Consider the following 72,089-nt stretch of genomic DNA (forward strand, 5'->3'; position numbering starts at 1 on the left):
TAAGGCAATGGTGGCAACTGGAGAATATGCCTTGGTGTCACTACATACGATTCAAAATGAACCACAACCTGTGAATTTAGGGAGAGAATTTTTTGAACAAGGAGAAGAAGATGCAATACTACAACAGTGCAGAGAAGAGGCAGCAAGAAAAGGGGATTTATCACTATTGCATAGTGGAAAAAGTTGCAAATCTCATACAAGGAAAAATAGTTGAGATGACAAGGTTAGTGATTTTTTAAATGTTAGGCGACCTCCAATGAGAGTTACCAAACAAAAGAAGGACGCCCCAACTGCATCTACAAAGTCCAATCGTTCAAAAAAGAAATCATGAATTTTGAATACATCTTGAAGAATTGGGGTTGTGATGAAAAAGAATTATAAATTGAAGAATTTATAAGTTCGGACAAGAAGGGACAACACTGTAATTCCTTCATCATTTTATTCTACCATTATATTAGTATAATCATTTGTAATATCATCACAGAATATGTTATAAACTCTGTGATGATCAATGAATATTTGGTACTTTCTAGTTCTTTTTTTTACATGCATGCTAGTAGGTGAGGTTTTTTATGCCTCAATAGGATTAGTAAGGTAAGGTTTAGCCCGGTACGTGTTGTCTTGGTCCTATGCCTTTGGAAAATATCCACACGGCTATGAGATTATATGCCCTCGTGAGACTTTGCAGGCAGCTACACCATGAATCCTCTACATGAGGCTGTCATAGGCAATGTGAGGCGCAGATGAGTGATTATATAGCCAAGGCATATGGGTAACAATATCGGTGCTATTTCCCCCTTATTTGTACTTTTCCTAATTGATGTATTTTTCTTTTCTGTTATTAATAAAAAAAACTAGCCCTAGGCACTTGCCTAGTGGATTTGTTAAAAAAAAAAAAAGGCATCACCTAGGTTCCTCATCCTGCAATATATACAATTCACAATTAGAGCCTATTTTTCATCAATTAACTGTATTATGGTATTGGAATATAATCAAGTGGGAGCATAAACAATTGCCAAATTACCTAGATTTAACCTATTATCATCTATATCATAAAAAAATAGAAAGGCTGAAAATGCTAAATCTGTTACATATATCGGCATAGTTCCAACGTCCATTTGCTCTCATTCTCCCCCCCCCCCCCCCCTCCTTCCTTTAATGCAATCGCGTTCAATTAGTTAAAAGAGTATGACATCTCTGCTATGTAGCTTAAAATTCAGAAGTAGTCTAATAACACTTGTATGATAGTGTTCTATCTATTGAAGAAGAGGTTCAGAAAACGAGTGAAATACAATAGCCGATCGAAGAAGTGACACTCAAATCAATTGTCTGCATAGTTGGAGCGAAGTCATACATATTATTCCTATGTTTATTTCCATATAGAGGAAAATCTTGGATCACATATAAACTTCTCTAATTAGAAATTGAGTAGTGAGTTATATGGATGAGATCTTCAGGTCTACTAGGTGGATGAGTCCATTTTCTTGCTCTCAGCTGCACATATTCTTTGTAGAAAAATCCTTTGTACTTGGCAGACTATCCAATTTCCTTTGTGAACTGTGGTAATGGTTCAACCCACTTGTCTCCTTGCAAGTTATAGAAGAATGCACACGAGTAGCGGCTTTTTCCTTTCGGCCTCACTACTCTATGAGTTGCACTCTTGAATTTATTGTTGCTCAACACCTTTTGCCGTACATATCACAAGAAAATCAAATATTAATGTCAAACAACTTATTCTTTTAGTTTTGGACAATGGTAATTGACTTTGAAACCAGCTGAGATTTACCTGAATCACATCACCTATGTTAGCAACTAGTTTGTCTTTCGAAGGTGCTATAGGGATCCACTGCCCATCTTTTTGCACTTGAAGGCCTCCAACTTCATCCTGATAGACAAAAGTAATGCAGTTGCCATCTTCATGTGCAGATTTCCCATTATCTTCAGCTTCTGTTGCTGGAAAATAGTGGAGACCAATCAAGAAGTCCCAAGACCGATCATCGTTGAATTTTGCGAGAGTGTTATGAGGAAGACCCAAACACTCACTTACCATGCTCTCCAACAGCATTCCTAATTTGGTGAAGTGCGAAATCACCTCCTCCAAAACTTGTCTGAGAATATAAAAAAAGAAAAATTCCTTACAAGTAAGAATTCTACAACAATAACAATTACTCCCTAATTCCGAGCAAGTTGGGATAATTATTTTTAATTCTTACTGGAAGCACCATAACATAGTTACCTAGGGCTTTACTTGGGGCTAGGCTTGATTCAATTTTGACTAACTTAGTAACAGATGATTGCGAAATTTTTAATACTGAAGCAAATCTCTTCTGATACTGGTCTCTATTTATTTTGAACATCACTAATCAGGGTAAGAGCCTTAGCATCAAATTTGGATTCAAAGGTAGAAGTCAAAATATGTTCAGAATTCAGAAAAGATGTGAAACAAATCCGAATACACAACTTTTCTCCTAAATTATTTTCCAGAACTAACCGAAACCAATTTGGAAGTTTATAAAGACGTACTTAAATTGAGGTGGATTTTTGTTAACACCAGAGGATGCATTAAGAATCAATAAGTGTTCATTCTTCTCGTCTGAATGTTGTGGACTTTTCAAATAACCAGCAGGTGGTACAGTTCCTCCAGGTTTGGGAGAGACCAAGAGTTAATCTTCATCTGAACAAGCAAAGAAGGTCTTATACAAATCCATGGCTCTGCTCAGCAACTCCAGAGGAATTCCATGATTCTCAATTTGGAAGAAGCCACAGTTAACACAAGCTTCTTCTATTTGCTCCATCGCCTTCCTTCTCCCTTCTTCATCTTCCTCTCTCAACATTAATGAAGAAACATCAATCGTTGGAATATCAAAAATGGCCATGCCGTTTTAGCCAACTTGAGGGCCAATGTTTCATTCTGTTTATTTTAACTGTTTAACTTTTCATGGGTGATAGGAATAGATTTGTATTCTAGACATAACATAAATAAATAGAGTAACGCAAATAAAACGGTGAAACTGGATTTAAAGTCAAATGGCCCTTAGCCATTTCTGCCCCACATAAATATTCAGCTTCTGGACAGCTCTGTCATAATTCATAAATAAAAGAAGATGCTGCAACTTTGTTTTATACTTAAGTCTGTATCATATGCTTTAGTTAACAAAGTTCTAGGCATATAGTAATCCGAAAAGATCCAATAACGTGCCAACGTTTGTCTTAAAAAACCAATATTTTAGTTAACAATATAAGGAGCACTTGAGATTATTCGGAAAAAAAAGAAAAAGAAAGAAAGAAACAAGGTTGTAGTAGCTAACAGTGATCAAGACACATAGCTGTAAATTGAGCCTCTTAAATTAATAGTGCGTACCATGTTTCTTGTGTTGATATATGGATAGACTAAACGATCTCAAAATGGTACCGCAGTTCTCTTTCAGAAAAGAGAGCTGGAAGAGAAAAAGAAAAGCATTGAATCTGAAGAACTGTTGAGATAATCAAATAAAGCTGTTGTAATATTTGCGCAAGCTAGCAGGAAGACCATAAGTTTAGGATAGGCGGTTGGAGCCATAGTGTCGGTTACGGGGTCGGCCGAACCCAGTAATTTTGGTTCAAATCATGTATTTGTCTTACAATTTTCATTAAAGATATACAAATTATTAATTGAGAACCCAGTAACTTAAAATATTAAGATCCTGAACTCATAAACTTGAAATCCTGGTTCCGTCCAATAGTTGGCAAGTCTTAACGAAGGATTAATTTCATCAATATTCATCTAACTTTTAGCTACTGCACACGTACGTAAAACTAATTTTTGCAACAGAAAAAATAACTCAACTAAGCTTATATATGACGGAAAATAGAAAATGATGATAAATGCTAAAATTCGGTCCTGGAAAATCAGAATTAGTGTAATAATTATTGGGCCAAAAAGTGTCAAGCTTTTTGTTAAACTAATTAATAATGAAATAGAAAGTGAATCCTAGTTAAACATAATAAATTCTAGATCTAATACTTGAGGACACCAACGGTATGGGCAATGTTTGAGAATAATGAATATCGGATGTCAACTCAATGATTGTCAATAAATGTTATAATAAGAACATGCAATAAATGTAGACAATGACAATAAATGTAATAAGAGGGAATTTATCACCCAAATATTATATAACTTGGATGATTCCTCCACCGGACAACAATGCAGAAGGATGGGAAGTGAAGATGGATAAGGAATCTTTTGATCTTACAAAGGTAGATTGAATATCATATGTTGAGCAATGTCGTCAGTAAACAAGACAATTGTTGTATATTCTTTATAGTCAACCCTTTACAATGTATTCTTATAAAAAAGTGAAGATCCCTCTTTTGTTCTTTATTTCTTCCTGTTTATAAGGGTTATCCCCAAGAATCCCTAAAAAGTACAACATAAAGAATATCCAATGATATATTCCTTATATCTATTGCTAAACTATCCTATTGTTGCTTCCTTACTTCCTTGGCTTGACCTCGACTAGGGGTGTGCATAGGTCGGGTTGGTTCGGATTTTATAAACCAAACCAATTGTGTCGGGTTATTAAATCTAAAGACCAAACCAAATCAATAAAACTCGGGTTTTTCACTCTCGATTTTTCTCGGATTTTCGGGTTATTCGGGTTTTTTTTCGGATTTTTTTCTAGTAAAATCTTCGTAGAACAAAACATATAAATTGTGCTCAAAATATTTCTTTAATCCTAGTAAGATATAACTATATAAAGTATTTTCCAAGAAAATAATACAAAATATGATATATGTCATGACATTATCCTAAAATATTCAACAATAAAGACAATAAAATTATGTAATATAAATATTGCTAATTAAAAAGCCATAATAAAAATAAACATAATCTAAAAGTACTAAGTCATGCTAAAATAAGTAGACTAATAAGGGAGTACTAATTACATGACTAAACGCTAAAGAAAAAATAAAAATAGGTTATGCTTTTTTATCTAAATTATTGCAAAATAAAAAATAGATATTCAATACATTCTCGTTCGTAGTATTGAATTGAATGTCTTTTGTTAGCATTACTATTGATTTGATTTTGGTTTGAGCTTTTGTTAGCACTATTAATTTGCTAATGTTAATGGCTATAAAACTTATTGGAACATTCAAAAGTTCTAAATTCAACCTTGAAATAATACCTCAAAAGATAAAATTATGAAATCTTTTAAGAAATATTTATAAATTACATCACAATAAATATATTATATATTAAATATATCTAAAATTTCTATATATGTAATGTCGGGTTGGTTTGGTTTCGGTTTGACTTTCTTTAGCTAAAACCAAACCAAACCAATTATGGTCGGGGTTTTTTTCCAACACCAAACCAAATCAAACCAAACCAAACCATAGTCGGGTTTTTTTTTTCTCGATTTGACTTGAATTATCGGGTTGGTGCGGTTTGTCGGTTTCCTTTGTACACCCCTAACCTCGACAATAATCCTTCCTAAGACGACTCTAGTCCTCGCCATTATACCGTGGTCGGTTCTATATTCGACCATGTTCATTTGCAGTAATCAAACCACCAAAATTTAAACCAATACAATAATAACTTGTATGATATTGTTCCAGTAATCTATGAAATAAGAGGTTCTGCAGGAAACAAGTGAAATGGGATAGCGGATTGAAGAGATAAAACTCAAATAAATTGTCTCCACATTAATTCTGAGTGAAGTAACACATACTATTGCCATGTTTCCTACGACATAGAGGAAAACCTTTGATCACATAGAATTAATTCCTCTCTAATTAGAAATTGAATAGTGAGTTATGTGGATGAGATCTTCAGGTCTAGTTGGTGGATGAGTCCTGTTTTTGACTCTCAGCTGCGCATATTCTTTGAAGAGGAATCCTCTGTACTTGGGCGATTCTCCAATTTCCTCTGTAAACTGTGGTAATGGCTCAACCCACTTGTCTCCCTGCAAGTTATAGAAGAATGCATACGAGTAACGGCTTTTCCCCCTCTGTCTCACCACTCTATGTGTTGCACTCTTGAATTTGTTGTTGCTTAACACCTTTATACCATATACCACATCATGAGTTGTTTATTTAAAAAGAAAATTGGTCAGAAAATGAATTACTATAATTTTTATATAAGATCATTTGCTAATGTAGCTATGCTTATAGTTACATGCCAATATATACCATATCGCACCATACTTGCGTTTTTGGGTATCAAGGTGAGTATTTTCTTTGATATATAGACATACTTGAGTTAGAATTTAAATAATTCAATTTTATGACTTTAATGCTATGAATTAAAAAGTTAAATGAATATTCATGAAATTAGCCGTTTTATTTGGGTTAAAAACTAACCGAATTACCTGAATAATATCACCAATGTTAACAACTAGTTTGTCTTTGGAAGGTGCTATAGGGATCCACTGCCCATCTTTGTGCACTTGAAGGCCTCCGACTTCATCCTGGTAGACAAAAGTAATGCAGTTGCCATCTTCATGTGCAGATTTTCCATTATTTTCAGCTTCTGTTGCTGGAAAATAATGGAGACCAATCAAGAAGTCCCATGACCGATCATCGTTGAATTTTGCAAGGGTGTTAGGAGGGAGGCCCAAACACTCACTTATGATGCTCTCCAATAGCATTCCTAATTTGGTGAAGCGCGAAATCATCTCCTCCAAAACTTGTCTAAGAATATGAAAAATACTTTGCTAAGAAGTAAGAATACTACAACAATAAATATTACGCCTTAATTCCAAGCAAGTTGGGATAATTTTTTTTAATTCTTACCGGAAGCACCATAACATAGTTTGGTGAAATGAGAAAACATCTCCTCCAAAACTTTTCTACGGATATAAAAAGTATATTTCACAAAGAGGAAATAATGCTCCTTAAAAGCTTAACAATGATGATAACGCAAATTAATTTTTAATTAACTTTGGAATCACCATATCGGAGGTATTTGGGCTTTGCTCTGGTTTTCCTTTGATTCAATTTCTACTAGTAATTTTTATATAAGGTCATTGAATTTTACCTATTATATCAGTAAAGTCAAAAAATTACTTTTGTTCATATCAAAATAATTGAGCTTTATCCACTATCAGAATAAAGTAATAAAACTAATTATTTTTTATCCATTAAAACATCTGAACTAGTGTGAATCGTTCATTCGGAAGTGTATAAGTTGGACAAAGGAGGAAGGGAATATAAAGACATACTTCAAATGAGGTAGATTGTTGGGATAGACATTGAAGCCAGAGGATGGAGGAAGAAAGACGAAGTGCTCATTCTTCTCCGCTGAATTTTGTGGGCTTTTCAAATAACCAGCTGGTATTGATGAACCGGGTTTTGGAGAGACCAATAATTTATCTTCATCTGAACAAGCAAAGAAAGTCTTGTACAAATCCATTGCACTACTCAGCAATCCCAAAGGAATTCCATGATTCTCAATCTGGAAGAAGCCATAGTTAACACAGGCTTCCCCTATTTGCTCCATAACCTTCTTTTTCCCATCTCCATCTTCCTCTGATATCAAAAATGGAGAAACATCAATTGTTGGAATATCAAAACTAGCCATGATACTTTCCTTCTCTTGACTCTCAACATTGTTTTAAACCTTTTTATAAACTATATTTTAAAAAGGTTGTTTCAGAAAAATTCAGCAATTTCTTTGTTATTTCTTAGACAACTTGCAATAACTTCTGCTACCATATAACAGTTGTTTATTTCCACCAACTCTACATATTACAATAGAGGCATATTGATGTTTGACTATAAAGGCAACTTGCAATAGTAAACTACTTATATTTGTTTTTTTTCCCCCAATCCTGCTATCATATAGATTCCCCAGGGCAATAACGACCAACGTAGTTAAAATTTGGACAGAGGGAATATTTAGTTTCCGCTCCTTTTTCGGCTCTAATTAAAGAAGAAAATATCTAATCACGAGTGTATATCATATTGTAGGCCATCAATTATACTTTTAATCTTCTAGCTTGGTAGCTGCTAGAAATGTATGATATATGCTTAATTAGTACTCACGCTTTTCTTCTTAAGAGAACCTTCCCGTTTGAGGAGAAAGGAGTGATCAACTCTTGAAAATAGTTGAGCTGTTTCTCATTTCGAATTTGTACCTCTCTCTCTATATATATATGTAGTCAATCCTTCTTTATATGTTTCCTTTGTGATAAGTCCATAATTTGTTGCTGAGTGTGCTACTTTAAACCACGAGAATTCTCGTTTCTGTATGGGTTCAAATTTGAACAACCACGATCGTTGATGAGTACGACGAACGACGAGATCCTCGTAGTTCGACATCCCGCAGAGGACGACCTTAAGGCAAACAAGAGACTGTACGACCCTTGCAGTAATGCAGGCCCATTAGGGGACATTAGGAATATTCTCTCGAATATTCCCTGTAACATGTCTTTTAGAGCTAAGAAGGGTTTGGTCCCTTATATATATAGAACGTAAAACAACCTTGTGGACTCTGGGGACATCTTTCCTAACCCATAATACTTGCTGTAAACTTGCTTACATAAACGATTGATCGGGTTATGATTTAAGCTTTTTTTTAAAAAGGGATAGAGAGTTCTTATCCTCTACACTCTCCTTGTCTATCTTTTGTTCTAGAGATTATTATGTTTAGCTAAGATTTACCCCTTCTTTTTCTTTGATTGATTTATTCAAAAAGGTTCCGATATCTTTTGAGTCAAACAATTTGGCGCCGTCTGTGGGGATTTCTATAGCTGAGATCTTAGTTTCGTCTAGATTCTTGAAAGAAATAATCACCTCTTCTTAGCCTCATAAAGGCCAACTATGGCAGGAAAGGGAGAAACAAGGCTAAAGGCAATAGTAGGTGTCATGAACAACTTCCTGAATTCCCTCAATGAAGCTGGTGGGGAAGACAACAAAAACGCAACGCCAAGTGCTACACCTGAGGGAGAGATCTCGCCCCCCTCACCGCATGAGGGCCTAACTATCTCGTGCGAGAGGGAAACCTCAACATCCACAGCAGGAGAAGCACTACCGGCCGTGAGAAGGCTATTAGAAGAATGGTTGACAAACACCTTGAGCAATATACTCGAGAAACCCGTTCAAAGGGATATCGAAGGCACAATACCCGCAGAAACTGCAGCTGTCGCCGATGAGCCAGAAACTCCGCGAACAGGTAACACTCATAATGTCATTAATGTAGGCAACGATGCACTTGCGACCATCTTAAAGAAAATGTAAGAGATGGAAAATGAGAACAAAACACTCCGCGACCAGATGAAAGAGCATCAGGAAAGGGTTGATAAAATACCGGGCACTCCGAAGTTGCTACCAAAACGTGATGTGGGCCAATTCGTCAAACAACCCTATAGCGAAGGGGCAGCTCCCCACTCTATTCCTAAAACCTTCAAAATGCCGCCATATTTGAAAATATATGATGGCACCATGGACTCGGAGGATCACTTAATCCATTACGTTACTACAGTGAAAGGTAACGATCTCTCGAAAAAACAGGTGCCGTCAGTGCTGCTGAAAAAGTTTGACGAAACTCTGACAAGGGGAGCGTTGACATGGTATTCCCAACTACCAGCACGATCAATATCAACGTTCGAAGAAATGGCAGATAAGTTCGTCACCGCTCACGCGGGAGCAAAAAAGGCAGAAGTCAGGGTAAATGATATCTTCGCCGTCAGGCAGACGACGGGCGAGGGACTTTGGGATTTCCTAGCCCGATTCAATAGGGTAAGGATGAGCCTACCAAACGTGTCAGAAGGGATGGCGGTAGCAGCCTTCCAAAATAGGTTAAACAGAAACAGGTCAAAAGCAACCAAAAAGTTGCTAAGTAGACTCATGAAGTACCCCCCACCCCCACCACGTGGGAATAGATCCATAATGCCTATTGCGTAGAAGTGAGGGCAGACGAGGATGACCTGAACGACCCGATCCAATGACTAACATCGGTCCAAACTGAAGCAAGGAGAGATCACCGCAACGACGGCCGAAGGGATCAACTACCCCATTTCAATCGGGAAAGGCACTAGCCCTATATCCAAACATCCAAACCACCTCCTCCATGACATGCAGATGTCGCGCCTCGACACACCGCACCACCCCGAAATGAAAGAGGTATGCCTCCATTGTTATCTGCTCATAACTTTTGTGTTTCTCCTTCAGAAATGGTGTACTTACTGGAAAAGCTTGGCACAAAGGTACAGTGGTTGTAAAAAATGAAGTCAGATCCAAGCACCCAGAGATCGAACGTTCTATGTGAATTCCACCGGGAAAGGGGGCACAAGACCGAGGACTGCATAGGTCTATGATAGGAAGTGGTAAGAATGCTAAATTAGGGACACCTGAAAGAACTGCTGAGCGACCGAGGACAGGTCAACTTCGCTCGTGAGCGCGATCAGCCTCAACAACCTCCAAAACCACCATCGCCAGCTCATACCATACAAATGATCATTGGTGGTGGCTATGATACGATAATCAACCATGTGAAGTTCACCACCACGCACAAACTCAAACGGGCAGTCGCCCATGAACGGTATGACGACCTCAAAGACAGTATCATCTTCGATAAGTCGGATACCAACGGTTTGTCTTTCCCTTACTATGATGCTTTGGTTATAACTTTACATATCGCGGATGCCGACGTAAGTAGAATAATGGTGGATGACGGAAGCGGTATGCTTATTATTCACCCACGAGTTCTCATGCAGATGAGGCTCGAGGATAAAATAGTATCGCGTTGCATAACACTAACGGGTTCTAATAATGTAGTGGAGCGAACCTCTAGAGAGATAGTGCTACTCAATCTGGCAGGAGGAGTCACCCTGGAGACGACGTTCCATATCATGAACCAGGAGACAGCCTACAACGCTATCATAGGGCGTCCATGGATGCACGCCATGCGAGCCGTCCCGTCAAGTTTCTATCAAATAATTAAATTTCCTACACCATATGGGATATTCAGCATCTGAGGCGAGCAATACACCGCCCAAGAATGCTACTGGATCACCCAAGATTGCACACACACCAAACAACTAAAAGGGGCAAGTGCAGAAGCATAGCAATCAGCCATATCGGGAACCAAACCCGACGTACAAATAGAGGCCATTAAAGACTCGGATGTCGTAGAGGCTTGCAAGGCAACCATAGAAGATCTCGACCCCGTTCAACTAGACAACACTGATAGCACGGAAAAGGCTTATATCGGACACAACCTCTCAGAACTAGGTAAGTATCATGAGTTCTTAACTAACAATGCTGATTTGTTTGCCTTTTCCCATTCAGATATGCCAGGAATCCCAAGGGACATCGCCACACACAGGCTGAATGTTGATCCTCTTTACCCACCAGTACAGCAAATGAGGAGAAAGTTCAATGCCACCATCAATGAGGTGGTCAGCGAAGAAGTTGATAAATTACTCGCTAATGGTTCCATCCGAGACTCGAAATATCCCCAATGGGTCGCCAATGTGGTCATGGTAAAAAAGAAGAACGGGAAATGGCAAATGTGTGTCGACTTCACCGACCTGAACAAAGCATGCCCGAAAGATTCCTCTACATTGCCACATATGGACCAGCTCATCGACACAACAGCGGGACACGAACTACTGAGCTTCTTAAACGCCTACTCTGGTTACAACCAAATTCTAGTTGATGAAGAAGACCAAGAAAAGACCATTTTCATCACTCACCAAGGAAGGTACTACTATAAGGTAACGTTGTTCGGACTCAAGAACGCAGGGGCGACATATCAAAGGTTAGTCACCAAGATGTTCAAAGAACAACTCGGTAAGACCATGAAGGTTTACTGTTGATACCCAATTTTTTCCTATATGATTGTTGATACCCAATTTTTCCCTATATATTTTCAATATGCAAAATAACTTCAAAATAGCATATATATGCATATATAAGCATGTCCAAGGATTTTATTATTTTTCCACAATTTTAAAGGTTTTTAATGGATTTATTTCCCCCTTTGTTTGTCCATAAAATCCCAATAATTATTTTCAAAATTTACTATCTTGATAATTCATCTATTGGATTTTTATATTTATGCCAAAATATGGCTAAAGGAATTTTTACATATTTTTATAATTTCATTTAGTATTTTTAAAGCTAAATTACACATAATTGCAATATTAGCTATTTTAAGACTTAATTGTGTTACTTATTCATAAAATTGAGTCTTATATTTTTATATTGTTAATTATGTACTGAAAATCATTTTAGCCCTTTCAATTTAGTTTTCAAAAACTATTTACTATTTTTATAAATTTAAAAGGGAAAACGAGCTATTTAAATAACATCCCCTTTTGCATTTTAACTATAACCTAAATTGAACCCCAATTCCCCAGCTCAATTTTAATTTAAACTCGACCCTTACCCAATTAAATCCTACCCAAATCTGGATCCCCACCTACCCCTTTTAATCTAGGCCGTGGATCATTCAGATCAACGATAACCGTTCTACCTTATCTTTTTAACCCAAAACAACCCCTAACCTAATTCATTTGTTACCTACCCGCCGCCTTTGAATCCCCTCTCCTTTCAAACTCTCTCTGAAACCTAAGGCTAAATCTAGCCTCCGCCACCCAAATCCACCCTAAACCACTTTGATTCTTACTCAACCCATGGGCTCCCATGGCTGTTTGAGACATATACCAGTTTCTTATGTCTCTTGTGTGCCTGTTTTCGTGATTTCATGGAAATATCTCGAAGAGATCTAACTCAGATCCTTCTCAACTTCTATCTTTGGTCTTTTTCGGCTATCCATGGTCGATCGAGTCAGATCTATGGCTTTTCCGGCTAGATCGGTAACTTTTCGAAGTTTTTCTCACTTTTCTGGGTTATCTGAAACCCTAACCTACTAAGATTTTTTGATTTTCTTTCAGATCTACCTTAGATCTGTGTATGTTATAAACCTCTTAAGTGTTTTCCTCAAAAGACTTTCGATTTTTTTCCAAGCGACTCTCCGTCTTCAAAAATTAGGTTCTTTGTGTTCTACCATAAATAAACCTTTATTTGTTCTGTATAAATATTGAGTTCGATTAAGTTCTTTGTATTTAAATCCTTTTCCTTGTTTGACTTGTTTGATTATGAGTTCTTACCATCTTTTAAACTCGACTATTGTTAAAACCCTAATTTCTTAAAAGGTTTTCTCATTTATTACTATGAGTTTTTTACTTGTTTCTGACTCTCTTTACCTGTTAGACTGATTTCTACACTTTGGTTCTACGTGTGAGCCATGACTGCTTGACCTTGTTGACTACCATGCTTTGAATAGTCCCTAGTCTATTCATGTCACTCATGTATGTTTATGTCCATCTACTTTGCTCTTTTTTGTCAATATGTTTAACCCTACATATCTAATATGTCTATTCATTCCCTTCTATTTATATGTTGAAGTGCAGAATCATGACCACTTCTTGATTGATCTTGATTTCCTTAAGTGATGGTTTAATTGCAAGTTTTCTTATAAACCCTAATTTTACTCGTTTGTTTAAGTTGATTGATTCTTTCCTTTATTTGCTGTATTTCACCCTGCTGAATCCTTTCCCAAAATTAAGTATATTTTGTACTTAAACTCAATTATTTACCCTATACCTTTACTACCCCTTTTATGTTAAGAATCAATCTTTCTCAAACTGATTTATTTCCTTAATTGTTCCTGTCAGTATCCGTTTGAACAGTAATCCCTTGATTAAAAGGGAAGTACTTTTATTAATGGGATTATGATTGTGATTATTGCCATATTTGTGTCAAACATTTACTTGTTACCTTATTTTTTACTCGTTTTCAAAGCTATAAAAACCCTACCCTCTATTTTTTAAAGACACGAACAATTGAGTTCAGAACACACACTTATACACTCAAAACTCTCTCTTTCTCTACTACTACGTGTGCTACTGCTTTGTTTAGCCGGCTGAAAGCCAAGGCTAGACTGTGGAATCCTACTTGCCTTATATTTCTGCACTTTGTTTCTTTAACTAGTATGTCCTAGTTTAATTTTAAAACTTCCACAACAACATGCTTCTTTATTTGTTTCAGTTTCCCTCATTTTTTCTACTTGTGGTTCTGTTAAGTTACATTACCAGCACGCTATAATGTTACCCCTTCCCTTTAGATTAATGCATGTGTGTTTCCAAGCATGCCCTGTTAATCACTTATTGTGTACTTATCATCCCAAGCCCCCTATCCCTTCAATGTGCTTATGTTCTTTCTAACTAGCCTATGATAATGCTAGTATCAGCTATTGTTGTGCATGTGCTACTAGTCCTAAGATCCTTGATGGGGTTATATGTTGCAGTCAATGTCTGTGTATCCCAAGTCCCTTGACCCCTTTGTGTGACTACTGATTCTGTATGTGATCCTATCTTAGGAGTTTTGAGTTTTATTTACTACTACAACTGATTTCAATCACCTCTGTTACTAACTGCTTTCAAAATGGACTATCAGTCCAGATTTTTTTTAAAACAAATCCCTTTCAACATGTGTTCTGCACTTTCACTATACTCTTAGAATCTAGGTTCTGCCCCTCTTGTGTGAGCCTTGCTTTGGGACCCTTGAGCTCCCTCAGAACCTGGACACATAAGGGTTGGCTCTTCCACACTGCACTTTCTCTGTTTGGTTATGCAAATCTAGGTGTGAGCACTGCCCGGGATCCCTTGAGGCCCTTAGGGAACTCTGACACACCCAGACATGAGAAGGTTTTGGAACAACATTTGGCCATCACTGTCAAATACATGCAGACATAATAAAGGTACCTCCAAGAGAGCTTCACACAACAAGCTCACCATGGCCATTCGCCGCCTGGGTAATGGATGTTATTGGACCAATCGAACCCGCCGCTTCCAACGGACACATGTTTATCCTAGTAGCCATTGACTATTTCATCAAATGGGTCGAAGAAGCATCCTACAGAGCAGTGACTAAGAAAGTTGTGGCAGACTTTGTCCGCGACCGCATTGTTTGTCGATTCGGGATTCCAGAGTCAATCATTACTGATAATGGCTCCAACCTCAACAGTGACTTGATAAAAGCCATGTGCAAATTTTCAAGATCAAACACAGAAATTCCACAGCCTACATGCCTCAAATAAATGGGGCTGTAAAAGCCTCCAACAATAATATCAAGAAGATATTAAGGAAAATGATAAAAAGGCATAAACAGTGGCATGAGAAGTTATCATTTGCTCTACTAGGGTATTGCACCACGGTCCGCACATCAACCGGGGCAACCCCCTATATGCTGGTTTACGGAACAGAGGTTGTCATTCCCGCCGAGGTGGAAATTCTTTCCCTAAGGATCATACAAGAAGCTGAGCTCGACAACGCAGAATGGGTAAAAAGTCGTTATGATCAACTGGCCCTTATAGAAGGAAAGAGAATGAATGCAGTTTTCCATAGTCAGCTCTATTAGAACAGAATGTCCAGAGCCTTCAACAAGAGAGTCAAGTCAAGACAATTCACACCGGGGCAGCTGGTGTTAAAGAAAAATTTTCCGCATCAAGATGAAGCCAAAAAGAAATTTTCTCCCAACTGGTAGGGTCCATACATGGTTCACCGGGTTCTGACAGGAGGAGCCCTCATACTTGCAGAAATGGACGGAGAAGTCTGGCCAAAGCCGATTAATTCAGATGTAGTCAAGTGTTACTGTATGTAATCTTTATGCTTTTCTCATATGATGTAAATTGAACTACGCCTGAACTGATTCCCGTTTAAGAGGGGATACGTAGGCAGCCCTATGGGTTCGGTCACAACTCAATAAAAATTTCATTTTCCCCTGCAATTGGAAACTGGGCAGAATTTTGAGGAGGATCCTCAAAATTCCGAAGTGATTTCAGCCAATCGCCGCACGAGCAGCAGTCAGAAATGTCAACCCATCAAGCTGGGGCAGAATTTGAGGAGGACCCTCAAAATTCCGTAGCGGGAGAGGTTGCAATGTCCTGAGCTACGTCACAGTCGTAGGTTCATCTAAAAGCTATTTTTAATTATACACTTATGTCATACTTTTACAAAATCATGCATATTTATTATTGAAACTGCTTTGTTTAGCAATGCTACCCAAATGATACAGATGGTATCACCAGATCAAAGCCGAACGAGTCAAGCAAAGCCAACAGGAATATGAACTAACCTTCCTCTTTACAAAACTCACGATTTTTCTGTGGATGCAGGCATTAGGATTGCAAACATACTATACGCCCATGAAACAAACATTGTTCAAGAAAACAATTCTCAGAACCGTTGCACTTGCAAACATTTGCTATCATCATACACCAGTGATGTCCCATATGTCACAATGCTCCAAGTAATCACAACGTCGCAATCTGCTATCAGCTAAGAAAACAATACTGCCATTGTTATTTTATTTCTTGCATGAGGCTACCATTCTGCCTTCCAAGACTAAACGTTGTCTCCATCTGCATTGCATAAGGCTACTATTCTACCTTCCAACTTGCATAAGGCTAACATTCTGCCTTCCGAGACTAAACGATGTCTCCACCTACATTCGCATCTTTGCATAAGGCTACTGTTCTGCCTTCCGAGACAAAACACTATCTCCATCTGCATCTACATCTACATTGCATAAGGCTACCATTCTTCCTTCTGAGGTTAAGCTCTACCTCCATCTGCATTGCATAAGGCTACCATTCTGCCTTTCGAGGTTAAGCTCTACCTCCATCTGCATTCACATCTTTGCATAAGACTACCATTCTGCCTTCTAATATGCATAAGGCTACCATTCTGCCTTTCGAGACTAAACGCTGTCTCCATCTGAATTTTTGCATAAGGCTATCATTCTACATTCCGAGACTAAGCTCTGCCTCCAATTTTCTTCGAAACTAAGCTCCATCTGAAAGCACTATTTATTTCACTTTTTTTACGGGCTAAGCTCTGCCCTGAAATTTGCAAGACTAAGCTCTGTCTTGTCCACATCATACTACTGCATCCTTCATGGGCTTAAATATCGCCAACCCATCCAAAGGCGTCATCGTTCAGAGGCACCATATTCATAGCCCAAGAACACCATGTCATAGCCTGAGGATCTCTTTCAATCTTTTGTATATCATTATTCAAAGACATCATGGTTCGGGGGCACCATCCTCATAGACCGAGAACACCATTTTATGGCCTGCGAATCATTTATCAAACGCTTCATGGCCTAGGACATCATGATCTAAAGACGTCATCATCACTGTCCAAAGACAACATTCATGGTCCAACAGGAATTTGCATGATGTTTAAGTTTATGCACAATATGCGCTTGTATTATTTCTAATTGCAGGTAAACCGGCGAGCAATTGTCATCCCGGCAGGAGCGATTCTGCTCCAGTTCCCGCAGCCATATCAAACCTAACCATTCCTGTAAAGCTATCACTCACTCCCGCAGCCATATCAAACCTAACCATTCCTGTAAAGCTATCACTCACCCGACCCTAGATATTGCATCCGTTCTTGAAAAGTATTCATCGGCATACTCCGCCGATGGATCCTGAACTACATACGTCCTGATTCCTGTAAAACCAGGGATATGTAGGTAGCTCATAAGCCAGGGTGCGGCCTAGCCTCTTCTAAACCATTTCGCTCGATCAAAATTGGCCATCATATCTTTACTCGACAGCTCTTTCATCCTTCCCGGGTAAAGAGGGGCAGTTGTTGATACCCAATTTTTTAATATATATTTTCAATATGCAAAATACCTTCAAAGTAACATATATATGCATATATAAGCATGTCTAAGGATTTTATTATTTTTCCACAATTTTAAAGGTTTTAATGGATTTATTTCCCCCTTTGTTTATCCATAAAATCACAAAAATTATTTCCAAAATTTACTAGCTTGATAATTCATCTACTGGATTTTATATTTATGCCAAAATATGGCTAAAGTAATTTTTACATATTTTTACAATTTCATTTAGTATTTTTAAAGCTAAATTGCACATAATTGCAATATTAGCCATTTTAAGACTTAATTGTGTTTTATATTCATAAAATTGAGTCTTGTATTTTTATATTGTTAATTATGTACTGAAAATCATTTTAGCTCTTTCAATTTAGTTTTCAGAAACTATTTACTATTTTTATAAATTTAAAAGAAAAAGCTTGTTATTTAAATAACAGCCCCTTTTGCATTTAAATTATAACCTAAATTGAAACCCAATTCCCTAACCCAATTTTAATTTAAACCCGGCCCTTACCCAATTAGATCCTACCCAAACCCGAATCCCCACATACCCCTTTTAATCTAGGTCGTTGATCATTCAGATTAACGGCCACCGTTCCACCTTACATTTTTAAACCCAAAATGACTCTTAACCTAATTCATTTGTTACCTACCCGTCGCCTTTGAATCCCCTCTCCTCTCAAACTCTCTCTGAAACCTAAGGCTAAACCTAGCCGCCGCCACCCAAATCTACCATAAACCCCTTTGATTCTTACTCAACCCATGGGCTCTCATGGCTGTTTGAGACATATACCGGTCTCTTATGTCTCCTGTGTGCCCGTTTTCGTGATTTTATGGAAATATCTCGAAGATATCTAACCCATATCCTGCTCAACTTCTATCTTTGGTCTTTTCCGGCCATCCATGGTCGATCGAGTCAGATCCATGGCTTTTCCGGGTAGATCGGTAACTTTTCGAAGTTTTTCTCACTTTTCTGGGTTCTCTGAAACCCTAACCTATTAAGATCTTTCGATTTTATTTCAGATTTACCTTAGATCTGTGTATGCTATGAAACTCGTAAGTATTTTTCTCAAAAGATTTCCGACTTTTTTTCCAAGCGACTCTCCATCTTCAAAAATTAGGGTTTCTTAAACTCTTTCTTTTAAAAAATCTCTTCTCTGATTTTTAGTGTTGTTTTATGATTTTACTGTGTTGAAACGATTTGTTTATGCTTTTCTTCTATATGATTCAGCATGTTGAAAACCCTAAGCATCTTTGATTTTATCTGAGGTTTTGGAACTGCCTTTATTTGTTATATATGAATACTAAGTTCGATTACATTCTTTGTGTTTGAATCCTTTTCCTTGTTTGACTTGTTTGATTCTGAGTTCTTACCATCTTTTAAACTCGACTATTGTTAAAACCCTAATTTCTTAAAAGGTTTTCTCATTTATTACTATGAGTTCTTTACTTGTTTCTGACTCTCTTTACCTGTTAGACTGGTTTCTTCACTTTGGTTCTATGTGTGAGCCATGACTGCTTGACCTTATTGATTACCATGCTTTGAATAGTCCCTAGCCTATTCATGTTACTCATGTATGTTTATGTCCATCTAGTTAGCTCCTTTTTGTCAATATGTTTGACCCTACATGTCTAATACGCATGTTCATTCCCTTCTATTTATATGTTGAAGTGCAGAATCATGACCACTTCTTGATTGATCTTGCTTTCCTTAAGTGATAGTTTAATTGCAAGGTTTTCTTATAAACCCTAATTTTACTCGTTTGTTTAAGTTGATTGATTCTTTCCTTTATTTGTTGTATTTCACCCTACTGAATCCTTTCCCAAAATTAAGTATATTTTGTACTTTGACTCAATTATTTACCCTATACATTTACTACCCCTTTTATGGCAAGAATCAATCTTTCTCAAACTGATTTCTTTCCTTAATTATCCATGTCAGTATCCATTTGAACAGTAATCCCTTGATTAAAGGGAAGTACTTGTATTAATGGGATTCTAATTGTGATTATTGCCATAATTGTGTCAAACCTTTACTTGTTACCTTATTTTTTACTCGTTTTCAAAGTTATAAAAGCCCTACCCTCTATTCTTTAAAGATGCGAACAATTGAGTTCAGAACATACACTTACACACTCAAAACTCTCTCTTTCTCTACTACTACTTGTGCTACTGCTTTGTCTAGCCAGCTAAAAGCCAAGGCTAGACTATGGAATTCTACTTGCCTTATCTTTCTACACTTTGCTTCTTTAACTGGTATGTCCTAGTTTAATTTTAAAACTTCAACAACAACATGTTTCTTTATTTGTTTCAGTTCCCTCATTTTTCTACTTGTGGTTCTGTTAAGTTACATTACCAGCACGCTATAATGTTTCCCCTTCCCTTTAGATTAATGCATGTGTGTCTCCAAGCAAGCCCTGTCACTCACTTATTGTGTACTTATCATCCCAAGTCCCCTATCCCTTCAATGTGCTTATATTCTTTCTGACTAGCCTATGATCATGCTTGTATCAGCTATTATTGTGCATGTCCTACTAGTCCTAAGACCCTTGATGGGGTTATATATTGCAGTCAATGTCTGTGTATCCCAAGTCCTTTGACCCCTTTGTGTGACTACTGATTCTGTATGTGATCCCATCTTGGGAGTTTTGAGTTTTATTTACTACTACAACTGATTTCAATCACCTCTGTTACTGACTGCTTTCAAAATGGACTATCAGTCCAACTTTTTTTTAAAACAAATCCCTTTCAACATGTGTTCTGCACTTTCACTATACTCTTAGAATCTAGGTTCTTCCCCTCTTGTGTGAGCCTTGCTTTGGGACCCTTGAGCTCCCTCTGAACCTGGACACATAAGGACTGGCTCTTCCACACTGCACTTACTCTGTTTGGTTATGCAAATCTGGGTGTGAGCACTGCCCGGGATCCTTGAGGTCCTTTGGGAGCTCTGACACACCTAGACATGAGAATGTTTTGGAACAACATTTGGCATTTGAGGTGGTTTATTCCATAACTCAGAGAGGAAGTCAGAATCAGGCTTCCTATGGTTGTAACTTCTTATTTTTGCATTTCTTATGTAATTCAATCATTTGGTCTGTAATAATTTGTAAACAAGTATGGAGTTGGCTAGTGAAAAGGGGTGGAGAAATATGCATGCTATATCTATTAAAGGGTAGAAAACATGTTCATATGTTTGTGAGCACGTGATTTTTGCTTCACGAAAACTACTCCAAAAGAAATCAAAAATAAGACAAATTACATCTGTGTACAATTTTGAGAATTTGCGTGACATTTGGTAATTGTGTTGTCCGTAAATATTTACCCTTGCTGTGATTAATTAAAAAATACAAAAATACATGTTTCATGCACATTAAAGATTTAATTGTACGTCTTGGAATTAATTGAGTCATGTTTTATGGAAAAAACAAAGAAAATTACAAAATATGCAGTTTTGTTGCGTTTTGTCATTCATGTGTGCCGTTGTGTAATTTTGTTTTAATTAATTAAATGTTTAACCTTGTGTGATAATTGTTGTTAAGGTTTAATAGTGTTGTAGGATAATTTTGGTTTTACAAATTATTTTTTAGAATTTTATTGATTGTTAACTAAAAGTAGAAAAGAAAAAGAGCTGAAAAAAATGAAAACTCGGATTGGGCCCAAATATTCAAATAGAAATTAGGCCCAAAACCAATACGTAGACCCAGTCCAAACGCCTTGTGCCCGGTCCATTCCCACAATCACTGGAACGACGTCGTTCTGCGACAGTCAATCCCAGCCATCGACCTTACATGATCCAACAGCTCAGAATCCGCCCCCTTACCCGTTCCCTGAACCCGAACCATCACCCGTTCGAACCTACCCCCAACTAAAACCAAAACGACACTGCTCCCCTTTAATGAAAAGATCCAGGCCGTCAATCTCGTTTGATCAAACGGCCATGATTAAAACCCCTACCCACTATATAAGCCTAAAATCACTACCCGCCCCCATAGCCATTACCCCTTCCGTCCCTAACCTCTCAGACCAACCAAACCCCCCCTCACCTCTTGCTCATCATCGTCTCTCAAAGATGAACCCTTCCAACCCTAGCCGCCTTAGGACTCCCCCGCCGTAAACCTGGCAACCATGACGCCGATGACCACCAGATTAACACCCCTGAATCACCATGACCCCTTCTCTCCAGATCCACACTCAGCTTACCTCGAATCTTCCCCGAACGTCTCGAATCTTCGTTTGAAGGTTCGAGCAAAAACCAGATCTACACCAACCGACCCCAAATTCATACCATAACACCTCCTAACCTCCCTCACACCCTAAACGCCATTGGTTCCGTTCGAATCTGACCAGAGCTGGACGAATCCCAAATCAAACCACAAAGAACCCTAAAAGACCAAAAGTTGAGATCTGTCCAAATTAAAAGACGATGTGGGGTCTAATCGACTTTAGTCGAAGAGAACTTAAGGTCCATTCGACCTCCAAAATGGTCGAGTCCGAGTTCGAGCCTGAGTCAGTTTGATTTCGAGTCCCTGAGGTAACTTTTCCATTTCTTTTGTTCTTCTATGATTTTTATCCATTTTTCATGTTTAGTTTAGTTTATTTTTTGATTTTTCTGTCGAGTCTGTTGATCTCCAGACCTTTTATTTGGTCGAAACCTTCTTTTGTTCGTTGAATATTCTTTAAACTATACAGTCAATACGAACAAGTTCGTCGATTAGTTAGTTTTGTATAAAATCCCGATTTTGTCCAAAGCCGCTGGAATCACCTGTTAACTTGTGTGTTTATTGATTGTTTGTTATCTGTTATAGCTTGTATAGTCTGTTAAATAAGTGTCGTCAATTAATTTGTTTAAAGATTAGAGGAAACATGATGGCAGTTCATTGATGTTCTTCATGTATATTTACCAGTTCCACATCTGCTATGCCAACTTATAATGAACCTGTTGAATATGTTCAGTTTTGTCTTTGAACTAGACTGCTCGTTCATTCAGTAATCCCATGTTCTTCATAGTTTGCCACAGAAGCCTAATTGTCACTGCTTCATCGTTTGCTCCCTGTTGATTGTTTGATTTAAGTTGATCAGGATTGGTTCCCAATTTGATCAACTTATTTCATCTGATTGACACCCCTTTGTGATCTGATTTTAAGTTGAACTTAGGCTGAGTATTGGATATAGCTGTAGAAATCTAGAAGATCAATCAGAAATCAGTGTTAAGTTCAAGCTTATATAGTTGGTAAGTTCAGACAAGTAAGGCTTAGGGTAATACAGTAATATGCAAGGGTTAAGGGGTAATTATGGGAGTTTAATAGGATTTTAACAGGTTGTAAAGCTAAGGTCTGCCTAGGGGTCATTTGTTAACCTTAGTTTAATTGCCAGTGGGGTACATAACATGAGAGCAAGGGTTTATTTGAATACTATAACCCTTCCCATGACTCTTGATTAAAACAAATAGGGACAATGCATGCTAGCATGGGTAACCAAATAGTTTACATCAAGAAAAGACACTTAGGAGTGGGGAAGTAGAGGGTATGGGCAGAATTAATCTAGGAATCTCAAGGCAGGTTTGAGCAGGCCTGTTTTGGGCTATAAATAAAGTCATTTTTGACAAAGAGAGGGCTTGTCTTTCAACCTTTAGAGGTCAGTTTATTTTCAGAACACATAGGCTGGATTTTTCCCACAACAAGTCCAGAGAATAGAGTTGAATAGGCTTGGTCTTTGAACCCTTAGAAGGTCAGTTTGTCTTCAGAGAGATATAGAGTGAGATTGTGCTGGAATTTGAACATAATTTCCAGAGGTATTGAGGGTTTGAGGCTGAGTTTTACACCAAGAGCCTGGGGTTGTTTCTCTTTGAGTTTTCAACAATCAGAGGCAACTGCTTTCTTGCATCTGGTTCCTTCTCTACTTTGCCTGTACTTGTTTTGGTATTGCTGGGCTGCAAACTGAATTTCCTGCTTTGGTTTTAAAAATCTGTTACTGGGTTTTGTTGTTGTTGATTGCTGGTTTCTGTTGTTGCTATTGCTGTAAATGCTACTGCTGCACTGATAATTTCTTTTCTTCTTTTGGCTTTCTCAATACCAGGTACACAACTGATACACTGTCAATGTAAGCTGAAATTTGAAGCATGAATACAAAAAAATGAAGAATTGAAGTTATTTTGAATTAGCTTTAGAAATGTACTAAACATTAGTTGTCTGTATGATAGTTCACTTTCTCACCTAGAACCATGTAGTTGGCTGTGATGTAACTGAACATTTATACATGTCATTTAGTTGGTGAACTCTATGTTTTGCTTTTAGTTTGCTATTTCGATTTGCTTGTTAAACAACCTGTTTCAAAAGCACGACAGGCCTTAGGTAATTAACTACTAGACAATTTAAGCTATTTCAGTTAACAAACCGCCTAATCTAACTCGCGATAATATGTTTAATTAGATGTTCTCATTTCTACATTTCTGCCTCTTAAATGCCGAATGTATATAGGATAATGTAACCAGGTAGTAATATGTGAATAAGACGGCCCAGGTTCAGTTTAACATTTCAGACGTTGGACTTGGGCCGACGTTGGCGAACGGACCACCTTTATTGCATCATTTTCAGATTTAACGGATCATGTTCGAAACTGAACCATAACAACTCATAAGCATGTAAATAAAGTTGGACCCTCTTCTTCTTTCATTTTTAGAGACGAACTTAATAGAAAACATAGCCATTATAGGACGACCTTTAAAATAAAATGAGGCGCGCCTCGCCAAATAAATTACAAATCGCGGGGGCCCTCAATAACACATATAACCATTAGTTAGACTTTGGAGTTGGCCATTTAGTGAATTTTCACGGCCATTTAGTCTCTTTAGGATGCGTCTTAATTAATCTTACCTTCTTAAATACGGGTGTGCATTTATATAACCCAAATCTAAATCCCAACGGAGTCGAGATGTGTCAACAACCATGGGTACATTGATGCGACGTGGTTCGAGATGTGTTTTCACGATGTTGCAATTCGCGTTGAAGAATAATAATAATAATAAAAGCGGTAAAGTTAAAATTTGCACATAGGTTCAATATGAATTAAAATCAGATAAATAAGCCGAATACGACAGTTGAGTGACCGTGCTAGAACCACGGAACTTTGGAATGCCTAACACCTTCTCCCAGGTTAACAGAATTTCTTATCCAGATTTCTGGTTCGCGGACTGTTAATAAAGTCATTCTTTCCTCGATTCGGGATTAAACTGGTGACTTAGGACACCCTAATCTCCCAAGTAGCGACTTTGAAATAAATAAACAAATCCCGTTTCGATTGTCCTTTAATTGGAAAAACTCCTTCACCCCTCGCGGGGGCGGAACAGGGAGGTGTGACAATGTTTGCATTCCTACATCCGCAATAGAAATCATGCTTAGGACGCATTTCATGCATTAGAGATCATGCTCCTTAGGACTTACACTTACTGTTTTCAGCATCTCCGTTTCACTAACATATCACTTATAAAATCCTGCATTAATACTGGTGTTTCTGCAATCATGTTCCTACTTCCATGTACACTTAGAGATCCTATTTAGGCTAAACAACACTAACAAACATATCATCTCTGCATATTCTAGAAATCATGTTTAGACGTTGTAATATTTGTGCATATAGAAATCCTGCTTAGGATTCTGCATACACATCATTCTGCATCTCCATACATTAGATACCATGTCTTTAGGATTTCATTTATATTCACTTAAGCATGTTTAAGCTAACTAGAAATGCATAAAAGGGAATAAAACAATTTTACTCCGTCCTTTACGACCAACTGATAATAATTCTATGTGTTGAACACCTAGGACAACATGCTTTAGGTAATAAAAGTAATCTTCAAACTATCTTAATAAATTGTAACAATTGTTGCACCTCGCTTTGCGCCTAGGCAAGCCATACGTAATAATGATAAAACTAGAATTGCCTTTGTTTAATTATCAACTGCTACAACCAGCAGACAAGCCTGGTTCAGACTTCTTATCTGAGTCATGTAATAAATTTGGTTCTGCTTCAACAAAAACAACCTGCCTTAGGATTTTAAATTCAGACCAGAACTGTGTATAAGTCATGTTGTTTACGTGCATTATTTGTGGAGATATAACTGAGTCTTCTATCTGCTTACATGTCTCCCCCTAATTGCAGTCTTATATGTTTCGTGTGTCGCTTTAGCATTTTTACCTTTAAACATGAGGTCTGCCTAGAACCTCCTTCTTTTAGGAATAAGAGTCTTAAAAATTCCTCTGGGACTAGAAGGGATGGGTAGTAGCATGCAATAAGAGTCGAGACCAATCATCGCTCTAATTACCTTTACGGGGTGGGAAAGGGTAGATATAGATATAATGACCGGTGTGCAAATACCACGTGTAGCCCCTCTTTTGAGGAGTGTCATACCGGGTATTACATCGATGTGATCCATAAACAAACCTAGGACACCCCCTCCCCCCTTTTATTACATTCATAAGCATGTTTTAGATTGTAACTCTTTTCAAAATTTAGCCTTTCAATAATTGTTTTTAAATTTTTGTGTGATTAAACATAAATCCCCTATATTTGAGCCAATACTTGTCTATTTGTACAAATTCATAAAAATTGTCTGGCAGGGAACCACACTAGTGGATCCTGAGGGGTGCCTAACACCTTCCCCTTGGGATAATTTCAAGCCCTTACCCTATCTTTGGTTACCAAACATAGTTAGAAATGAACCTTATAGGTATCCTAATGCACCTTAAATTATTAGGTGGCGACTCTTCAAAATATAAACCCTGTTCCCAAAAGGAATGCGTTGTCCCACACCGAATGTCATAAACCCGATTTTCCGATATGAAGAGGAAAAAAGGGGGCATGACATTTACATCGATGACATGCTGGTAAAGTCGAAAAAGAAAGAGGATCACATTGGCCATCTGAAGGAAGCCTTCGAGATACTGAGGCAATACGGGATGAAACTAAATCCCGAAAAGTGCGCCTTCGGCGTAACTTCAGTAAAGTTCCTTGGTTTTCTAGTGTCACAAAGGGGTATCAAAGTCAACCCGGATCAGATCAGGGTCATCGAAGAAATACTGGAGACATTGACCAGCAAGAAGCAGGTACAGAAATTAACAGTACGAATAGTTGCCCTATCGAGGTTCATTTCGCGATCATCGGACAGATGCCATAAATTTTTTAATGTGCTAAGGAAAGACCACGGGGTACAGTGGAATTCAAAATGTGTCGACGCCCTGAGAAAGATGAAAGCATATCTATCTTCGCCACCACTACTCATCAAGGCAGACCCGGGTGAATGCCTACTGGTGTACCTTGCAGTCTTGATCCGCGAAACCAAAGGTACGCAATTCCCGATTTACTATATCAGTAAAACCTTAATTGATGTCGAAACAAGGTACCCTCACCTTGAGAAACTAGCTTTGGCATTAGTCGTAGCTTTACAAAATCTTAGACCATATTTTCAATGTCACCCCATAAAAGTGGTGACAACCTTCCCCCTCAGGGGCATCCTACACAAACCCGAACTATCGAGTAGATTGGCCAAATGGGCCATAGAATTAAGCAAGCATTACATAACATACCAACCGCGAACTGCTATTAAGTCACAGGTGCTCGCCAATTTCATTGTTGATTTCAGCGCCGAAATATTTCCTGAAGTAGAGCAGGAGGCGCTCCGCGCTTCCGCACATTCCGACCTCTGGGTCCTCTACACCGACGGTGCATCTAATGCATCGGGATCAGGACTGGGACTCGTCCTTGAGGTTCCTACGGGCAAAGTAATTTGCCAGTCCATATGATGCCTCGAGATGACTAACAACGAGACGAGTATGAAGCTGTGATTGCAGGATTGAAATTAGCCCTCAAATATGGCGCTCGATGATTCGTCCTCCATTGCAACTCTCAACTCGTGATGAACCAAGTCACTGGGACTTTCCAAACCAAAGAACAGAGATTACAAAAGTACCAGTCGGAAATTCACAAACTACTGCTAGAATTCGATGAATGCCGCCTCGACCAAATACTCAGGGTGGAGAATATTGAAGTAGACGGTCTAGCCAAGCTAGCGGCAGCCACCAAAAATATCAACAAGGAAAACATGATCACTATTCTCCATTCAGCAATAAACCAGGTCGAGGTACATTATGTAAACCTATCTTAGGGCTGGCACAATTGTCTCGTAACATATTTGCAGGATGGAACACTCCCATAAGATAAGAAAGAACCCAAAAATCTTCGAATACAGGCAACCAGATACAGCTTCATAAACTGTGATCTCTAGAAGCGGCGGTCCCCTAGCCAAGGGTCTTGGGCTAAATCAAACAAGGCGAGTACTGGAAGAAGTACATGAGGGGCATTGCGGTGCCGACACGGGAAACTGCGCCCTCGTCCGATGCCTCATCCGCGCCGGATACTACTGGGCTACCATGAAAAAAGAAGCTACGGACTACGTCAGAAAGTGTGAACAATGTCAAAAGTACGCCCCTATGATACACCAAGCAGGGGAACTCCTGCATTCCGTCATTTCACTGTGGCCATTCATAAAGTGGGGGATGGATATTGTCGGACCCCTCCCGGCAGGACGAGGTAAGGTACGCTTCCTTTTGGTTTTAACTGATTATTTTTCTAAATGGGTGGACACAGGTGCATACACTCAAATACGTGAGCAAGAGGTCATCGTGTTCATATGAAAAAATATAATATGCTGCTTCGGCATCCCCAAAAAAATCAGTTGTGACAACGGACCTCAGTTCGTCGGAAAGAAAACGACTGAGTTTTTCAAAAAATGGCACATCAAGCGAATACTCTCCACACCATACCATCCCACTGGCAACGGCCAAGCCGAATCCTCCAATAAAGTAATACTGAATATATTGAAAAAGAGGCTCAAGGAAGCCAAATGGCTATGGCCTGAACTACTACCAGAAGTACTATGGGCATACCGTATTACGCCGAAAACCAGCACAGGCGAGATGCCATATTCACTAGTCTATGGGACTGATACAGTTATACCTGTTGAGGTCGGAGAGCCTAGATTGAGATACTCTAACGAAAGTGTACCAAACAACGACGAAAGTAGGCTAAAAGATCTGGATAAAGTCGAAGAACGAAGAGGCATGGCCCATATAAGAATAGTAGCCCAAAAGCAACAAGTAGAAAGGTATTACAACAAGAAGGCTAAAGTACGACCGCTCAAGGTCGGAGATTACGTCCTCAAAACTAAAACACAAGCAGTGAAAGACCCTAATGGGGGGAAACTGGGAACAAACTAGGACGAACCATACAAAATCATAGCGGCAGCAAACAAAGGAGCATTCCAGTTAGAGACAATGGAAGGAAAACTACTCCAAAACAATTGGAATGTCGCCCATCTCAAATACTTCCACTTCTGAAAGGAGGCGCCACCTAAGTCATACTCTTTTTCCCTCATCCAGGTTTTGTCCCAATCGGGTTTTCTCGGTGAGGTTTTTAAGGAGGCGGCAAGGGGGATGTCTCGATGTTCGAAGTATTATTCATTACTCCGTCCATCAACGTGTTCTCTGGGCCGAGTAATGAAGGGACTGGATATAGATAATCAAATCTCCATTGTATGTACAAAGTCGACATGTGTTTCCTACAAGAATATAATCAAATCTCCATTGTATGTATAAAGTCAACATATATTTCCTACGGGAATATGACCAAACCTCCGATGTGAGTGAGAATCCCAATGGCCAAGGTCACCGACAAAGTTCGACCTCGTTCGAACTACGACGGGATCCTACTTCGACGACAGTTCGAAGCAACATCCCAATGGCCAAGGCCATCAACAAAAATGTGAGTTTGACCTCATTCGAACTACGACAGGATCCTACATTGACGACAGTTCGAAGCAACATCCCAATGGCCAAGGCTATCGATGAAATGTGAGTTCGACCTCGTTCGAACTACGATGGGATCCTACTTCGATGACAGTTCGAAGCAACATCCCAATGGACAAGGCCATCGACAAAAATGTAAGTTCGACCTCGTTCGAACTACGACGGGATCCTACTTCGACGATAGTTCAAAGCAACATCCCAATGGCCAAGGCTATCGACAAAAATGTGAGTTCAACCTCGTTCGAACTACGACGAGATCCTACTTCGACGACAGTTCGAAGAACCATCCCAATGGCTAAGGCCATCGACGAAAATGTGAGTTCGACCTCGTTCGAACTACGATGGGATCCTTCTTCGACGATAGTTCAAAGCAACATCCCAATAGCCAAGGCCATCGACGAAAATGTGAGTTCGACCTCGTTCGAACTACGACATGATCCTACTTCGACGATAGTTCGAAGCAACATCCCAATGGCCAAGGCCATCGAAGAGAATACGAGTTAGATTTCACTCGAACTACATGGGATCCCACTTCAACGATTGTTCGAAAGTAGCATCCCAGAGGCTAAAGCCACTGTTAAAAGAAAAAGGAATCGACCTCCCCCAAAAGCTAAATCGGCTTAATAGTTCAACAGGTATCCCGGATGCCATAGATATTGCAAAGAGCATCACCAAAACAACAAAACAAATTCTACATTACATCAAAATGTTACTTACACCTATCTTTACAACGGGCCCAAACATGCCCCCTACAAAAGTCCCAAAACAAAAAGTAAGTACAAACAAAAGGTTATACGTCATCCCCGGTTGTGTACGCATCTTCGTACCAAGAGTCCGAAGCAAGACGGTTCACATCATCAGAGTTAATGTCATCACCGTCAAGTGTAAGAGGGTCGTACCCGCATGCCTCACGAGCTGCACAAGATTCGGTATGCACAACTTGAAGTTCCGCTTCAGTTGCCCTCCCCTTGGTATGAAGAGCCTTGTACATGTCAAGCCAAGCCTTAGTAGGGACCCACAACTTATATAAGCGACGAGGCACAACCGGATCAGCCGAAGCACGAGACGTAGAAGGTTGTGAGCGTCGACTTGCATCCTCCGCTCTCAGCGAGGCCACTTGTCCATTCAACACAGATAGCTCCACCTCCAACTCCTTAACACACCCATCAAGCCCTACTACCTTAAGCTTAGAGGCCTCTTTCTCCTCGGTCAGCTCTGACCTACAAACATGGAGGGTATTCTCTAAGGCAGCCGATCCAGAAATAGCTATCGCCAGCTTATCCGTACCGATGCTCAGTACGCCCTTAAGCCCCTTAATCTCCACCGCCTTCGTACCCAATTCAACGGTCAAATTGGCCACCTTTTCTTGTAAGTCGGCATTCTCGGCCATCACCCCCTTCTTAACTCAAGCTCATACTTCTTCACCTTAAGGGAGGCCTCAAGTGCACTAACGGGCGACAGCCTTCAAAAGCTCCTCATCTCACTCCCTCAGCTCCTCGACCTTGCCCGCCAGTTTGTCCTCCCTCTGTTTGAGTCCTTCTCGGAACAACTGAAAATTAGGGTCCTGATTATAAATATCGGCCATTGCACGATGCTTAGCATGATACTATTGATACTTGGAAAACATCTTCCCGTAGATGGCCATCATCTTTCTTTCTCGACGCTCGCGCTCAGTCTCAATGATAAGGGTCTAGCACGAAAAAAAGAAGAAGTTAAAAACAAAAATGCAGGTCGACAATCACAACGTAAGCCCAACGACGAAAAGGAAAAGAAAGGCGTCAACCCGTAAGGCCATACCGGCGACGTTCTGGGACAACTCCATGTCGCTCATCGCCCTAAGCACCTCGTTTTCAGGGGCAGCACATAGAGGGACTAAAACAGACGCCACTTATCGCAGTTCAACAACAAGTTGTAGTACCCCGAGATAACTATGTGACGATCAGATCCTTCTGCTCTAACCTCCACATGAGTATGGCGACCTATAAACTCGCGAACGTCCTCCGGGTTGACATCTGAACCTAAGCCTTTGACCTCGACACAACGGCCTCCTCCAACGTTGGACGACGCGCCACCCTCAACAAAGTACACGGAGTCGGCCCCTGGGTAAATTCCTTCCGTTTGGGGAGATCTCCCCCCTAAAATGGGGTTTGCCATAAATGTCGGTACAGGTGCCGTCTGCGACGCCCTACTTCTACCATCTTCCACGGCCACATCCTTCCCAAGCTTCATTCTCCTCCTTTTTCTCTACAACGACGGCCTATCGGAATACAGGGACTGGCGCCCTCTGCCTGGAAGCTCCTCGACCTATCGTCATGAAGAGTCGTATCAATAGACGATGACAAATAACCAACAAAGTGATAAGGGGAAAACATTTACCGGATGGAACTCTCGGGCCATAACGTTTTATGAAGGAGGGCCAGTCTCGGATTTCGGCTGCATGGGGCAACAGAGGGGCTACGCAATCCCTTGTGCCATCAATAAGGCAGGGCAAACGTCCCATAGTTGCAAACGAGAAGCAAACAAACCCTATAACGAATATAGATGAAGGAAGAGTATATAGTGAGTGGCGACACTTACGAGTCTTATTCCACCATTTCGGGAACCTGGCGGAGTCAGAAACAACATGTTCAGTTTTGACAAAGAAATACGTATGTCAAAACTTGCGACTTGCTTGGCCGTCAGTCCCAACCACCAGCCATTTTGTGCCACGGTGCCTCAAATGCACCATAGTACCCCTGTGGAAGCTAAGCGAGAACATGTGCAAGAGGTGGTGGATAGAAATATCGCATTTCGCCAGCTTCGCATACTTGGTCAACAGCAGAAGTATCTTGAGCATATATGGCGAAAGTTGTGCCAGGCAAACTTGGTAGAACCTACATAACTCTTCCGCTAATGGGAAGAGGGGGAAAGAATAACCAATCACGAAAGGGTACTCGTAGAAAGCGCAGTACCCAGGTATGTGGACCTCCACGAAATCCCTTCCCGATGGAACCATGTCAACGTGAGTGTTAATGCCATACTTTGCACGAAGAGCGTCAATGTGAACTTGTTCCGTTTCAGAGAGTACGGGGTAGGAGTAGAAGGAGGATATTTGAGGAAGTCACATCGAGACATGGGGTATCTCAGCAGTAACTCCTCCACCGTAGGAAGACTATCCCCTTCTTCTACCACCATATCCTCACCGCCTGAAGGGGACGCTATGGATAATGGGGCGGCCTTAGAAACCCCTTCACGAGATCGATGTGATTTTTGCATGCTTTCGTTAAAAGAGGTAGTGACATAGCAAAAAAAGAATAAGAGATGAAGTTGTGAATGAAGAGTGGGAAAAGATGAAGCAGAAGGTTGTTAGGACAAACTCGGAGGGATGAGAAGGGGTAATCAGAAATGAAATGGCCAAGAATTTTTGAAAAAACAAACCATCTACCTATTTATAGGATTGGCTGGCGCCAGAATCGAAGCGGAAGGTCGCAGAGTAGCACCAAAATCGAAGTGACAAGCCATCAATCCCTATCTCAAAAACACACATAATGATAATGCACGTGAAAATGACATCATTTCCCAGTAAAATGCATTACCTGGTGTCTTGCTAAGCACACTGACCACCCACCATTGGCCAGGCCATAACGCCCCGTCGGGTCAAATTTCTCCGTAAGAACGCATGGTGTACGCTCATCGAGGACGCACCAAGTTGCAACCTCGACAAACAGAGGGACTAACTGTATGAGTTCAAATTTGAACAACCACGACTGTTGATGAGTACGACGAATGACGAGATCTTCGTAGTTCGACATCCCGCAGAGGACGACCTTAAGACGAACAAAAGACTGTACGACTCTTGCAGTAGTGCAGGCCCATTAGGGGACATTAGGAATATTCTTTCGAATATTCCCTGTAACTTGTTTTTTAGAGCTTAGAAGGGTTTGGTCCCTTATATATATAGAGCATAAAACAACCATGTAAAGGACTCTGGACATTTTTCCTAATTCATAATACTTGGTGTAATCTCGCTTACATAAACGATTGGTCGGATTACGATTTAAGTTTGTTTTTAAAAGGGATAGAGAGTTCTTATCCTCTACACTCTCCTTGTCTATCTTTTGTTCTAGAGATTATTATGCTTAGCTAAGATTTACCTCTTCATTTTCTTTGATTGATTTATTCAAAAAGGTTCAGATATCTTTTGAGTCAAACAATTTCAAGTTTCAAAATTGCAGTAGTTGTTTATATTTGCATTAAATTGTAACGTTAGCAGGACTAACTGCTTACGATGAAAATCTCAGGATTTTGTAGCAGATCTGCTCAGGAAAGGTATATTTTGCTCTGTTTTCTTCCCCTGTTTTCCTTAAATGAGGTGAAATAACCATTTTACACCCCTATGATCGCGTAGAGGGACACAATTAAATAATTAAATTTATCATTACCCAACTCGTGATAAATTAACACTGATACTATATAGGAGGATATTTGAAATCTCATTTATTTATTATATATGGCGTCATAACATGCTCACAATTGTCCGATTACAAGCATCCGCTTAATGGATTAAAACGAGAAATTAGAAGAACCCAGTACAACATTAGTAGCTTATTAATCTACATAGAGTTGAACAGGAGTCCGTCGGCGAAAGACCTCTGGTCGCTGCAGTCAAGGTTCTCACCAGGACTAACATCTAGAATTTGACAGTACCTTAAGTAAAATCCAATTCGACTTTGTACCCTCTTGTCAGGGCCATGACCACATTCCAATCCTCCGTTGATTATGTTTGTGATGACCCCATAACCAGGGAGCCTATTGGCTGCTATGTCGGATGGGGTTGGTTCCCATATCCCGAGGATGACATCGTGGCTCGAAGGCTTTGGTGGTTGAGGAGTCATCCAGAACCAAAGTGCTGTTTCAAATGAGATTACTGTGTTTGCAGCCACCAAATCAGGATCACCTAGGAGGTTTTCTCCTATGGCGACTCCGCAAGGTCCATAATTGTAGTTGCTGAAATATGGTAAAAAGGAGTAAGCAAAGTTGTAGTGTAACCGGCCTAATAGATTACTATCAAGATTTGAATTCTCTTTCACGTATTCAGAAAAAGAAATTTGTGATCTTTATCCTTAAACTTTAAAGCATAGGAGAAGTAGATTCATAAAACACATGGACTCACTTTGTTTAATTTTAATTTATACGGCGTAGTTTAAGTATGTATGAAAGAAACAAATAGTGCTACTCTTTTTTGAACTGAAGTTTAAGAAAGAAAGTAAGAAACAAATAGTGCTACTCTTTTTTGAACTGAATGTGATGACCCGCCATGTCATCATGCCACATAGGCGCCATTTGGCATATATTAATGTCATGTGGAAGCTTACATAAGAAGAGGGCTAGCATTTGTGAGAACATTCTAGAGAGATATGGACATTTCCTTAGGAAGAACCTAGATCCTTATGGATTTGCTAAGAAAGTCATTGGAATCTTCTAGGCTTGTAGAGAATTCTAGAGAAAGTCATTATCTTGTAAATATCAAGGACTTGTATAATAATTAATATTTACACACTAGCCCCTAGGAGACTACTATATAAAGGGGGGCACTCATTTGTAATTCACCAAGCAAACAATTCAAGTTCTCTCTAATACAAAGTTTCCTTTAAAGATTCTCTTGTGTTCTTTCTTTCATTCTCTTAGCGATCTTGAGTGTAGTAAGGCTGACTTGACATAGCAAGAACGTGAGCAAGTTGTGCAAGATCGTGAGCGAGTTGTCAAGTGATGCACGTGTACTTAGTTAACAACTAAGGACGTGACAACGTGGTATCAGAGCGAAGGTTTCAACTAAGGGAATGGCGAACGACGGAGAAATTAACGCTGCCAACACCCAAGCCAACGTTATCCAGGATGCTGCTGGCAAGACCGGTCGTAGCAAAAAGAGGAATGCCACCAACAAGAGCCAGGAGGTGCCACCTGAGGTTGTGTCAAACGAAGGGCTTACATCCCAAGAACCATCTGCCACTGAGGCGAATGAGGATGAAGTAGAGGTCCTTCCAGAGGACGTCTCGCTCGGTAAAGAGTGGGTAATGAAGATGAACGCGGGGATGGATGCTGTGGAGATCTTTGGCCAATGCTTGGGGAAGGTGGAAGGCACCCTTAACGTTCTTGAGGGGCACACTCTTGAAGAGATTAAGAGTATCCGAAATGACTTGGAGGGACGTACACTGACTGAGATGGAACTAAGGCAAACCATCACTACCTTAGAGTGCAGACTCATGGAGGCTTTGAGTACTATCGATGCTATGAATGCAAAGATAGAGTCACTCGAGGAGCATGTCAATGATGACGTGACCGAGGTAGCCAGCAATGTTGTGGTGACGAGGGAGGCCAAGATCGAGGCTCCCAAACCCCCGGTGTTCAAAGGTGTTCGTGATGCATAAGAAGTGGAAAACTTCCTTTGTCACTTGGAGAACTACTTCAGGCACGGCAAAGTGAGGGACGACGAGGCCAAGATCAACGCTGTAGTATTGTACCTCTCAGAGACTGCCATGCTATGGTGGAGAAGGAAGATGGCCGACGTAGATAAAGGTCTATGTACTATTAGCACATGGGACTAGTTCAAAGCGGTGTTCAAGCGACAGTTCTTTCCAAACAATATCTTGTATGAGGCAAGGCGCAAGCTTACGGAATTGAAGCAAACAGGGAGCATACGTAACTATGTCAAGGAGTTCACTACCCTTATGCTTCAAATCCCCAACCTGACCAGTGATGACTTGTTGTTCACTTCATGGATGGGTTGCAAAATTGGGCTAAGTAGGAGTTGCAACGCCGACAAGTCACTGATATAGACCAAGCCATAGTGGAGGCCGAATCATTGATGGATTTCAGGCATGACAAGCACGACAAAGGCAATTGCAAGGAGTCAAAGGTTAACAATGTCAAAGGTGGGGGAGACCGTGGCAAAGGCAAGGAGATGCAACAACAATACTCCAAGTCTCAAGATTTCAAAAAGTCGAGTGGCCGTCAGGGCTACGCCGAGAAGAAGACGCAGGTCGAAAAGAAGGGATGCTATATATGCGGAGGTCCACATGGCTTTAGGAATTTTCCTGACCTCAAGAGCCTCAGTGCCATGGTACGTGAGCAGAAGGAGCAGCCATAAGGAGAGAGTCTGGGAACTGCACAGTTGGGTATGATCGGATTATGTGGTGTTGTCACGAAGCAAGCTATCTAACCTACCGAGAATGGCAATCAGTACGTGGATCTCACCATCAACAACAAGCCCGCTCGTGCAATGGTGGATACTGGAGCAACTCATAATTTCGTGACTGAGGCTGCTGCAAAGAGACTGGAATTGAAGCTTGCTCTAACCAACTCTCACGTCAAGACCGTGAATGCCGAGATACAGAATGCTCGTGGGGTAGCTAATGGAGTTGGTGTCAAATTGGGAACTTGGAAAGGTACGACAAATTTTACCGTAACCGCTATGGATATCTTTGACATCATACTGGGGAAAGAGTTCTTTAAAGATTGTCATACTTTAATCGACCCCTACCTCCAACGTCTCTTGGTTATGGAGCGAGAAGGAGCTTGCATGGTACCTATAGTGACTATGCCATACGGACAGATCCAAGCACAACTCTCAGCTATGCAGGTTGTCAAGGGGATCAAGAAGGGGGAGTCGACGTTCGTGGCAACCATTGCAAGTTTAGAGGAAGACAAGAATTTTCAAGAGACAGTGTCGCCTTGCATATAGAAGTTGCTTGAGGAGAACAAAGATGTCATGCCTGAGGAGTTGCCTAAGCACTTGCCGCTTAGGCGAGAGGTGGATCACAAGATTGAGTTTGAGCTAGGGGCTAAGCCACCCGCATTTGCCCCATATCGTATGGCACCGCCCGAGCTGGAGGAGCTAAAGAAACAATTGAAAGAGTTGTTGGATGCTGGTCACATTTGCCCATTAAAAGCACCTTTCGGCGCACCAGTATTATTCCAGAAGAAGAAGGATGGATCAATACGCTTGTGCATAGACTACCGAGCACTTAATAAGGTTACAGTGAAGAATAAGTACTTGATCTCGCCCATTGCTGATTTGTTCGATAGACTTGGGCAATCCAAGTACTTTACCAAGGTGGATCTTCAAAAGGGCTACTACCAGGTTCGCATTGTGGAAGGGGATGAGCTAAAGATAGCATGTTTTACGAGATATGGAGCCTTTGAGTGGTTGGTGATTCCCTTCGGCTTAACCAATGCACCGGACACATTTTGCACCCTTATAAACAAGATTTTACATCCCTACCTTGATCAGTTCGTGGTAGTCTACCTAGACGACATAGTCATCTACAACAACACCTTAGAGAAGCACATGGAGCACTTAAGGAAGGTTTTTCAAGTCTTGCGAGAGAACGAGCTATACATCAAGAGGGAGAAATGTGAGTTTGCACAATCAAATGTGCACTTCTTGGGCCATGTCATTAGCATTGGAGAGCTACACATGGACAAGGCTAAGGTACATGTTATCCAGGAGTGGGAGGCACCTATAAAGGTAACTGAGTTGAGATCCTTCCTTGGCCTTGTTAATTACTATTGTTGGTTCATCAATGGATACTCAGCAAAGGCCGCACCATTGACTGAGTTGCTAAAGAAGAACAAGCCATGGGTTTGGACGGAGCATTGTCAAAAAACATTTGAATGCCTTAAGATAGCTGTAACAGAGGAGCCAGTCTTGGTGTTACCTGACTTTGCCACGACATTTGAGGTGCACACAGATGCCTCAGACTTCGCCATTGGGGTGTCCTGATGCAGGATAAGCATCCCATAGCATTTGAGAGCCACAAGTTAAATGAGACGGAGCAGTGTTACACGGTGCAAGAGAAGGAAATGACTGCCATTATGCATTGCCTTCGTACATGGAGACATTATCTGCTCGGGTCGAGGTTCGTGGTCAAGACTGATAATATGGCTACTAGCTACTTTCTGACACAAAAGAAGCCCACACCAAAGCAGGCTAGGTGGCAGGATTTCTTAGCCGAGTTTGATTATGCGCTGGAGTATAAGCCGGGAAAAGGTAATGTTGTAGCCGATGCCTTGAGCCGGAAAGCCGAGCTTGCTGCAATTACTTCAGCGAGATGGGACATTAGGGAGGCTATAATAGAAGACATGCAGCATGATCTAGCAGCCAAACAGCTTATCGAGTTATCCAACAAAGGCAAGACGAGAAAGTTTTGGATAGAAGACGACCTACTACTTACCACAGGTCGGCGGGTCTACGTGCCTAAATTTGGAGACATTAGACGACGGATCATAAGGGCTCTATGACACAATATGGGCTGGTCATCCAGGTCAACGTCGCACTAGGGCCCTGGTTAAGTCAGTTTACTATTGGCCACACATGCGTGATGACATAGAGTGTTATGTGCACACATATCTTATCTGTCAATAGGACAAGGTTGAACAACAACAACCCGGAGGACTTTTGGAGCCACTACCAGTTGTAGAGCGTCCATGGGAGAGCGTGACTATGGACTTTATTACTTGCCTACCGAAGTCCGACGGTTATGGTACTATTATGGTGGTCGTGGATAGATTTTCCAAATATGCCACCTTCATGCCCGCCTCACTAGGTTGCACAGCTAAGGAGGCCGCCAAGCTATTCTTTAAGAACGTGGTAAAGTATTGGGGCTTACCAAGGCATATCATCAGTGATCGAGACCCTCGCTTCACTGGGAACTTTTGGAGAGAGTTGTTCGACATACTTGGCACGGAACTGCACTTTTCTACTAGTTTCCACCCACAGACGGATGGACAAACGGAACGGGTCAATGTCTTACTAGAATGCTACTTGAGGCATTATGTAAGTGCGCATCAGAAAGATTGGGCAAGGCTCCTAGATATTGCCCAATTCCAACTTGCAGCGGAGTGAGTCCACGGAGGGGACACCGAGCTAGCCACAGGCCAACAACCACAAACTCCACATTTATTACCAGTCGCGTTCGAGGGAAAGAGTTTGGGGGTTTATCATATGGCCAAAGGAGGGGAGGAGCAGCTCGACACTGCTAAGTCTTACTTGGATAAGGTAGCTAAGAAGATGAAGAAGTTTGTGGACCGTAAGCGGCGTCCCATAGACTATAGAGTTGGGGACATGGTCATGGTGAAGTTTAAACCAAGACAGTTCAAGGCACTATAGGGCATGCATCAGAATCTGATTCGCAATTATGAGGGGCCATTTAAGATCGTCGCCAAGGTAGGCAAGATCTCATACAAGCTTGACATGCCATCATATCTTAAGATCTACCATGTCTTCCATGCCAGAATGCTTAAGCCATATCATGAAGATAAGGATGATCTGAGTAGGGGCCAATCAAGTCGAGCGCCAATGACTATCACCGCCTCGCATGATAGGGAGATTGAGGCTATCATAGATTACTAAGCCAGGCGAAAATAAGGGGAAAAAGCTACGACTATGTTCCTCGTCCATTGGAAAGGGCAATCACCAGAGGAGGCCACGTGGGAACGATATGAAGACTTGTGGCAATTCAAAGATAAGATCCAAGAGTTTATGCAGCAGTATTGCGCCGCGGTCGTCGCAATATTGGATGGGGGAGAGTGTGATGACCCGCCATGTCATCATGCCACATAGACGCTATTTGGCATATATTAATGTCATGTGGAAGCTTACATAAGAAGAAAACTAGCATTTGTGAGAACATTATAGAGAGATATGGACATTTCCTTAGGAAGAACCTAGATCCTTATGGATTTGCTAAGAAAATCTTTGGAATCTTCTAGGCTTGTAGAGAATTCTAGAGAAAGCCCTTATCTTGTAAATATCAAGGATTTGTATAATAATTAATATTTACACACTAGCCCCTAGGAGGCTACTATATAAAGGGGGTCACTCATTTGTAATTCACCAAGCAAACAATTCAAGTTATCTTTAATACAAAGCTTCCTTTAACAATTCTCTTGTGTTCTTTCTTTCATTCTCTTAGCGATCTTGAGTGTAGTAAGGCTGACTTGACATAACAAGAAACGTGAGCAAGTTGTGCAAGATCGTGAGCGAGTTGTCAAGTACCGCACGTGTACTTAGTTAACAACTAAGGACGTGACATGAAGGAGTATATTAGTTTATGTGCAAATTACAAAGAGAAGGGAACATACTATGAAATTTGGATGGGGCCTCGTCCATAATATTTCTTGCCAGGAGCGCAGGGCCACTCAACGTTTGGTTCGCAGTAGGAAGGCATGTCATCAGGGTTGCCTACTTCGGCTTTGAAACAGTAACCCCATGCATAAGGGCCATCAGGTGCAGTGTCCCAACCACCTGTCCAAGGATATATCTTTTAACTTAGCCTCGTTTGGCCATATTAAATCTTTTTTGAAAATTTGTTTGATGATCTATTTTTTAAATTATTTTTCAAGTTCCCAAAATCTAGTTTAGGGTAGATTTTGGGTGAAACTTGTTCTCCCACTCAAAATTTCAAATTTTTTTCAAATAAAATGCATGTCCAAACATAATTTCAACTTCCAAAAATTATTTTTCAAAACTACTTCAAAAATTATTTCTTCAAATTTCGACTAGATCTATATCCAAACGCTAGCTTAGGAATTTAACACAAGTACTAGTTGGCTGGGAAAAAAATAATTAAACAAAAGGGACATAGACATTTTAATCAGGAGTATATAACTTTTGATATATTTGACCAAATTATTAAGCTGAATATACGTGCACGTAGCTGGACTAATATAAGCATGTAATTATATAGCTAAAGATTACCAGTAGTTTCATGCGATGTTTGAGCCAAGAACGCAGCAACCTCTCTTTTACGGTCAGTAGTATTGCCGGTGGTGCCAAAACCAATGAAATTCCTGGCAGCTTGTACAAAGGCATCGTAGGTATAGAAGCCCCTAGCAGGACAAGCAACATTATTCCGATGTAAAAGCAGCTCATCAAATAAATTACTGCTAATGATTTCAGTAATGTCTTGCGATGGAGTAGGAGGGGGAGGAGGGGTTGGGGTGGGTGGAGGAGGGGGAGGGGGAGGAGGGGTTGGGGTGGATGGAGGAGGTGGAGGAGACGGTGAAGGACACTGGATTTGACACTTGTCTGGATCACAATAATCGCCGGTGGTTCCACACCAACCATAGTTGCTGCAGCAGTAACCAGAGGGGCACAGTGCACCATCGGCCTGCTGACCGCATTGTGCGGCCAATACACTTGGGATCAGTAACAAAGCAAGAAGTGAAAGAGTTGCAAATACAATGTGGATTAGCTTCATTTTCATCATTAAATGAAAAGGATGAGTTGATGATTAACAATGGTTAGATGCTAAGCTATTTATAGCAGAAGTCTCCAAGTAGGGCCGAATTACTGTACTGAAACGAAAATTTTGGTATTTGGCATACGGTATTTTGATATTTGGTATGGTATTTGGTTTAAGTTTTTAAAAAAATTGGTATTAGGTATGGTATTTGGTATTTTAAAATAAAATACTGAAATAACGTACCGTACCGAAATATATATATTATATTACACAAAACATATATTATCAATTATAACATTAAAATCTAAAATTTTACTTTTCTTTATTCTCTAAGTTCATCAATTAACTCTAAACAAGTAACATGATATTTCTAATGATCAAATATTCTTTTATGTACAATTTTCTCTATTTGGGTCGATATTTGCTAGTTTTGGACAAATTTTTTGTCAACAAACATTTTCAGTTTTGTATTTTTGAGTACTTTAATTAAGAATATTAGAGTCTATAGTTCTATGCACTAGTTAGTATTCAAACCGAATAAATCAAAGTTACCGAACCGAATAAACCAAAACCAAAAAGAGAAAACTCGAACCATACCAAATTTAATTTGGTGCGATATTGGTATAGGATTTTAAGAAATCGAATACCAAAAATATCGAACTGAAATGTTTAAATAGCGTACCGAACAGACCGACCGACGAACACCCCTATCTCCGAGGACTATATATGCTGGAATATATTCGGTTCACTTTTCTCCACTGCTAAATTAATCTGACTTTATCATTGGTCAGATTCACGTAAGAGTTAATTACGTAGATTAATTTACGAAGATTTTTTTTCTGATTACTTAATTATATATCCCAACGGGAATCGACTTCTTGAATACAATTATAAATTGAATAATATTTTATTTAAATAGGTTGGCTGGTCCTTTCAAAAGGTAACAGCTGGAACATTGTTAACAAATCTATAAAGTTAAAAGGAGTTGTGGATAATTTACTCTTCCAAAATTTGTTCTACCATTTATCGGTGATGTGATTCATAGCCTATTTGACCAACTTCTAAAATTTGAGATGTACTTATTTAAAACCGCTTTGTGTTTAACTATTTAATTTGAAAAGTACTTTCGAATAGCAATTACTATTTGATAAGTATATTTTTATTAAAAATATTTTTCAAAAAAGTAGTTTTAAAGAAAAAAACACTTTTTGCTACTCCCCAAAAATTTTATTTTTCATTGAGCAAGTCTAACCAAATAGTAGTGGGGCTGAGCTCGGCATCTAGATTCTAAACCCGATGTTCCGATTATAGATACCAATTAATGATTTAAGTAGTACCATATAATTGACAAACCTAGTAGCAGTATAATAGGATATTATTTCTGTCGTACGTACTTGTCAGTCTGCAAATGTGGGTTAATTTAGTCTAACCTTTACTGTGACTGAAGTTTGTAATTCACATCAATAGTATATGTAATTATATAGACATCGTTTTGGTAGAAAGAGCAGTTAACCAGTTCACATCAGATAGTCGTTGATTCATCTGCAGAAATCAGCATTGTGAACGAAATTTGCTTCTCAGCTGTATTTCCTGGAGATCGAGTGATATATAATTTAGAAGTAAAATGCAGCACTTCATTTCACAACATGTTCTTTAGCCAGGAAAATATAATGTCATACGAGACGATTCTATTATTTAAACTTATGGGTACGATTTCAAAATTTCTATCACCGTCTATTCGGTACTAGGTCTAAAACTTATTATTTGTACTTATTTAGTAATTGTTTCATATATATATATGGTTTGAATCAAAGTAATTGAATTCGTATGGACTGACGTGTAAGCTAAATACGCACCTGATTATGCAATCGTCTGTTCCAATAACATTAAGGTATGGTATCTGGCTTTTCTAGCTTGTAGGTAATCATAATTAAAAAGAGTTGCTCTTCTTGTAAACAATTTAAAAGCGAAATATGCGTAACAAATCAAAGCAAAAAACTCATAGGTGTGTTCCTATGGGAGTGGTGGGTTTGCTTTTGACAACATGTGGCTGCAAGGTATAAAAGTGTTCGAAAACACCGAGACGTTGTTGGGGTGAAAAATCGTCAACAAAGACGTTCTAATACGTGTATATTTCTATCCAAGATCACGTGAAGAAAACAAGCATTCAACCAATGATTTCTATTGGAAATGGTCCTAGCAATCTGATAAGATTTCTTTTTCCAGTGAATCACATGAATTCCTACTACCTTGTCCCGATAAATTGTCGGTAATACTTGTAAAATGAATTATAAAAGAATATTCAAAAGTTATACTTTTTAGGTGATGCAGTATACAGTCCTCGCATTTTACGGCACGGGGTCTGGTTTAATTTAACAAAATTAAAGAGGAATTTTCACCTGATTAAATTCAGCTGCATGAGAAACTAATTGTTTAATTTAAATTGTATAAACAACGAGGTAGTAAGTTTTTTAAAAAAATGAAGTTGTTGGCACCGAGGAGAAATCCCGTAAGAAAATTACTATATGTTAAAGATTTTTCTTCCACTAATTTGTATTAGACAGGGCCGGCTTTTGCATAAAGTCACTGAAGCAAAAGCTTTAGTCCCCAAACTTTAGGGGACCCCACTTTTACCCTATAATTTTCTTAATAACTATTCCTTCCGGTTCAATCAATTTGGTTTTAGCACGTCCATTAAGAAAATACTAAATTTTATACAAAATACCTACTATGACTAAACTACCCCTAATTAAACATTTAATGTGAGGAGTAAGAAATTTTTTTAGGGATATGTACATAGGGGTTATTTTGTAAAAATAAATTGAATTCTTTCTTAATTACATTACTGGACACTTATTTTAAACCAAAATGAAAAAGCAAACTGGTCACTTATTGTGAACAGAAGGGAGTAAGTAATTTCACTTCTATTACATATATCTTGGTAAAAACTGAAAAGGAAAGATATCATTGTTCTTTAAAAATGGGACCTAATGCGTAAATACAAAATTTATGAAAGGAATCAAGTGATTATTGTTTTTTAAAGTTTTTTTCTTATTAAATATTATGTAAAGCTTTCCGCTTCCGTTCTTGGTTTTCATAATATTCAATTTTCTTTTTTAATCTTTCTCATTTTTCATCAAACATTACTACTATTATATTTTTCCTTTATTCCTCTGAGAGATCCTATTTTACTACATTTTTCGCCAGTCAAGCTAAAACCTACAAGAAGCATATTGTTGAGAGTAATTTTTTCACCTGCATTACCACTTATCATCTTATAACTAACTGCTTGTGAGAATAACCATGCACTTGGAAGCGGACTAACCTAGAGAGCAGGAGCGTATGCAATATATATGTGACGGATTCAACTGAATTCATAACTTTTAATGTAAAGCATAAATTTATGTGTAAAATTTACAAAAATTGCAACAAATAGTATATTTGAATCCATAGCTTTAAAAATATAATGAGTTCTATGCTAAAAATCTTAAAGGCGGAATACATAAAGTTTAAACCCTGGATCCGCCTCTACTAGTGAGTGCACTATTGTTAAAAAAAAGAATGTCCACGCTGCTGAATTAACTAATAATTATCAGCATCAATCGTAAAACTTGTGCTTCTGTTTCTTATAAAGGTATTTGACATTTCACGCAAACACATTGAATTGGGCAATAGTCTACAGTGACAGCATAAGATTTTAAGTTGAGCTATGTTACCTAAAAGTTTAAAGATTAAACAACAATACCAGTTAAGTGTAGGGGCGAAGCTACATTATCTTAAAATTAAATTGTATATATAGATAAAATATTAGGTTTTAGAGCAGCGGAGCTCAAGGGTCAAGCCATTAAAGCAAAGGTTTGGGGGCCCCAAATTTTTCTTTTTGTTTTCTATTCGTATTTGTATTGAGATCCCGACTAATCTAGATTTGTACCGCGTAAGACCTAGTAAAAGAGAGAATACATTTTAATAGGATTCTTTTAACCACAAGACTCGAACCCAATATATCTAATTAAGGTAAGTTGGATCATATACATCTCACAACAATCTTTAGAGGTAGGGTCTAAATATATTTGATATTTTAAAATAAAAAAATAAAATATTTTATAAAAGGCAAAGATAACTTTTAATTTAGTACTGATGTAACCGTTTGAGCAAATGGAGAAAGAGAATCACTCCCCCTAAACCTTTGTCGCGAATATAAATATATCATTATTTAAATTTTACGATTGACATCGTTAGTGAGGTACCTATATTATTATTCTTCTTTTACATTTCTCATTAAAAACGTGTAATAAACTTTTAGAATCGATTTTTTGGTATCTTCAATCGTCCAAGTATTATTTTTATCTTTCTTATTAGAAAATGAGTACTACATTCTTATATTATCTTTCTTGGTTTCTGCAAAAAAAGCTTGAGTTTTCGATACATTATATTGTTCTCTTTAGAAAGAAAAGAGTTTTATTTTTTCTATAAAAAACAAGAGTTGAAGAGTATTGTTGAATAAAACTATATCGCGCATTCTTTTTTTTCCTTTTTTCCCCTCAGGTTTCAAGTGTTTCAATAAGTATATTAGAATATAAAAAATTATTTCGATATCAAGTTATCAACTTCTTGAATCTGGTTCTATTTAAGATCAACAAAATCTTAGGAGAGATTACATTATTTATAAAAGAAACTATATATTAACAACTTTACATCTTAAAAATCTAGAAAAATAGACGTCAATTAAAAATATAGATGAATTGTTTTTCTTCTGAAAGGCCCTAGATTAATAATTGGCTTTAGGCCACCAATCTTCTTGAGTCGCCCCCGTTTTAGAGATATATAATATATATTAAACACCCTTTATCAGAGAAACTTTTTCACTTCTTTTAATTTTGAATACTTTTGGAAATATTCCGGGTTTCGCCACGGTTAAATGTCTGTATTACTAGGTGAATTTTTAATTTATAATTTTTGAAATGTAAAGGTATCTGCATTACTATGTGAATACCAACAGCTTCTTGTTGTGTCTTGTTTGGCAGTGATTGCTAGCGACGTTTTCTATCAGAGACTAGGCAAATTAAGGTTTTAACCAATGTATCAAAGTGACCTTCTCAAACTCGTTTTGTGGATAAAATAAACCTCACAGAAATGCTAAGCATGAGTAGATTGACCTTTCCTCAGCATGGGGTCGTTTGTTTCCATTTTTCTCACGAGCAACTCCATTAGGAATTCCCTTCACCAGTAAAAGTATAATTAATGAGAGGTAACTGATAAGCTACAAATGATACACACCTCTTAATAGAAAATTGGCAACTCACCCTCAGAGGCGTATCTAGTATTTAAATTCTATGATTTCAGCCTTCAAGATTCTGAATATTGAACCCGTTATATTTTTAAAGTTATGAATTCATATTCACTAATTATTGAAATTTCAGTAGATTTTTACACTTAAATTATACATCGCGTCAAAAAATATGGGTTCAATTTAACCTGTCAGAATTACGCTATATCAGCCCCTGCTCACCCTGCCTTCTTTCGTCCATTGTATTGTCGAAGCAGTAATTTTTATAGGTCCATTTTCAAGGAAGGTATAGGTCTTGTATTCTTAAAATTAGGATTTGGATTGTTTGTATTGCACGCGCACCCTTTTCTATATGATGATCATCAGTGCTCTATAATACTTTGGTTGATACTTTGGGTGCATCTAAGGGTGCATATAGTTAAGGATCAACAAATTTTCTTTTTCTTTATTTATTTTTTTCACTTTATTACCTTGGGAATTGATTAAAAAAATAACAGTAAGAATTGAAGTCGAAATAATTACGATAAATGTCAAAAGTGTTCATAGGTGATTTGAATATAATATGAAAAGATATTTAAAATTTTAAAACCCCTAAAAAAAGGTTAATTCACTTATTCTGCCACTACCTTTTACGTTTGGCAAAAGAGAATGTGTACGTACACTCAACAAACACTTTCCTTTTGATTAGTTTTAATGGTTTGTAAAATCATACTTTAGTGATGGCTTTGAGTCTAAAGTTAGGTTTGAAAGTTTAAACTTTAGATATACGGTTTGATATTTAAAACTGCCAAGCCAAACATTAGATAAAAAGGACTGAAGTTAAAGGACTGTCCGATCAAACTTCAGACAAATTTCAAATGAAATTTGTTTGGACAAGTAATATGCTAAAATTCAAACAAAATAAATTCATACGCGAATTTTTTTAACTTTAGTTGCGTGTGTTTGAAGTGGCTAAACTTACAAAAATATATAAAATTCGGCTATTACTTAAATTGGGGTCCTGAAATCGGCTATCTGGGCACTTGCCCCAAATCCATTCCAGAAAAAGAACATAACCTTTGGTCCAACAGCCCATCATGGGTGGGCTTCGTGTTCCATATTTCCTATACTATAGGAAACTTTATTATCCCCTAATCAAGTTTTAGCTTAATAGGAATTTTCGTTCCTATACCATATAGGAAACTATATTACCAAATATGTTTATAGTTTGCATATTACCCGTCATGCTAATAGTATTTCTACAAAATATAGACAATTCATTAAATAAGGAATTATTGTAGCTGTAGACTTCCTTATTTAGGGGCGCTAATATTGGGAATTAAATATTCTTCCAGATATTTTACAACCACCTCACTCACATATCAAAACAAATCTCCACGATTTCCTCTCCTAAAACCAGCGAAAATCTGTAACCCCTCCATCATTGACAACCATTAAAACGCTTTGAAGTTTTGAATTTGAATTTAGGTTTTCAAAAGACATTTGTTTGTTTGGATTGGATGTAGCTGCAAAGAATTGAGAATTCTCTCTACGTCTCTCTCTATCTCTCAATCCCAAATTTAAGTAATATAAATCAAAGGAAAAGAGAGCAGCAATTCCACCATTGACAGCCATTAAAAAGCTTTGAAGATTTGAATTCAATTTTGGATTTTCAAAAATTATTATTTGTTTGGATTGGGTGTTGTTGAGAATAATTGGGAATATGGTTTGGAGTTTATATCTCAATTTTGAGGGGTTTTGGTGAAGATTAGACTTGGTTTTGGCTGAATTTCAGATTGAAACTCGAAGAAGAAGAAGAAGAAGAAGAAGAAGAAGAAGAAGAAGAAGAAGAAGAAGAAGAAGAAGAAGAAGAAGAAGAAGAAGACATGGCATACATTATATTGCAGAAATTGTAAAAAAATTGTAGATTGTTGTTTATTTATTTTCTTTTATTCATTTATCTATTGTATAAAAGTTGAACAACATTATATAAAAATTATATTTAAGTGGTATTATATTGTAGTTGTATATAACTTAGTAGAAATAATGTACGAAAATTGTAGATAATTTGTATAATATATAATTAGTTGTATAAAATTTATTTTATAAATCAGATACAAAATATACAAAAGACATATTGTTTAAATTTTGTATAAAATTTGTATGTAAGTTTTATGTTATTGTACTTGTATTTAACTGGGTAGAAATAATATGTAAAAGTTGTAGAAAATTATAGATAAGTTGTATTCCTCTATAACGGGAGATGTTGGCATATCAAGTAACTTTAGTGTTCCAGACGAACATGCATGAAAATAAAGATAAATTCTGTTATGAACAGTTTGTAGAAATTTTGTAGATAATTTGTAGAAACATTGAAATTATGTATTTTCATATTAATTTTTCAAATGATATATAGTTTTACTGTATAATAAATGTAGAAATTTTGTAGATATTGTGAAAATCCATACTGATATACGCCATAGTTAAATGAATAAAAGAATACAATTTTATGGAGGTAAATTGTGCATCCGCACCTCATGCTCAGTTCTGCAAAGTCAAGAAGACATTTTGTGCATCCGCACTCAACTCACGTAACTTTACAAATCCACAAGCGACTAGAAAATTGGTCATGTGCCTCACTTTACTTTACAATCCTCAAGCAACTAAATAAATGGTCATGTGCCTGGCTTTTGACTATAGCAACTTGATCAATAAATGAAGCAAAACCTAATTTCAATTTCTCAATTCTGTGTCCCTGAAAACAAGCCATTGTGAGTCTTATTTGACTCATTCCTCACATTCAATCTATTCTACAAATTCACGCCTCTTTAAATATAATACAACCATATTTTCTTGAATTTAAAGGTATAGCAATATATATAACTTAAAAAACATCTTCAATTTCTCAATTCTGTGTCCCTAAAAACAAGCCATTGTGAGTCTTATTTGACTCATTCCTCACATTCAATCTATTCTACAAATTCACGCCTCTTTAAATATAATACAACCATATTTTCTTGAATTTAAAGGTATAGCAATATATATAACTTAAAAAACATCTTCTCCTCTGCACAAGTTAGCTCCAAAACAGACGAGGTGGAATAACAAGCTCCCATTAAAACTTTTAACACAAAAGCACAAAGCTTAAAAATAAATAAACAACAGAATACATTTTTTCTATAATTTTTGCAAATATAATGTATGTCATGTCTTCTTCTTCTTCTTCTTCTTCTTCTTCTTCTTCTTCTTCTTCTTCTTCTTCTTCTTCTTCTTCTTCGACTTCGACTTCGAGTTTCAATCTGAAATTCAGCCAAAACCAAGTCTAATCTTCACCAAAACCCCTCAAAATTGAGATATAAACTCCAAAACATATTCCCCATTATTTGCAACAACACCCAATCCAAATAAATAATAATTTTTGAAAACCCAAATTCGAATTCAAAGCTTCAAATCTTTTTAATGGCTGTCAATGGTGGAATTGCTACTCTCTTTTGCTTTCCTCTTATATTACTGAAATTTAAGATTGAGAGATAGAGAGAGACGTAGAGAAAATTCTCAATTCTTTGTAACAACATCTAATCCAAACAAACAATGTCTTTTGAAAATCCAAATTCGAATTCAAAGTTTTAAAACTTTTTAATGGTTGTCAATGGTGGAGGGGTTACAGATTTTCGCTCGTTTTAGAAGAGGAAATCGTGGGTGATTGAAGAGGAAATCGTGGGGATTTGGAGAGAGAAACTTGGGGGAGTGGGAATAGACGGTTGAGTAAAATTAGGAGACTAATTAATACCATTAAAATCCTAAAATGGTAATTAGGTATATAGAAGGTAATTATATTAAAAGTAGAGTAATATAGTTTACTATATGCCATATGAATGTAAAAATTCCTAACTTAATTACATGGTCATATACAATTTATCAATTGTATACGGATTAGTTTTAAATGCATATCCCTTTATATTAGGAATTGAATAAGGAATCAGTTATTTCACATCCATGTTCTCTCTCCTAGGCTCTCTCTCTCTCAGTCTCTCTCTCTTGCGCTCTCTTTCTCTCTCTCTCTCTCTCTGTCACTCTATCTCTCATTCTTTGTTCTTGTAATATCCCATGATTTTAATCAAGGATATATTAGTCATTTAGCAATTAATTAAGTAAAAAAGATGCACAAAAAGAAAGAAAAGTCGAACAAATCTACCAAAAAGAACTAATAAAATAAAACAAAATAAAAAAAGAGTATGTAAATGGACCTTACCCATCGGCAACGTAAGGGCATAGAAGAAAAAGAAAAAATATATATATAAAAGGCTAAAGTGATTTTGGGAGAAAAGGGACGTAGTGAACAGAAGCTTAAGAACAAAAAAAATTGAAGAAGGCATCCAGGTAAGAGGCAAAGAAAGCAAAGAAGGGATTTTGTTGAAATCTTATAGTCAACAAGGCATAAGAATTAGAAAAGAGCGCTGGTTCAGTCTTTGTTCTGCAAAACTTTTACCCTACTGGAAAAGTAAATTTACATTCTTGAGTCTCCGTGATAAGTTCCAGGTAATTACATATATTTTTCCTCCTTTTGAAATAGTGGTAATTTTATATACATAATTCCTCGCTAGACTAAGTAAATATAATGATGGGATTTGATTCTAAGTTAAAAAGAGAAGGTTAGTGTGATGACCCAAAAGGTCATCACTTGTGTTGCAAGTGAATTCAGTGTTCCGAGGACTAAAAACCTCCTTTTTACCTTACCGTAATTTACGTGCGTGGTCCGGACCTATATCCGGAAAACCTTCTATGCGAAAATATGAGAAATAAAAATTTGTAGAGTTAAAAATTTGATTATGGTTGACTTTGGTCAACATTTTGAGCAAACAGACCCGGATCCGTGTTCCGACGATCCCGTGAGGTCCGCAGTAAAATATGGGACTTGGGCATATGCCCGAAAATGAATTCCGAGGTCCCAAGCCTTAGAAATTAATTTTTAAAAGAAATTATTTTACTGAATTATCTAAGAAATGAAGAAAAGAATTAATGTTTGAAACCATTGTTATCGGGCCCATATTTTGGTTCCGGAGCCTGGTACAAACTTGTTATAGTATTTGAAAGATAACTATGAAATTCGTTGAAAACGGAGTTTATTTGACGTGAGTTGGACTTCCGGTTGAAGAGTTATGAACTTTGAGAGTTCTTGATGAAAATGTTGAGTTTTGAGGTTTAATTCATGATTTTACATGTTATTTTGATGATGTGATCGCACGAATAGGTCCATATGATGTCTTTGAGTTAGTATGCACACTTGGTTGGGAGTTCCGAGGGCTCGCGTGAGTTTCGGGTAGGTTCCGGGATGTCTTAGGCTTAAAACATGAATATTGCAGGTTCAGAGAAGTGCAAATCTCTAAACCCGCCAGTGCTGACCGCATTGGCTTTGGTGTTATCCGCAGTGGGGGCTGTGCGGCCGCACTCGATTTTGTGCGATCCGCACAGGTTCACTGGTCCGACTTCAGAAACCTATATCTTTTAATCTACAAGGAATTTTGAGATGATTCAAAAAGGAAAGTTGTAGCACTTCTTGTCTAGTTTCCAGAAAGGTAAAGATATCACAATTTGGACATCTGTAGAGAAAAATGGCCAAAATACTAAAGCATGTCACTGCAGTCCACATGGAGAGTTATGCGGCCGCACTCGATTTTGTGTGGTCCGCACAGGAGGTCTGAGAGGGGTATATTAAAATGGGATTTTTAGTAATTTTTCATTTTTCAAAACCCTAAAAACATAAGAGACGATTTTTCAAATAACCTTTCTTCTCCGAAACATTGGTAAGTGATTTCTAACTCATTTTCTTTACTTCTTAACTTCTTTTTACAAGATTTCATCCTAGAATCTAGGGTTTTCATAGTGGAATTGGGAACTTTGGGAAAAACCTAAGAATATTGAAATTTGGGGAGTTAGACCTCAAATTGAGGTTGGATTCCAAAACAAATTATATATTTGGGTTCGTGGGGGAATGGGTAATCGTGTTTTGGTTCGAACCTCGGGTTTTGACCATGTGGACCTGGGGGCGATTTTTGACTTTTTGGGGTAAAACTTTGGAAAACTCATTTTCATGCATTGGGGTTGATTCATTTAGCGTTTATTGATGTAATTAAGTAACTTGTGACTAGATACAAGCGAATTGGTGGTGGAATCAAGGGGTAAAGCTATAATTGAAACGTGTATTGTGTTTGTGGTATCGAGGTAAGTGTTTGGTCTAACCTTAGCTTGAGGGATTAGGAGTTGTTTCTTATTTGTTACATGTTAATTGTGGATTACGACGTATAGGCATGGTGACGAGTATCTATACGTCGGTGTCAAGCATACCCGTGAGTCTTGTATTGTAATTGTTATGACTCCGTTGTAAATTATTGCACTTCACATGTTATTGAAATATTTTTGTTCCCTTGCCGGGATGTTATTGAAATATTATTGTTCCCTTGTCGGGATGTTATTGAAATATTATTGTTCCCTTGCCGGGATGTTATTGAAATATTATTGTTCTCTTGCCGGGATATTGTTATATTGCTCTTGTTCACTTGCCTAGATGTTGTTATATTGCTCTTGTTCCCTTGCCGGAATTCTTTGTGATTGTTGTTGATTTGTAACTGGGATCGGGTGGCATGTCTGCCACAAGATAAATGAAATGGGAGCAGGTGGTACGCCTGCCACGAGATAAATAAAATGGGAGAGGGTGGCACGCCTGCCACGAGATAAATGAAACGGGAGCGGGTGGCACGCCTGCCACGAGATAAATGAAATGGGAGCAGGTGGCACGCCTGCCACGAGATATATTAAATGGGAGCGGGTGGCACACCAGCCACGAGATATATGAAATGGGAGCGGGTGGCATGGATGCCACGAGATATATAAAATGGGAGCGGGTTGCATGCATGCAACAAAATGTAAAATGAAAGTGAATTCTGCCTTTGTTTCCCTTATCATTGTTAGTAGTTGGATTTTGGTTCCTTTTAATTCTCTTGATATTCTGGTTTTACCTGTTATTCCCCGAAGCATGCTTTTCCCCTCCCATCTTTGCTTGTTTATTCCTGCTTCACTTTTCGTTGTATATTATACAACTGCACAGGTTTATATGGTAGTCTGGTCCTAGCCTCGTCACTACTTTGCCGAGGTTAGGCTAGGCACTTACCAGCATATGGGGTCGGTTGTGCTGATACTACACTCTGTACTATGTACAGATCCCGAAGCAGCTCTTGGACTGTAGTTTGGAGGTTACCTTCAGTCCACGCGGAGATCCAAGGTAGACCTGCAGGCGTCCGCAGGCCCTAGCGTCTCCTCTATCTTTTATTTCTTGTTTCATCTATTTGCTTCAGAAATAGTGTGTCTTTTAATTTCAGACCTTGTATTTAGCAGTCTTAGACCATTTTTGGTACTGTGACACCAGTTCTGGGTGATTAAGGTTTAAGCTATTGTAATAAACGCATGTTCAGATATTTTATTGTTCTCTTCCGCTTATCCTAAATTTTCGCTGTTTACACGTTATTGTTTTATATAATGTTAAAGAGAATAAAAACTGGTAAAAGGGTAATTTGTCTAATAATTGGCTTGCCTAGCTCACATTAGTAGGCGCTATCACGACTCTCGAGGGTGAAAAATTCGGGTCATGACAAGTTGGTATCAGAGCTCTAGGTAACATGGGTCTCACAATTCACAGACAAGCTTAGTAGAGTCTGAGGGATCAATATGAAGACGTCTGTATTTATCCCCCAGAGGCTACAGAGTTAGGAAAACTTCACGCTTATTCTTTCCTATCGTGCGGTTTGGTTTCTCAATGCTAATTGAATTTCTACTCTGTTCTTGCGCAGATGGCGAGAACACGCGCTTCCTCATCCACTGACCAGCAGCCCGAGCCCCTAGCAGCAACTCCCATGAGGGGTAGAGCTCAGCCCAGAGAAGCAGCACCAGTAGCGGAGCCTCAGGTTGGCCCAGCTCAGGTCCTAGAGGGGTTTATTGCTACCCCAGTACTCCAGGATGCTCTGGTTCGTCTAGTGGGCCTTATGGAGAGTGTCACCCGGGCAGGTTTGTTTCCTGTAGCACCAGCCATCTCTCAGGCTGGAGGAGGAGTCCAGACTCCTGCTACTCGCACTCCGGAGCAGGTAGCTCCCCAATTCCAGACTCCAGCAGTTCAGCCAGTTGGAGCAGTTCAGCCGGGTGTGGTGGCTCAGACCGGTGATGGAGCAGCTATGTCTGTTGATGCCCTGTAGAGGTTGGATAGGTTCACCAAGATCTTCACTACTACTTTCAGCAATGCTTCTTCTAAGGATCCCCAGGATTATCTACACAGTTGTCATGAGGTTCTCAGGAATATGGGGATAGTTGAGACCAATGGGGTCGACTTTGCTACTTTTCGCTTGTCTAGATCCGCCAAGACTTGGTGGAGAGATTACTATTTGGCTAGACCAGCTGGATCGCTAGCTTTGACTTGGGAGCAATTTACTCAGCTATTTCTGGAGAAGTTTCTCCCCATCACTTAGAGAGAGGCCTATCGTAGGCAGTTTGAGCGTCTCCAATAGGATTCTATGACTGTTACCCAGTATGAGACCAGATTCATCGACTTGGCTTGTCATGCTCTTATCATACTTCCCACCGAGAGAGAGAGGGTGAGGAGATTCATTGATAGACTTATTCAGCTGATTCGTCTTCAGATGGCAAGGGAGATTGGGAGTGAGATATCTTTCCAGGAGGCGGCCAATGTGGCCCGGAGAGTTGAGATGGTTCTATCGCAGTGAGATGGCCAGGGGCCTGACAAGAGACCTCATCATTCAGGCCGATTCAGTGGTACCTCATCTGGAGGCAGGGATTCATATGGTAGAGGCCATCCTCCTAGGCCTTTTTAGTCAGTACTTCAGGTTTCTCACGGTGCTTCAGGTGGTTGTGGTTCTTAGATGCAGTATTTTGATCAACAGTCCTATAGTGCACCATCAGCTCCTATCAGTGCACCACCGCTTCAGAGTTTCCCGGGTGGTCAGCCCCAGCAGCCGAGGGCTTGTTTTACTTGTGGCGACACGAGGCACATTGCTAGGTATTGCCCTCGAGTATCGAGCAGCTCTCAACATCAGGGTTCCCGTGCCATGGTTCAGGCACCGAGTGTTCCACAGCCCGCCCAGCTAGCTAGAGGTGGGAGTAGAGGTGCTAGAGGTGGAGGTAGAGGTATTAGAGGTGGAGCTCAGGCCGCTAGAGGTGGAAGCCCGCCAGCAGCAGGCCGTCTTAGAGATGTAGTTCAGGGTGGTGGGGCCCAGCCCCGATGTTACACTCTTCCATCTAGGCCCGAGGTTGAGGCTTCTGATGAAGTTATCACAAGTATGGTTCTGGTTTGTAGTAGGGATGCATCAGTGTTATTTGATCCAGGGTCTACATACTCCTATGTGTCATCTTATTTTGCACTGTATCTGGTCATGTCTAGTTATTCTTTGAGTGCTCCTATTTATGTGTCTACACTGGTGGGTGATTCTATTGTGGTAGATCGAGTCCTTCATTCATGTATAGTTGTGATTGGAGGTCTTGAGACTCGTGCAAATTTGCTTCTTCTGGAGGTGGTCGATTTTGATGTCATATTAGGGATGGACTGGTTATCATCTTACCATGCTATCTTGGACTGTCATGCCAAGACTGTGACCTTAGCCTTGCCGGGTTTACCTCATTTAGAGTGGATAAAGACTCCTGGTCATTCTACCCGCAGTGTTATCTCGTATATGAAGGCTCGGCGTATGGTCGAGAATGGGTGTTTGGCCTATTTGGCCTATGTTTGTGATTCTAGTGCTGAGGTTCCTTCTATTGATTTTGTGCCCATTGTTCGTGAGTTTCCTGAGGTATTCCCTTTAGAACTGTCGGGTATGCCACCCGATAGGGATATTGACTTTTGCATTGATTTGGCTTCGGGCACTCAACCCATTTCTATCCCGCCGTATAGTATGGCCCCGCCTGAGTTGAAAGAGTTGAAGGAGCAGTTGCAAGACTTGCTTGAGAAGGGCTTCATTAGACCCAGTATTTCACCTTGGGGTGCGCCGGTATCGTTTGTTAAGAATAAGGATGGATCGATGAGAATGTGCATTGATTACCGGCAGTTGAACAAGGTTACAATCAAGAATAAGTATCCATTGTCGAGGATTGATGATTTGTTTGATCAGCTTCAGGGTGCCAAGATATTTTTGAAGATTTACTTGAGATCTGGCTACTATCAGTTGAGGATTAGGGCATCTGATGTCCCTAAGACAACTTTCCACACTCGGTACGGGCATTATGAGTTCTTGGTGATGTCATTCGGGTTGACGAATGCCCCAACAGCTTTTATGGATTTGATGAACCGAGTGTTCAGGCCTTACTTGGATTCGTTCGTGATAGTCTTCATTGATGATATTTTGATATATTCCCGCAGCCGGGAGGAGCACGAGCAACATCTTAGAGTGGTTCTTCAAACCTTGAGGGATAGTCAGTTATATGCTAAGTTCTCGAAGTGTGAGTTCTGGTTGAGTTCAGTTGCATTCCTGGGTCATGTTGTATCAGTAGAGGGTATTCAGGTTGATTCGAAGAAGATTGAGGCAGCCAAGAACTGGCCTAGACCAGTAGCAGCTATAGAGATTCGGAGTTTCTTAGGGTTGGCAGGCTACTATCATCGGTTTGTGGAGGGGTTTTCATCTATTGCAGCCTCGATGACCAGGTTGACCCAGAAGGGTGCCCAGTTCAGATGATCGGACGAGTGTGAGGCAAGCTATCAGAAGCTCAAGACAACGTTGACTATAGCACCGGTGTTGGTTTTGCCCACAGGTTCAGGGCCATATACAGTTTATTATGATGCATCTCGTATTGGGCTTGGTGCGGTGTTGATGCAGGATGGCAAGGTCATTGCTTATGCTTCGCGGCAGTTGAAGATTCATGAGAAGAATTATCCAATTTGGAGTTGGCAGCCATTGTTCGCGCGTTGAAGATTTGAAGGCATTATCTGTATGGCGTGGCATGTGAGGTGTTCACGGGTCACAAGAGTCTGCAATACTTGTTCAAGCAGAAGGAGTTGAATTTGAGGCAGAGAACGTGGTTGGAACTGTTAAAGAATTATGATATCACCATCTTATATAATCCGAGAAAGGCCAATGTGGTTGCCGATGCTTTGAGTAGGAAGTCAGCTAGTATGGGCAGTCTTGCTTATATTCCGGTCGGTGAGAGACCGCTTGTTTTGGATGTTCAGGCTTTGGCCAATCAGTTCGTGAGGTTGGATGTTTCTGAGCATAGTCACGTGTTAGCTTGCACAGTCACTCGTTCTTCATTATTGGAGCGTATCCGTGATCGGCAGTATGATGATCCCTATTTGTGTGTCCTTAGAGACACGGTGCAACACGGAGGTGCCAAGCAGGTTACCTTAGGGGATGATGGAGTTTTGAGGTTGCAGGGTCAAGTTTGTGTGCCTAATATGGATGGGCTCCGAGAATTGATTTTAGAGGAGGCCCATATCTCCCGGTACTCTATTCATCCGGGTGCCCTAAGATGTATCAGGATTTGCGGCAGCATTATTGGTGGCGGAGAATGAAGAAGGATATCGTAGCATTTGTGGCTTGGTGTTTGAATTGTCAGCAGGTTAAGTATGAGCATCAGAGGCCTGGTGGTTTGTTCTAGAAGATTGAGATTTCTGAGTGGAAGTGGGAGCGGATCATTATGGACTTCGTTGTTGGACTCCGACGGACTCAGAGGAAGTTCGATGCAGTATGGGTTATTGTTGATAGGCTGACCAAGTTAGCACATTTCATTCCTGTGGCAGTCTCCTATTCTTCCGAGAGGTTAGCTGAGATCTATATCTGGGAGATTGTTTGTTTTCATGGTGTGCCCGAGTCCATCATTTTGGACCGAGGTACCCAGTTTACCTCACATTTCTGGAGAGCAGTTCAGTGAGAGTTGGGCATACGGGTTGAGTTGAGCATAGCATTTCATCCTCAGACGGACGGGCACTCCGAGCGGACTATTCAGATTTTAGAGGATATGCTCCGAGCTTGTGTCATTGACTTTGGAGGCTCGTGGGATCAGTTTTTGCCTTTAGCAGAGTTTGCCTACAACAACAGCTACCAGCCGAGTATTCAAATGGCTCCTTATGAGGCTTTATATGGTAGGCGGTGTCGGTCTCCGGTTGGATGGTTTGAGGCGGGAGAGGCTCGGTTGTTGAGTACGGATCTAGTGCAGGATGCCTTGGACAAGTTCAGGATCATTCAAGATAGGCTTCGCACAGCTCAGTCCAGACAAAAGATTTATACCGATCGCAAGGTTTGTGATTTGGCATTCATGGTCGGTGAGCAGGTATTGCTTCGAGTGTCGCCTATGAAGGGCGTGATGAGATTTGGGAAGAAGGGCTAAACCTAGGTTCATTGGCCCGTCTGAGATTCTTGATCGAGTGGGAGAGGTGGCTTACAGACTTGCATTGCCACCGAGCTTATCAGCCGTGCATCCAGTGGTTCATGTGTCCATGCCTCGGAAGTATCACGGCGATCCATCCTACGTCTTAGATTTCAGCACTGTCCAGTTGGACAAGGACTTGTCCTATGAGGAGGAGCCGGTAGCTATTCTAGACCGGCAAGTTCGTCAGTTGAGATCGAAGAATCTCCCTTCTGTTTGTGTTCAGTGGAGAGGTCAGCCTGCTGAGGCATCGACCTGGGAGTCTGAGTCTAATATGCGGAGCCGTTATCCCCATTTTTTTCCCGACTCAAGTACTTCCTTCTTATGTCCGTTCGAGGACGAACGATTGTTTTAGAGGTGGAGAATGTGACTTGTGTTGCAAGTGAATTCAGTGTACCGAGGCCTAAAAACCTCCTTTTTACCTCACCTTAATTTACGTGCATGGTCCGGACCTATATCTGAAAAGCCTTCTATGCGAAAATATGAGAAATAGAAATTTCTAGAGTTAAAAATTTGATTATGGTTGACTTTGGTCAACATTTTGAGCAAACGAATCCGGATCCATGTTCCGACGATCCTAGGAGGTCCGCAGTAAAATATGGAACTTGGGCATATGCCCGAAAATGAATTTCGTGGTCTCAAGCCTTAGAAATCAATTTTTGAAAGAAATTATTTTACTGAATTATCTAAGAAATGAAGAAAAAAATTAATGTTTGAAACAGTTATTTCGGTCCCGTATTTTGGTTCCGGATCCCGGTACAAACTTGTTATAGTATTTGAAAGATAACTGTGAAATTTGGTAAAAATAGAGTTTATTTGACGTGAGTTGGACTTCCGGTTGAAGAGTTATGAACTTTGAGAGTTCTTGATGAAAATATTGAGTTTTGAGGTTTAATTCATGATTTTACCTGTTATTTTGATGATGTGATCGCACGAGTAGGTCCATATGATGTCTTAGAGTTAGTATGCACACTTGGTTGAGAGTTCCAAGGGCTCGGGTGAGTTTCGGGTGGGTTCCGGGATATCTTAGGCTTAAAACATGGATGTTGCAGGTTCAGAGAAGTGCAAATCTCTGAACCCGCCAGTACTGACCGCATTGGTTTTGGTACTGTCCGCGGTGGAGGCTGTGCGGCCGCACTCGATTTTGTGCGGTCCGCAGAGGTTCACTGGTCCGACTTCGGAAGCCTATATCTTTTAATCTATAAGGAACTTTGAGATGATTGAAAAACAAAAGTTGTACCCCTTTGTGTCTACTTTCCAGAAAAGTAAAGAAATCACAATTTGTACATCTGTAGAGAAATTATGTTCAAAATACTAAAGCATATCGTTGCAGTCCATATAGAGAGCTATGCAGCCGCACTCAATTTTGTGCGGTCCGCACAGGGGGTATGAGAGGGGTATATTAAAACGGGAGTTTCAGTAATTTTTCATTTTTCAAAACCCTAAAAAGATAAGAGACGATTTTTCAAACAACCTTTCTTCTCCAAAATATTGGTAAGTGATTTCTAACTTATTTTCTTTACTTGTTAACTTCTTTTACAAGATTTCATCCTAGAATCTAGGGTTTTCATGGTGGAATTGGGAACTTTGGGAAAAACCTAAGAATATTTAAATTTGGGGAGTTATACCTCAAATTGAGGTCGGATTGCAAAACAAATTATATATTTGGGTTCATGGGGGAATGAGTAATCGGGTTTTGGTTCGAACCTCGGGTTTTGACCATGTGGTCCCGGGGGCAATTTTTGACTTTTTGGGGTAAAACTTTGGAAAATTCATTTTCATGCATTGGGCTTGATTCATTTAGCGTCTATTGATGTAATTAAGTAACTTGTGACTAGATACGAGTGAATTGGTGGTGGAATCAAGGGGTAAAGCAATAATTGAAACGTGAATTGTGTTCGTGGCATCGAGGTAAGTGTTTGGTCTAACCTTAGCTTGAGGGATTAGGAGTTGTGTCTTATTTGTTACGTGTTAATTATGGAGTACGACGTATAGGCATGGTGACGAGTGTCTATATGCCGGTGTCAAGCATGCTCATGAGTCTTGTATTGTTATTGTTATGACTTCGTTGTAAATATTTGCACTTCACATGTTATTGAAATATTATTGTTCTCTTGCCAGGATGTTATTGAAATATTATTGTTCCCTTGCCGAAAAATTATTATATTGCTCTTTTTCCCTTGCCGGGATATTGTTATATTGCTCTTATTCCCTTGCCGGGATTCTTTGTGATTGTTATTGATTTGTAACTGGGATCGAGTGGTACGCCTGCCACAAGATAAATGAAATGGGAGCGGGTGGCACGCCTGCCATGAGATAAATGAAATGGGAGCGGGTGGAACACCTGCCACGAGATAAATAAAATGAGAGTAGGTGGCACGCCCGCCACGAGATAAATGAAATGGGAGCGGGTGGCACGCCTGCCACGAGATATATGAAATGGGAGCGAGTGGCACGCCTGCCACGAGATATATGAAATGGGAGCGGGTTGCATGCCTGCAATAAGATATGAAATGAAAGTGAATTCTGCCTTTGTTTCCCTTATCCTTGTTAGTAGTTGGATTTAGGTTCCTTTATAATTATCTTGATATTCTGTTTTTACCTGTTATTCCCCGAAGCATGCTTTCCCCCTCCCATCTTTGCGTGTGTATTGTTACGCAATGCCTTCCTGATGTTCTTTGGAAGGGCAACGTAAGGCTAAGCAATCGATGTCAGTACGGTTGATGTCTGCCAATGAGGTCCCCTTCGCACGCTAGACTAGATTGTCAGTGTCGTGCAGGAAAACCAATGTCACGAGCAATTGCGGAAGCTGAGAGAGAATTGGGTTTTGAATGATGATGATAATTTTATTGATGACTGAAATGCTGATTACAAAAGATGTGGTGTCGAGGGGGAGAGACACCAGTACAGAAAATTGATTGCTTGATCCCCCCTAATAATGCTTAAAAAAATAAACCAACATTACATGACTAGTCCTAATAAAGCTGTGGAAGCACACTGAATGAAAATGATGTAAACTAGCCTATAAATACAATGAAAAGGACTTAGTTTATTATAATGTAGAACTAAGTCCGATGGCAGTAACTTTGTCTTGCGGGTCAGGGTCTGCGCGCGCGTTGCTGTGAGCGCGCGCGACACTTGCTGTGTTGGCCTGAAGCTGGGCGCCGGTGCTTGGCATCAAAGTCTGTGCGCGAGGCACTGCTGGAATGGGCCTGCAGCTGGGCGCTAGCGAGGCATCAGGATCTGCACATGCGGCATTGTCAGGGCGTGCGGCGCTGTTGTCATTGGCTCGCCACTGGGTGCTGGCGAAAGGCATCGGTAGGGCGACAGAGGCGCATGCACGCTTGTCATTTGGTGCAGCCAAGACCACGGGGCCGACCATGGCGCTAGGCATTGTGAGGCTTGCTAGGCCGCCATGGGGCGCGGCCAAGGGGTCATGGGGCATGTCTGGGAAGCGGCCCATGACATTCTCCCCCACCTGAGTTGGCACCGTCCTCGGAGCCTTATGATGATGATGATGATGATGATGATGATGATGATGATGATGATGATTCTTGTGGTTGTTAGATGGGAGGTCTGCGCCCCTCTATTCTTTGAGCTTGTTGTTGTAGCGATGCAATGATTTCATGCGGCTGACATGGAAGACTGGATGGATCTTCCACCAGGATGGAGTTTTCACCTGATATGTGGACTTCCCAATGCATTTTTCGATGGGCAGGGGCCCGATGTATTTTTGTTGCAAGCGAGGTTCATAGGTCCTTTCTACAAACAAGTATCGATTTGGGATGCATAGCATTACTTTGTCCCCTGTTTGATGTTGGGCAAAGCAAAGATTTTGTCTGATGAATCTTTTTGCCCGTTCTTGGGCTTTGATGAGATAGCTCTGCACTATCCCCATGTTGCGCTCCCATTCGCTCGAGAAGTTAGCAGCTCGAGGAGATTTCGGCATGGTTGATGCATTCACCGTTTGCGGGAGAAGCGGTTGTTGTCCAGTAACAATTTCAAAAGGGCTTTTGTTTGTATGATGGCTCTTTTGAGAATTGAAACACAGTTGAACAGAATCTAAGAGCTTCGCCCAATGCTTCTGTGATCCGGTTGCAAAGTTGCGGAGATATTCCTCTAGCATGTCATCGAACCGGTCTGTCTGGCCATCCGATGGTGGATGGATGTCTGAGTTGTGACTCAATGTTGACCCAAAACACCTGAAGAGATGGGTCCAAAAGTTTCTAATGAAGCGTGAGTCGCACCTACTAACAATGTCTTTGGGCATGCCCCAATGTTTGACAATGTGCGAGAAGAAGAGTCGAGCTGTATCTTCTGCTGATGCGTTTTGCGGGGCTGCTATGAAGGTTGCATAGTTTGAAAACTGATCTATGACTACCATGATGGATGCAAGATTACCGACTTGGAGCAATCCTGTGATGAATCTGAGGGAAACACTTTCCCATGGTCTTTGTGGGACATGTAATGGCTGCAAGGGTCCCGTCTGTGATGAGTGATCCGACTTGTCCTTGTGGCATGGCTGACAAGTCTTCACACACTAAGGAGTGTCACCAGTCTTTTGAGGCCGATGACATGATGGCTGATTGTTGCTGCGAAGGGTAGCCGGAACCAGGGGTTCATGTCTGTTGACTACCTTCTCCAACTGCATAGTCGAGATATTTTCAGCGGCCATCTTTATGGGAAAGCATGGTATGGTGCAGGGCTTGGCCCCGTTTTCTCCCATCATCAGGAGCATGTTGGCATATGGTACCGGTATGGTGTTGGTTTGCCTCATGAACTCCAAACCCACTATGATGTTGAAGTCATCTATGATTGCGATGCGCAGGTCGATGCTTCCTTTGTATGGGCCAAGTTTCACTGGGACATTTGTAGTTGTTCCACCCAATGTCTGGGGTGGTGAGTTGATAGCCTTGACGCGGCCTTTGCTCTTTTACACGACAAGACCCAGGCGCTCTACTTAAGTTGAAGCCAAGTAGTTGCGGGTAGCACCCGTGTCTATCAATGCGTGAAGGGGCTTGCCGTTCACTTTCAATTCGACGAATATTAGGGTCCTTGCTTGTTTAGGAGGTCTCCCGTCCATCTTTTCCTTCCCTTTCTTGGTGATTGGGACTGATGTTTTCTTAGGAGGACATGCACTGGTCCCCGCTAAGGCATGGGGGATAGAGCCAACAATTGCATTGAAGGCGCCTACCTGGTCTTCTTCTGATGTATCTGATGCGTCCGACTCATCCTCGACAGTCTGATGAGCATTGACCTTTATGTTTGGGCATTCATTGTTCCAATGTGCCCCGCCGCAATGACGACATTCTGAGGGAGGCTTTCTCCCCTGATTGTTATTGATGGATGCAGCACTGTTGATGCTGGAGGGAGGAGTCTTAGTTTTGGATGCACTCCGATCTCCCCCACTTTTGTTTGGGCCACCATTGCTGGGATGGTTCCCATTGAATCCCCCTCGGACAGACGGCTGGGGCCTGTCGTTCTGAGTTCCCAAATGATAATCGCCAAGGCATTCTGCAGCTTGAATGGCCTTGGGCAGGGTGTCTACCCGTTGTCTCTGTAGTTCCATACGGGCATGAGGTTTCAAACCTTCTATGAATGCGAAGAGTTTGTCTTTGTCCCCCATGTCGCGTATGTTTAGCATGAGTGCGGAGAATTCGCGCACGTACTCCCGCACTGATTTGGTGTGGTGGAGCTCCTGTAGCTTTCTCCTTGCGTTGTATTCCATATTTTCGGGGAAGAACTGCAGGCGTATGGCTGCCTTCAGCTCATCCCATGTCTGGAGAGTATCTTCACCGGCCTTGATGGCTTCGTATTTGACCCGCCACCAAAGTTTGGCATCGCCCTGAAGATACATGGCAGCAGTTGCTACCCTTTTGGATTCTTCCAAATGGCCCACGGCATCGAAGTATTGTTCGATGTCGAAGATGAAGTTTTCCCCTTCTTTAGCATCCCGGGATCCGTCGTATGGCTTTGGCTCCGGTATCTTAAGCTTTTGTGGAATATGGGTAAGGTTTGTTGCACCCTTGATGTGGTTGTTGCCTCCTCGAAGTAGGCTCTATAGGGCAGCTTTGACAATATTGAGCTTGCCTGTCAAGTCGTTGTAAGCACGGGATTTTTGCTTCACGGACAATCGCTCCAAAAGAAAATAAAAATAGTGACAAATGACTTCGCTGTACAATGTTTCGAGTTTTCTGTGACATGTGTTGTTTGTCATTTGTGGGTCTGTCCATTTCGCATTTAATCATTATCAAACAAAATACAAAAATATGTCATTAAAAGAAAATGCAAAAATATATATGTGCATCGTCTGTTCTAGGTCGTGATTTAACTTACTTAAACATTTTAATTTGGTGTGATAATTATGTTGAAGTGCTACATTGTTGTTTGTTTTAATTTCATTTGTTTTATTATTTATTTTGTTAGTTCATTTTTGTTTTAAAATAAGAGAGAACAAAGAAAAGAGTGATTTGGGCCCAAGAAATGAAATAAAAATAGGCCCAAAACCGGCACAAGGACCCAGTCCAAGTCAGGCCTGCCCAAACACAGATTCAAACGACACCGTCTTCCCTAAGTGAATAGATCCTGGCCATAGATCTCATTTGATCCAACGGCCAGGATCTAAACCCCTCGATCGTATATAAGCTTTCTATCGTACCCCACGCCCCCTATCCGAACCCCACCCTTCACTCATCTCCTTCCCCAAGCCCTGAAACCCCCAAACCCTAGCAGCCGCCCTAGTTTCCCTTTCACCAGAACCCGGCAGCATGAATGCCGGTGACCACCCCCTTCACACCCCTGAAACATCCAACCACCCTGAATACGAATCCACTAACCATTTACCTCGAATCACCCCCATCGTCTCGAATCTGGATTTGAAGATTCGAGACAAAACTCGATCTATACCAAACCTCACCATCTTCGTACCAGACACTCCCATGACTTCCCTCGTGACCAAACCAAGCTTGGTTTGGTCCGAATCTACCCACAACTTCTAAAAAACCAGATCTGAAAATCCAGACCCTAGAACACATGAACCTGTGGAAACCGGCCAGGCATGACAGGGGTCTGAGGTCTAATAGGCCTTAACCAAGGTGTTCTCATGTGAGAACACCCTGGTTAAAGTTTGTTCGGCCTCAAATGGTCAAAGTTGAGTCAGATTTGGGTCAGTTTGGTTTAAACAATTTTCGGTAAGTTTTTCTTTTCCTTTTTGTTTTATTCAACTGCTAATTAAGTCGTTAGCATGCTTTGTTGTGATTGTTTGTTATTTTCTGATAAATTTCTTAATTTCTTCCATCTCTGTCAAAGACCTTTATTTGGTCAATTGTTTTCCGTGTATGATTTGAATGTATCCTGTGATAAGCATGTCCGATTAGGATAGTCGTCGCATAAATAACTTATATAGGTTCCCAGTGATTGACCAAAGTTGTCCGAAGCCCTTTAGGTCCCTGTATGTGTTTGTTTATATGAACGACCGATTGTTACCTGTTATAATTAGTATAGTCGACTTGATAAATGTCATCGATTAACTTCCTACGACTGAATGTTCAGATATGCTAATGCGTACAACCTCACTTGACTGAACGGACCTGTATTGTGATTTGAATGTTGGACATTATCTATGAATGCTAGTTTGTAACTGCATTGTAAACAATTAAAAGAACCAGGCTAGGGCAGTTCTGAAATTGAACTTTCAGAAGTTCAAAATGCCCTGAGGTTGCAGTGATGTAGGACAGTAATAATCAAGGGCTAACAGGGGTAGTCTGGGGTTTGAAAAGAACAGAAAACTTAGTTTAAATGAGCTGACAAGTAGGGTACTAATTTGGTATTAAACTAATACCAATGGGGAACAAGATACAAGAGTATGGGGTTTAAAATGAATACTAAAATGAGCCCATAACTCTTGATTAAAGAATAAGCCAGGCGTGGGGAACAAATGGTTGGCATCAAAAGATGCTTAGGCATGGGTATAAAGGGTATGGGCAGTCTGCAAAATTGGCAGAATCCAGGCAGCTTGACTGCACTGGTGGTTTGGCTTATAAATAGGCCATTTTCAGAACTTAAAAGGGGCTGAAAATTTTAGGCTTGAGAGAGGTCTTGTGAGTTTAAAGAAAACTAAAAACATAAGGAAATTTCCAGTAAACACTGTAACCAAACACTGTCTGAAAGCTACATAAGAGTTCATATTGGTCAAGTTGTCTTGGCCAAGTTCTGTTGTTGGCATTGATCGGGCTGGTTGTGATTGTTGAATTGCTGGTGTTGCTGCATTGAACACTCTGTTACTTCTGTTGTTTCATTACTCTTTTCTGGGATTACTTGTTTGGTGCTCGACCATCTGCTGGTTTTTCTTTGTTCTGGAAACTGTCGCTGGTTGTCTGTGGACTGTGGAAAACACTTGTGGTTGTTGGTTTGTTGTTGTGTTGTTGCTGTGTATCTGCTGTTGCTGTGTTTATTGCATACTGCCCAGCTGATCATTCCTTTCTTCTTTGTCCTCTATACCAGGTACACAACCAATGCACTATCAAATGTAATTGGAACATTGAGCATGAATACAAAAAGAAAAGACCTGAAGTTGACTTTCATACATAGATTGTTACATTAGATATCATGTACTGTATAATAATTTTCATTCCTGTGTTGACAATAGAAGTAGCCTGTATGCCCAGTGTATATCAATATAGATTAGCTGAATGATAGTTTACATATGTATGCTGATAGGTGAAAATATTCCCAATGAAATAGGTTGTATCTCAGACTTAGTTTTACTTTGTAATATGTCCTTTAATGTAGGCCAAGTATGAAAATCGTACTCTATTAATTAAGTTCTTTCCTTTCTGATAAACCGCTTCATATAACTGGTAAATCATGTTTTAAGACAAAGAACGCGGAGGCTGCAATCTCAACCTCACGAAGGTCGAGCCCGGGTCGAAACAGACCAAGCAGACCTGCATCGAACGAACAATGGCCCAGGTCTGGTCCATCACGCATGGGCTAGATTTGGGCCCTTAATTTTTGCTCAGCCGACTGTGTACGTGGCCGTGTTTCTGATTTTGTGCAAGCACTCGGAACTCTGTATAGATAACTTGCAAGCATGTAATTAATTAGGGCTATCTACTGTTTTCAATTAGTAGAGACAAACGCAACAAGAAACGTAGTTGCTATAGGATATCCTTTTAAAATAAGGACGAGATGAGCCTCGACAAAAATAAAGAAAAACGCACAAATTGCGGGGCCCTTGTTAAATATATATATGTTGAAGCATTCAGTCCCTAAGGTGGGTCGTTTAGCAAATCTCACGACCTTCCCGGAATAATAACGCGATAGCCTCTTTAAGCGCGTACTTAATAATTTTACCTTCTTAAATTCGGGTGTGCATTTATGTGACCCAAATCCAAATCTCGACGGATCCGAAATGTGTTTCTAATCACGGGTACATTGATTGTGACGTGGTTCGAGATGCATGTCCATGACGTCGCAAATTCCTTTTAAAATAGAATGAGATGAGCCTCGCCAAATAAAAATTCAAAATTGCGGGGCCCTCAATAAATATTTGCCTTAAAAATTGCTTAGATTTCGGGATGGACCGTTTAGTAAAATTCCACGGCCTTACCCAAAGTAAATGATACGCTAGTCGCTTTAGGCGCGCCTTTAATAATTTAATTTCCTTAAACTCGGGTGCACATTGATGTGACCCAAATCCAAATCTCAACGGAGTCAAAGCGTGTCGATGACCATGGGTACATTGATTGTAACGTGGTTCGAGATACATTTTATAACGTTGCAATTCTTGATAAAAATAACGGTAAATGATAAAAGCGGTTGAAAGATAAAATTTGCACATGAGTTCATATTGTATTTAAAATCAGATAAATAAGCCAAATATAACAGTTGAGCGACCGTGTCAGAACCACGAAACTCGGGAATGCCTAACACCTTCTCCCGGGTTAACAGAATTCCTTATCCGGATTTCTGGTACGCAGACTGTAATATAGAGTCATTCTTTTCCTCGATTCGGGATTCAAATTGGTGACTTGGGACACCCTAAATCTCCCAAGTGGCGACTCTGAAATAAATAAACCAATCTCGTTTCGATTGTCCTTTAATTGGAAAAAACTCCCTTGTGCCCTCGCGGGTGCGGAAAAAGGAGGTGTGACAGCTCTGGCGACTCTGCTGGGGATTTGTAAAACCCAGAACCACTGGTTCAGGGTTGATAATTCGAGCTTAGAATAATTGTTATTATTTGGCTTTGTTTATTATCTGATTTTATTACATGTTTTGAGCATAATGTGCTAAATGCTGCTTTTACCGCTTTGATATTATTTGAACTGTACATATAAACTGTGCCGAAACCCTTCTCTTCCTACCTCCGGGGAGAAGCTCGCTGGTCGAGACTCCCTATTCTGTTAGTGTCATACCCTGAAATAAGAAAGAGGTCGGACAAGTTACAAAGCCAGACGATCTCGCGGGTCCCCGGTACGTAGCCCCCTCCTCGACTCGAGTTGTCCGCTCGGATACACAGTCCAGAACAAATACCCAGGTTGTGAACCTAGTATAACGAAACTTCATGTCGGATCCCTAGTAGGAACGCTTATTTGCATCATGTTGCATTTGACTTAGGGGACTCAACACAGGGGTTGGGTCCGTCTAGGACTAGCAACCTGAAATGAAAAGACCATCCTGCTGCATCCTATTTGTTTTGCGCATCTATTTGCTTCAGTTCCACATGCTGACCGGTTTCTAAAAATAAAAGGGAAAAATAGCAGCGTAGGGAGATAATTACTTCTTTTGGAAAAACCAATGTCCGAGTAGTGTCGAAAATAATATAAAAATTACTTCTAGTTAGATTTTTTTTAAAAAAAAATAATAATGATAATAATATAAAAATTTTCTTTTTATCACTTTCAAAATCAAAAAAAAGAAGGTATTTTTTTAAAAAAAAATAATAATAATAAAAATAAAAAACGGAAAATTCATAATTCAAAAATGTTGTTTCTTTCGTAGTACCCCTTTTATAAACTCAGACTAATAGTCCAAATATTTCCTAAAAAATAAATATTTTCTTTAATCTTTATCTCTTTTCAAAAGAAAAAAATATAATAATAAATATATATTCTCGTTTTCTAGGTTTATTTTGATTTTCTCTATTCACGATATCCCGAACTACGCCGGTTTGATTCTCACCGGATGTGAGATACGTAGGCAACCCTCGTCGGGTTCAACCCCATTTTTCCTAAAATAGCCAAAATCAATAAATAAAATAAAAAAAAATAAAATAAATAAAAAAAAAAGATGTGTCAAATTTTAAAGGAGTCATAAATAAGTCAGGTAATGCTGTTTTGTCATAAATAGCCGAATGTTCCCGAAAAGGGACGCCGGAAGGCTGACTTTGCATAAACAGCCACCTTTGGGTCTTGTTTAGCATTTTTGTCCAGTTGACCCACACAGCCTTAAAATCTTCATCCCCGAAGTGTTTAAAGGCCGTGTTCAAAACTTGATCCCCTTTGTAAAATATTTTGAGTCAAGTCATTTTGTTAAAATCACCTTAATAAATGTGCAGGATGAGCACGATGCAAAATGAACATTTTTCAATAATGACCAAAATCCCTGTCAAGTTACGGCTATGGTGGAATGATCTAGGTGTTGAAGGACAAAATGAGGTCAAGAAATATCTGAAAGGTCTCGTGGGTTTGTTGGAAATCCAGCCTCGGGGAGATATCATAAGAGCTTTGGTTACCTACTGGGACCCGGCACACAATGTTTTCCATTTCTCTGATTTTGAACTCACCCCGACTTTGGAAGAAATGGACGGGTACATCGGGAATGCTGAACTTCCGTTGAGGCAAAAATACTTGGTCGCCCCAAGAGTTGTCACGGTACATCGGTTCCTAGATTCATTGAAGATACCCAGAACGGTCCACAACCCGGATCTGGCAGCCGGATTTTGTACTCCATGCTTCATATATGATAGGTACGGTCATGAGGGGGGATTCAATAATCCAATCAACAAACTGTGCAGCAAAGGTGTTCGTCAGAAGTGGGACAAACACAGACGGGTAGCTTTCATGATGATGTTCCTGGGCCTTCTGGTATTTCCAAGGAAAGACGGAAACATTGATTTGAAGATATCCGGGGTCGTCAGCACTTTACTCACGCAAAATGACAGTACTCTCGCACCTATGGTGGTATCTGACATCTTTCGAGCTCTTACAGCTTGTAAAGCTGGGGGAAATTTCTTCGAAGGTTGTAACTTGCTCCTACAAATATGGATGACCGAGCACCTCTGCCATCATTCCGAGATTTTGAGCCATGGTTCCCCAGAAAAGACTTGCATAGAAGAATTTTACACGAGAACCAAAGAGATCAGTTTGCCCAAAGGAGTCCTGGCATGGACCTCGTTCTTTCAAGCTCTTACTGCCAGCCAAATACAATGGACGCTAGGATGGTTGCCTGTTGATGAGATCCTATATATGTCGGCAGCTAAAACTCATTTCTTACTGATGGGGCTTAAGAGCATTCAACCTTACGCACCCTGCCGAGTTTTGAGACAGTTCGGAAGATGCCAGACAGTACCTCATGAGGAGAATCTTAGCACTCAAGCAGTTGAGATAAGTCCTAACGGACAATTCCCAGAAGCAAAGA

At 39.9% G+C, this 72,089-nt stretch overlaps 2 protein-coding genes and 1 pseudogene across 2 annotated transcripts; all 3 read right to left on the reverse strand.

Annotated features, from left to right (window-relative positions):
- Positions 1-1,275: 1,275 nt before the first annotated feature.
- LOC107789785 (1-aminocyclopropane-1-carboxylate oxidase-like) lies at positions 1,276-3,355 on the reverse strand (annotated as a pseudogene).
- Positions 3,356-5,671: 2,316 nt separating this feature from the next.
- LOC107789784 (1-aminocyclopropane-1-carboxylate oxidase 5) lies at positions 5,672-7,679 on the reverse strand. The gene is made up of 3 exons (XM_016611652.2): positions 7,209-7,679; positions 6,357-6,678; positions 5,672-6,047 (listed from the first exon to the last, which is right to left on the reverse strand). The coding sequence occupies exons 1-3, from the start codon at positions 7,565-7,567 to the stop codon at positions 5,778-5,780; spliced, it is 951 nt and encodes a 316-aa protein (XP_016467138.1). The 5' UTR covers positions 7,568-7,679; the 3' UTR covers positions 5,672-5,777.
- A 26,328-nt stretch (positions 7,680-34,007) lies between these two features.
- On the reverse strand, positions 34,008-43,861 carry LOC107789782 (endochitinase 3-like). Its single transcript, XM_075256649.1, has 4 exons — positions 43,627-43,861; positions 41,284-43,360; positions 40,668-40,830; positions 34,008-34,532 (listed from the first exon to the last, which is right to left on the reverse strand). The coding sequence occupies exons 2-4, from the start codon at positions 41,792-41,794 to the stop codon at positions 34,139-34,141; spliced, it is 1,068 nt and encodes a 355-aa protein (XP_075112750.1). The 5' UTR covers positions 41,795-43,360; positions 43,627-43,861; the 3' UTR covers positions 34,008-34,138.
- Positions 43,862-72,089: the final 28,228 nt, after the last annotated feature.

The sequence above is a fragment of the Nicotiana tabacum genome, chromosome 6 (genome assembly GCF_000715075.1).
Source record: "Nicotiana tabacum cultivar K326 chromosome 6, ASM71507v2, whole genome shotgun sequence".
NCBI lineage: Eukaryota > Viridiplantae > Streptophyta > Magnoliopsida > Solanales > Solanaceae > Nicotiana > Nicotiana tabacum.

Bases quoted from the DNA above. Each gene is read 5' to 3' on its own strand.
- LOC107789784 (XM_016611652.2), bottom strand. From the start codon at position 7,567: ATGGCTAGTTTTGATATTCCAACAATTGATGTTTCTCCATTTTTGATA. The intron at 6,679-7,208 runs GTATGTCTTTAT...TCATATTCTTAG, and splicing joins AACAATCTACCTCATTTGAA to ACAAGTTTTGGAGGAGATGA. The intron at 6,048-6,356 runs GTAATTCGGTTA...TATGGTATAAAG, and splicing joins ACATTGGTGATATTATTCAG to GTGTTAAGCAACAACAAATT.
- LOC107789782 (XM_075256649.1), bottom strand. From the start codon at position 41,794: ATGATGAAAATGAAGCTAATCCACATTGTATTTGCAACTCTTTCACTT. The intron at 40,831-41,283 runs GTAATCTTTAGC...ATCCTTGGACAG, and splicing joins AACATCGCATGAAACTACTG to GTGGTTGGGACACTGCACCT. The intron at 34,533-40,667 runs GTATGTTCCCTT...ACCATATTTCAG, and splicing joins GGCCCCATCCAAATTTCATA to CAACTACAATTATGGACCTT.